The sequence below is a fragment of the Asterias rubens genome, chromosome 3 (genome assembly GCF_902459465.1).
Source record: "Asterias rubens chromosome 3, eAstRub1.3, whole genome shotgun sequence".
NCBI classification, from domain to species: domain Eukaryota; kingdom Metazoa; phylum Echinodermata; class Asteroidea; order Forcipulatida; family Asteriidae; genus Asterias; species Asterias rubens.
The window spans coordinates 1,995,885-2,067,973 of record NC_047064.1 but is presented as its reverse complement, the minus strand read 5'-3'; the positions used below and the strand labels follow the sequence as shown (position 1 = coordinate 2,067,973).

The following is a 72,089-nucleotide window of genomic DNA, read 5'->3' as shown; positions in this document are numbered from 1 at the left end:
GCCCAATATAAAGCACCCCAATGACGTTGTACAGTATTAATCTGTTATTGGTGCTGTACCGAGGGCATTTCTAGGGGTGTGTGTGTGTGTTCAGAAGAAAAAAAAACAGATTACAAACGAGGGCAAAATGCAAAAACTTGGGTGTTAAAGTTGACACGATGAGTGTTGTCACCATCCAAGAAAGAAGCCAACAACATTAATTATTAACATACCAAGGTGTTGACGTGTGTTCCTGGCAGAAATAAGTGCTATTTTAACACTCAATGGTGTAAATTTTGATTTTGTTTGTTTGTTTCTGTATCTTATAATATGCCAACACCTACGGTGTCAATTTCAACACCCCGGTTTCTTCAATGCACAGTATCATTATTGATCTGGCTTTATTAGATTTTCCGCAAGTCCAGATTTACTTGGAAAGACGCAGGCACTTTAAGCTTTAGCGATGGTTAGTACCTGGTTTCCATAAGTCGGCTTCGAGTGTACGGCCGACCCATATTAAAACCGCTGCTATATTAGGCGGAGTTTGAACATAATATAATTATTTTGGAAGACAACATTATCGAGGATCTAGAGGCAGGCAGTTTCCATTGTGAAAATGCAAAAGACAAAACGACTATCCGTTCATTTTAACACAAATACTCGTTGAAATTTACATGCAGAGTTGAATGCTCTAAAACATTGTGAAGACAATGAAAAACTAAATTATGCAAAAAGAGGAACAAATGGCAAATTTTGATTCTCGAATTATCAATGGAGTGACTTGCCTAGGGGGTCTACACTCGGTTGTATTAATATTCAAAGTTCGTTAAAACCTCATGTGCATTCACATCAACATACACAATGTCGACTTCCTGTGGGATTACATACATAGATTTATCCATAATTGAGAGGTTTGAAATCAGTATGTGCTATGAGATCCTACTTCATGGCCTTGCTGACAACAAAAACGAAAATTAATATTTCATTCATCCTTTTTTGCGGCTCAGAGCGCGAGGAGTTTAATTTGTTCTCTTGTCGGGAAGACATTTTCACCCCTCCAAAGCGTTAAATTAATTTCATTAGCATATCCAAGCTGTACGAAAGCGTGTTTTTACTAATAGCAGTATTGGTTCGGCAGGCTGATGATTGGGGGTAAGGTCGGGGCATTGTCTCGCTAGTAACTGTGGGTGATATATCTCCCACGGATCAGTAGTCACTGGGTACACGGAGCAGCTATCACACGGGGCCAGGTGGCAACCGTCGCCCCACTGAGTATGGCTCGCCGACGCGGTGAAGCTCACTCACAATCTCGTACTTTTTTTTTTCATCACCAATCGCGACTCTCTTATACCGTTCAGAAACATCATATCCCCGGTGGACCATTTCAGCGAATTGCTTATACAGCCCCAGGGGTTTTACCAAGATGAATCGAGAAAATTAATTTCACGAATTAGCTCTGAAACTACTGAATATTTCATGCAATTTAACAATTGGGCCAGACCTGGGCGGCTCTTTTTGTTGCATCAAGCAGACTAATTATATGCACTTTGTGTTTACGCATGGACCAATGGAGAGTTGTTATGCAAGGAGTCCATTATAAACAGAGTAATCTTGCCTTGAAATGAGTTTATGATTTCTTTTTATTTCAGTGAATGTCGTGAAGTGAAGGTGTGAAACCCAAAGAGGAGACTATATAGAAGGGGAAATATAGAGGTATATTAAAACAGAAGAAAGATTTAAAGTGGTGTGTGCCCATGATTAGATTCCTGTTTTGAGAAAGGCATGTCTTGCACCGTGCAGTGTTTACATCACTGTAGGGACTTTAAACTTAAGCCCGGCCGAGCGAAGTCAGTCCTTTAGTGGTATTCATTTAGATTAAAATAATACAATTGGTAGATTATCAGCATCAGCAGCGGCAGCAGCAGCAGCAATTGCTCCTACTATAAGCAACTCTATTAGCAGCAGCAGCAGTAACAGCAACCAAAATGGCATCGGCAGCAGCAGGGCCGGGGGGGGGGGGGAGGGGTATTACTTTTTGGGTAGAGGGGTGCATAAGGAGCACTTGGAAATAATGTTGTTTGGCGCGTACTTCCTGGAGGCCCAACTATAAGCGGCAGCCAATGGTCGCCCAATAATAATATTATACGCAGAGCCTTAAAGGAACGTTACATAATTGGTAAGACAAAAATCGTGAAGATCACAGATTTACATAAAACTTGCACAGTCTAATGATGATGATAGTAGAAAACATCCCTTGAAATAGGGATATAGTGTCTGTCTGAAATGTCATATTTGATGAGTGGCATCGATGCAATGCAAAATTTGTAATCGGGTTTTCACTATTCTCTCGTGACCCAGATGGCCGATCGATCTCGAACTTCTACAGGTTTGTCAGTTCATGTATATGGTGGATCACATTACAAATGTTCTTTTAATATTCGTTTCTGTCAATTCCTGTTTAATATGTTTGAGGTTCATTTAAAATACAAATGTTCCTCAATAATTAGGCAAGCTATAATAAATGTAACCCATACACAAATAATGTCCATTCTACTAATGATTTCAGGGGGGAAAATGCAAACAAAATGGTCTTCCCGCGACTGAACTCTTATAAGTAATCCATACAAAAACTATTTCAAAACTACTCACGATTTAAATGTTAAACCCAAGGTTTTTTTTCACAAGACTAAAATCAAGTTGTTTACATGTTGTAAAAAAATAAAAAAAATAAATGGATCAATCTCCATTGATGGGCATCCGTGACGCAATCTCCCGGATCAGGGTGAGGTCCAACAGCGATTGTCGCTTCGGTAAAAAACAAATCTTTCAAAACGCCCTCAATGAAGCTGCAACGAGACTAGACTCGACAAAATAAATGTTGACATTTTGTCAAAGTTTACTCTGACTTGTAGGCATAGGTATTTTTATGGAGGTCCATTGGGGTGCGTGGTTTCATGGTACAAAATTGCAAGCTTTTGTTAAAAAACCTTTCAGCTGTTCTAGAATTTCGTTAACGATTTTGATGAAAAACATAAAAACTTAACACTTTTTTAGTCCGAAAGCCTCCTTAGCCAAGGCCATAAAGTGCTTACTAAACCATGTGACGCGACCAAACAAGAAGCATTATTTTTTTGCCATTGATGAAATGGTTCTTACCAATCGTAAAACACGGGTCACGTCCAAGTTCACACTGTCAATATGTTGGAAATGTGTATGCAATTTTACAGGGGTTCGATCCCCTACATGGGCCAGCTCGGTTACGTGTGGACAATTATAGTGTCCCCTTTATTAGTTCTATGGTCTAGACCTGCGGTACTATGTCCTGTAACATCTTCACCCCCCCCCCCCCCACCACCAAGTTTCCAGGTATAGTGTTGAGTATAGGTATGCATATTCAAACCGGGCCCTTTAACAAAAGAGGTAAATATGGTCCACGGTTCTGGAAAGGTGAACAGTCGGAAAACGTGTACAAAACCAAATGGGAGCTGATGCAGACAAGTTAGATATAAACAAAAGAGGGACAATGGGAGGCCATAGGTTGCAGGCGTAAATGTGTTTTGCCTCGCCTTCCACCTCTGGGACCCCGGTTCGAATCCCACCTGTGGCACTATGTGGATTGAGGTTTTCAGTCCCTATCTGACTGCATGGGTTTTGCCCTGGAGTAATTCTATGGGATCCCCCCCTCCCTCCCACCTCTGGAACTAAAATGTCTTTATTGTCTTCTCGCTTTTTTTCCAGATGCTGCACAGGCTTGGACAAGAATAATCATAGATGTGGACAGAAGTGTGATGTTTTTTCCGTTGTAACTTCACTTTAAATGCAAAACATCACCGGCCAAAATTGTTCACGTTTTTTTTTATCACAGTGTCTTCGAAAACCTTGTAACAATACAATGAAGATTTCATGGGTTGGTTGGTTGTATAGTGTGTTAAAATGAACGTAAAATGGAGTGCAATGAATGTATACGGTAAGTAGGATTTGAAACTTCTGCATAGTGGAAGTATAACTAAAGCCCGGTCCATACTACATGCGAAAGCGAATCGAAATTTGAGCCAATTTCAACTGCGAATTTGTGACGTCAAATTTCGCTATCGCATTCGCATTTGCAGGAAGCATGAACCAGGCAAGCCCGGGAGAGGTTTGTGGTAGTGACCATGAACTTATCTCATTTGATACAATCAATGATTGTACAGTTCTGCTATTTTGATGTATGTTATTTAAGGCAGTGGACATTATTGGTAATTACTCAAAATAATTGTTAGCATAAAACCTTACTTGGTGACGAGTAATGGGGAGAGGTTGATAGTATAAAACATTTTGAGAAACGGCTCCCTCTGAAGTGACATAGGTTTCGAGAAAGAAGTAATTTTCCACGAATTTGATTTCGAGACCTCAGATTTAGAATTTTAGGTCTCGAAATCAAGCATTTGAAAGCACACAACTTCGTGTGACAAGGGTGTTTTTTCTTTCATTATTATTTCGCAACTTCGACGACCGATTGAGCTCAAATTTTCACAGGATGGTTATTTTGTGCATATGTTGAGATACACCAAGTGAGAAGACTGGTCTTTGACAATTACCAATAGTGTCCAATGTCTTTAACACACTTCTGATATGGCACGACATTGGTTTGGGGTTCATCTTCGACCATTAAAGGGATGGTGTATCGAACCAGTATGGAAGATGACTGAGTTGAGATATGGTAATCATTATAACATACAAGCACAAGTGTGTTTAAAAAGTGACATTGAGAAATGTTCACAAGCCCATAATCAGTTGCAGTTTTTTGCAACCTTGGGCCGATAGGCAATATTTCCCCCTTTAAATACCAATACAAATACTGTGTTACATCAACATTTCTCCTTTGTTTCTTTCTCTTGGGGGAAACATCTTCTATATACATTTTCCCATTTTCCAGCCTCCTTTCTGTAAATGTGCGCCGAACTTTATGCAAATGTGGACTGTTCTTAGAAGTGCAACGTCATAATATTTAAAGTTGGAAAGTTTGATTGCATTTTTATATATGTTTTGTGTGTGTTTTGTTATGTGAAAGGATCTTATTATTTTGACATTTCTCTGTTATATATTTATTTCGTATAGTGATTTTCTATCTCACATCTCTCTAAAATCTCTTCAAAAATTAGATAGTCTGCCGCGTGCATGACAAACTGGATTGTTTAGAAAGTCACTACAGGCGTTTTCAAGCAGATTATGTTTCTTAGTGTTCTGAACGACATGGCCCCAAACCAAAGACTTGCAAATGATTCTGTTACCTTCAACGCGTCCACAAATGAAGTTGTCAGTTCCATGTAAGCACAACATGCGTTGATCTAGTTGGTAAATCAAACAACACGTCAGTCTCGCCATGACGACCGATTAGTCCCTAAAAGTGATGATATCTTTTTATTTTCATACCGATCTCCACAATCCTTGTGTAATCGTATTAAAGATAATTAGTTTACCTAGTAAACGCCCGACAAGGCGCACACAGATGTTGGCTCGCCAATTTTCTTCATGTTTACCCATTAAACTAAATGGTTCAAACGGACGGGATGTAGAGCTCAAATCAACAAATCTCACTTTTTTTTGTTATCTGTTAAAAAAGAGGAATTATTTCGCAAGGCTGCGACAGAGAACTGCAAATGGAATCACTATTTTGTGGTAGACATAAGTAATACTGATTGTGCATTATTATTCGTTCTGTACACTGATTTTCGTGCGCTTGCCTGTTTAATAATGAGCCGTCATTGTAAACAGAGACATGGAAAACAGACTGGCAGTATTACAGGATTGGTTATAATGGGCGTGAAGATGGTCAGTAGGCAGCAATGTGTGATTATTATCAAGACTAGTCCGTACATCCATCATTGTTGATACCATAGTGAGGTCTTGTTTGCCGATATTGTTAACTTAATGAGTTGGATTGCTTTGGAGGTGGGAGTGCCGTGATGGTCACAGTAGACACAGAGTTCATTTTTAGTGTATAACTGACCATGACCTGTTTTTAGTGCTGCGACCCAGAACTGTCAAGTTCTGGGTGACCATCGAATTACTGAATTGATGATTTTAAATAAGATATTTGTCAGCTGAGTGAAAAGATTTGGGTCGTGTAGAAATATTACCATACGTCCTATAACGTGAACACGGGCATCGCTTAGAAAACTATAGGCAATCCCAGCTGTCTTTCATTTCAACGCAAACAGGTAATAGGCTCGCTAATGCATTAATGCAATACAAAACTAAAAAACAAAACTACTCAAACAAAAACCTAATAACCTTTTTAATATCTTCATAATTATACCTTCACTTTAAAAGAGAGAACCGGTATAAAAAGGTTCCGCTTATAAAGAGTACAACATCTCATTTTTGCTTTTCGTATCTTTGTTTTGTGACCCCTTATTATGTTATAACATTACTGTTATAAAGATGTAATTTGGCCAGTCCCAGCGACACAAGTCACTGTAGTTTCTCCAATAACAGAAGGAAGTTTGAATGAAGAGTTGTTTTCTCCTAACCAACCCTTTCTTCAAGGTACAATGTGCAATCCACGTTTGAAGAAAAACCGAATCTCTCAACGATCTTCAAAAGCTTCTCCATGCCTCATTTGGGAGACTGCAATGGATGCCTTTTTTCTAAAGATAAACGCAAAAAGGTTCTTTTGTATTTTTTTCCTCGAGCGTTTATTAAGTCGTTCAATTCAGTCCGTGTTTAGTCACAGGCGTGACGCCAGCTCTATGCGCCGCTCTCTCGCTTACCTAACGGGTCGTGCTTTGCTCTTCTTTAAAATTGACTATCATTTGCAACCAGAACAAACAGATTGGTTTTCAGTCAGACTACATCCAGAAATGTCTCGCTTTTTTATATATTTTTGTTTTGATTTTCTCGCAAACAGTTTATTTCCAGCGGCAGCTCGGATAGGCTCTCAACGACACGTCGTGCGTTTCCTGTGTAAATGGGGTTGTTCGCACGTGTACACAGCAACCGGCTTGCCTCGTACACAGCCTTGTTTAGACTGACCAGCCAGCGTTATGGTTAATAAACAATTTTATGAATTTTTTTCGGAGAGATCTGCGAGACTCGCTGGCACAAACCATGATTCTACTAAAAGACTAGAATGCACAATATGGTTTAATTATTGATTCATGGCCGATTTCTGTACAATTCGTGATCTACTTTTTTTTTTTTAGAGTCAACTTCGTCTCTCTTATTCACTGAGTTCAAAATCGTGCTTGAACCCGGTTTGAGTATCTTGGTATGTATTGTACTGTGCCGGGGTTAGCTATATGCATGTTTTGTTTTAAGTACAGGGTAGGTTTGTAACCTGAAAGCACGAGCAGCATGCATGGTGTTGCAAGGGTGGTGCAAGCGTGGCCCGAACCACGGAACAGAAAGGTCCTTGCTGTATAGACCAACTCGTCCGATCCAAGGCAACGTGTTCCTTTAAACTTAAATAATAAAATGCCAACTGTTTTTGTCTCGGACGAAAAGTAAACTAAAACACAAACAGATAAACCTTGTATTTAAAAGGTTCCATAAAATGTTTTCTTAAGTACTTTTTAACCCAATAATGCTCACTGTTCCTGACTCACTTGCTGACTCGGGTCAATTGATAAATACAGCCTTAATAATGTTCGCTTACAGATACCGTACTTCAAGTCTTGTTGTTTTAAAAGATGAATACTTAAAGCCATTATACACTTTCGGTTAACAGTATTGTCCAAAGGCCCACACTTCGTGTATCACAACTTGTATATAAAATACTAAACCTGTGAAAATTTAGGCTCAATCGGTCATCGGAGTCGGGAGAAAATAACGGGGAAAACCCACCCTTGTTTCCGCACGTTTTGCCGTGTCATGACATGTGTTTAAAATAAATCCGTAATTCTCGTCAACGAGAATTTATAATTGTTTTAATGTTTTCTCCAAAAGTAAAGCATTTCATGGAGTAATATTTTGACAGAAGTCTTTCACCATTACCTTCTGTAAACCCTGAAAGTTATAAAAAAAATTCCTGTGCCGAAAGTGTATAATGGCTTTAAACAAATGAAGTAGTTTTAATGATAAGAGAACTGAAGTTGTCTATTGGCTTCTCTTTTTACGTTTGGTCTCTGGAGCAAGGTGAACATTGAATGTCTATTTGCTAATCTTTTGTTATGATTTGATTATTCACGATATGAGTTGATTCTCATTGTCAAGTTTGTATGATTGTTTGTACATTATTGTGTGTCTATAATCATTGATGACGGTATGGGGGCTAGCTTCGTCAACAGTACGGGTCCGAGGAATGAGGAATCAGTGTTAATTAGCGTGGAATACACGCCGTGCTTGGAACAATACGACGGGCAAGCATCTCCCCCCTCAAGTACAACGGGTCTCGCTAGCTCCGTACCCCTTGAACACGTTCCCTGAACGAACTGCACAGAATCCACCAGAGTTTAGAAAGAATCAAACAAGACACCGACATGGAGGGTTATCGATGGGCATTGTGTCACCGTTGAATATCCGTAACATACGGCGCAGAGCTCTTACTCGTGGTATCTCCGTTGTCGGGCCCGCTCAGTGAGCAAACACTTACAGGAGAAAGTGAACCGCGCAAGGGCTGACAGAAGACGGGGATAGAGACAGCAAACCCAGGCGCTGATATGGAGGCAGGAATGCGATCGGTTAACAAAGTAATTACCACTTCCGTAGTCACCTTACTCTATGGGGTGAAGGAGCCGAGGGTCCCGGGGGCGGTCTGCGGACACGGTGCCATAGCTCTAGAGGGTCCGCACGCGCCTGGCGCCGGGCAGACGCATATGGTAGGTGCCTCCTTTCCTCGTACCGAAAGGAGATTACATCTTTTGGGGGTATTTGCTCACCATCTTGTGAGCATGAGGATAAACACTAGACGAGTGAGATGCACAGATTGTAACCTGGGTTGAGAATCAAGAGTTTAAACGGACGTTGTTGACCCGTGAGTTGTGATATGCCCGGTCTATTTTACCCTCTATATCTGCTAGTTCTACACTTGGGGAAAATGACTTGGACTTATTTGGGTTTCTGGTCAGGAGATGTTAAACCGTCGCGGCCGGCTCTTGAAAAGTTAGTCCTGTATTTTTTGTCAGTGACGCATGAATTTCTGTTTAATTTTCAAATTTATTAACAAAATAAGTTTTGTTTTGGCTGGAGTGTGTTGCAAGTTTAGGTGTGTCGTGGCCGTGGACAAGAGCATTGGACTCAAGCTCTGGTGTTTCTGATCATCAGAGTGTGGGTTCGAATCCCTGTCGTGACAATTGTGTTCTACAGCAATGCACGTATTATAGCTGCGACCTTCGGATGGGACGTACAGTCGTTGGTTCCGTCTGTTGTGTAATGCACGTAAACAAAACCCATTGCACTTATTGTAAAGAGACTGGTCTCGCCCCATGTTCCCGGTTTGATTTGCTGCATGTTGCACCATAGTACCTCGATACCATTTCATGGTGCTATGTAAGGGAACAGGTCTCATACTTCACCACGCAGTCCCACATGCCTTGCAGGAAACAATAATGTCCGCTTTGAGACGCCTATCGGTTGTGATAAAGCACTGTATCATAATTACGTACTTATATATGTAAGGGCGTTCCACAATGTAGTGAAGCGTTCTATCCTCCAACAAACGGGAAGCGACGGGTGCAGAAAATTAGCACAAAATTAGGCTCTGAAATCACAGAACACGAAGATGGAACAATTATGATTAATTTTGTGTTGTTTATTTATTTGTGTTTGAGATTTGTTTTGTACGCCGAGTTGTCAAAATGCAATAGCTCAATGTATATCACTGAGGGCGCTGTTCTTTGCCGTCACACAAATAAATGCAAAATACCAACAAAACAACAAAACAACCAAACAATTTTATATAAAAATACCTCTTTAAAACTTTCAAAGAACCACTCAGTATTTCTGAGAACGAGCAATCATTTGTTTCACGAAAAAGTGTGTCTTGTCTTCAATGAAGAAACCAAAATAATGGTACATTTTTAAAATTTACAAAATTTAATATGAAAGATATAAAATGACAACGAAAACACAGGAATAAAAACTACGCTCCGAAGAGTTAATTTTCACAAAGCAAAAATCATAATGGTTTTAAAACAAGATGAACGCAAACAAACTTTTCAATTTATTAAAATCACTACAATGATGTTGCACCTTCTCCCGAGTTTATCGACTTTATCGCCCGAGTTTGTTTAGAACATTAATAACAATAGGCTAATAAAATAAAAAAATCCATTATGACTGTATTTCAAACCCTTTTCCCGTCAACACTGCAGCAAACTATATATCATCTACATACAAGACAATACCACAACCAAAGTAACAATAAATAGGCCAATGATACTAAGATTACCTATCAACTTCCGCTTTGAAATTCACCCCAAAGGATATTAGCAAACATGGAAACAATAAAAAGTACATGAACCCGTAACTCATGATCGGGTCCATCACCCAGGAAAAGCCAAAAAGCAGAAATTACACCCTGTTTTTTCCCTCCCACACAGAACTCTGGTAGTTGCCTTCATATTACTCAGCTGACTGCTGCGCACACATCTCTGGTGAGATTTCACGCACCTAGAAGCGCCGTACAGCGCTCCGATCTCATCGTTGGTAGACGCAGGGTTTATTACGCCTTGCACCTTGTGCAATTACTACACATTCATACTAATACGGTGGAAAACAAACACGCTAGTGCCTACTGCACGATCGATATGAGAGAGCGAGTGAAACCCGGCAACAAGTCCGGGGTAATAGTTGAACTTTGTCCGGTCGGACGTCCATGTCCGGATGGCCCCTCAAAATGACCGATTTTAAGAACACGTTTTCAGCCTCTGGACTCTTGCTAGAATAATTGTTAACACAGTCAAACCAATAAGATTGTTTTAATAAGACACTAAATGCAGGGTATTTGGTATTTGTCAAAGACCATATCCTTACTTGGTGTATCCCATCTATTCGGGGTGTCCCAAAATGGCGACGGTTTCAGTCAAACACGGTTTATTAAGCAAACCGCGCTGGTTGGCATCAATCGTGTTAACATTATGTGTCAACCAAATTCAACATTTGTTGGCAAACTTACAATTAAATAAAATATCTCTAATGATTGGTTTTGTCCCAACAAATTTAGCACTATTTCTCAATATTTGTTACAAAACTGTGGCTATCTGTTTTACCTTTGCATTTATGGGTTTCCATAGTTTACCAACCTTGGTTGGCAAAAACTTGGGCTGTGACGTTTCGACAAAACATGTCTACAGTGCCAGCAGCCCTCCTCTATCCATGTCTACCGGCGCCGTGTACCAATGTGGACAAAGTACCAACGATGTCGTGACTACCAAACCATCCAATAGGAACCGGCAAAACTAAACCAAGCAATATTCCAGCCTGACGCATCGCTCTCTTTAAACAAGGCCTCGAGAAAAAAAAAATCGAGAGAAAAGTTCCCCCACTTATGCCGACTGAATTATTTGGTTTGTACTCGACCGCAGACCGATCCGTCAAATGACAACCCATGATCAAGTTATTCCTTTGATGTTTTTGTTTCATCTGATAAGAGTTTTTTTTATTTGGCTCTCGTGTTATCTTAACTGATTACATATGCTTGAAGAGAAGAAGACCCTTCTAAAAACTAGATAATTGGTAATTATCTCACGAAGAAGAAGGAAAACCTAACATGAGTTATTATCCTCTCTCAATTGTGAGATATTTTAAGAGCCAAATATCCTGGGAAAGTTCTCCTTTTACAGTGTTGTTATTTTCGAGAAAATGTGAACAAGATGTATACACTTTTCATAAATTATCTATTTCCACAATATACAACAAGATAAGTCGAACCAAATGCATTTGTCTTAGTCCTATTTCCGAAGACGCAAACAGGTGGTTCTCCCGCTTCAAAATATAAATAAGTCATTTAGACAAAAATAAAACACACAAAATGTTTCAAAATCGTAGTTGAAAGAAGTCACGAAGAAGTTGATCACTAGACTCGTGTATAAACCATGATGTAATCAACCCAAATGCAATGCTTTGTATTTGCTATGTTTTTTTTAATAATCAAGTTCGCTACAAACAACTCCTCTGGGAAGAAGCTACACAAACAAAACATTAAATATGAAAATAACTCAGGGGAGCTGGAGGTAGGAATCGGTATTCCTCTAAAAACAGTCTGGATTGTAGGATGGAGGGCAATGATGCACCAGGCAGGGAGTTCCACGTATTGCTTGTAACTTGCTTCCTATCACTTGCTTAGCAAATTCAATTTCTGCTTAATGTAGAACATCATCACCTATCTTCTTGTCAATGCACTTCAATAATTATTTAGCTGTGATCTAAACATTTCTTCGAAACAAAAATTATTGCAGTGTTTTGTTGGAATGTCTGAGTTCAAAAACCACAACACTTGTTTATAAATGTTTACATTCCAGAGGGAAAATCCTTATATCAGATTTGTATGCTGGTTTTATATCAATTTTACAATTCAAAATATGTTAAAACGCATGTATCTTTATTGATAATCACAGGTATTGGTAATTTTGTTGTAATCAATATACGAATATGATGTCGGTTGGCTTTAAAGTAATATAGTAGCTCTGCCGTGTTGGAGACGTATTAGCCCCAACAAGACTGAAACAGAGAAGGGTCGAGATTGAAAAAAAAAATGCTTTCAAAATCTGTGAGAAAACGGAAAAGCAGAGCGCAACATCTATACAGATGGAGTAGAGACGGGCCGAGAAGGCTCCATTAAGTCTCATGTCTTCCACCATGTAGAGGCAGTGATGAATGGCTGGCACACGCCTCCATCGAGCCGCATCGTTTGCCCTGTCAAATGAAGAAGTAACACCATACATCACCCGGGGATGCCAAACTGATGAGCGATGGTGAAGCAGACTTTGTGGGATGCCTTTCCCCCTTTCTCTCTTCGTTCGGCCAGGTAAAGCCAAACACTTCAACCGATTGCCTTTTTGTCTTACTCTCTTTCCCTCCCTTCTTCGTTTTCTGCATCGCCATGCGTCTGGGTTTAAGTATCTTGTGTTATGTTTGAGCTTTAAGGTTACAAGTAAAGCTTTAAGGTAGTTCGTCAAGGTAAAGCCAAACACTTAAACCGATTGCCTTTTTTTCTTATACTCTCTCTCATCCCTTCTTCGTTTTCTTCATCGCCATGCATCTGGGTTTTACTTTAAAGCTATAAGTCAAAGAATTTAATCTCGTCTTGTTAATAAGATCTAAAGCAAAGTTCTTAAACTCCCCATTCTATGTGATGTTATTACGTATTTTTTGTGTTAGTTTTCATGTAATTATCACAATATTCTTATAGGTAAAGCCAGGTTAAGCCAAACACTTTAACCGATTGCCCTTTTCCTAATTCCTCTTTTTCTCATCCCGTCTCCGTTTTCTTCATCGCCCTGCGTATGGGTTAGTCTCTTGTGTTATATTTGAGCTGTAAGGCTACAAGTCAAATAATTGAATCTCGTCTTGTTTTTGAAATTTAAAGCAAAATAATTCTTAAACTCCTAATTTTATGAGATGTCATCATGTATTTTCTGTTTTTGTTTTCATGTAATTATCACAATATTCTAATAGGTAAAGCCAGGTAATAGCCAAGCACTTTAACCGATTGCCTTATTTTTCTACTTCTTTTTTTTCTCATCCCGTCTTCGTTTTCTTCATCGCCCTGCGTCTGGGTTAGCCTTTTGTGTTATGTTTGAGCTTTTAGGCTACAAATCAAAGATGTTTCTTCTAAAGGAACTCCCCTACAAGCCTTGGTTTATTAAGATCGTGCCTTCACAATATTGTCTCCTGCAATCTGTTATTCAAGGCGGAATTAAATGTTATATTGATTTGAAATTTAAATTAAATCCGCCTTGTTCCTGAAATCCAGAGCAAACTCCTTAACTCCTCCTGCTATAATTTCTTTAAACTTATGATGTAATTAATTATTATTTTGTAGTTTTCACAATATTCTTTAAAAATCCAGAGATGATCTTGATACAGGAAAGAATACTTATCGACAATCCATATAAATTGCAAAATTTATGGTCGCGATAAGAAAAAAAAAAGCATTCCAACATAAAATTAAAGAGAGAAATAATGCAATTGATGTACGTGCACTGACATATTATTTTACCATCCACAAAACCGAACACGATTTTCCTTTTTTTCTGCATGCTGAAAAGGTCATCCATCAGTCTTCTCACATATCTGCCGCCCTCTATGCCGCTTGATAATCATAGATTGACGAACGAACTATAGCATAAATCTTCAGTAAATTCACTTTGGTGTATGTGTGTGGGGTTGAGGGGTCGGGTGGGTGGATGGTGGGGGGGGGGGGGGGTTAAAATGTATCCAACATTCACCCTTATATCCATTTGGGTGAGAGGCATGTGTTCTAAGCAAGGGGCGTTGCCACCCTCCCATCTATAGTTACGTCACTGCTGTGTGGTATTTTCTATACCAAGGAACTGGGTCAAACCATTATCTAAATGCTAGGACTGTATTGCCTCGAGATCCGGGCCTAATTTCATAAAGCTGTTAACCTGATTCTGCCACGCAAAACCATTCTGTGCTTAGCGAGTTTTTGTGCTTACAGGCTTTATGAAATTGGGCCCTGGAAGTGCCATTTGACTTTTCCAAACGTGACTTTGTATTTCGGCTATATACGGCTTTGGCTAGTCAGCCATTTTGAATCAGTGCGCCCCCTATGTTGATCTCTTCACTTTTCATAGTTTTGGTTTGTCTTGTCTTGCTTTGTATATCAACTCCCACATCAGCTATTCTCATCAAAATATGTACATGTATAACATCTTTACATAATTAAAAAATTAATACGTCAATCTTTATCAAATTATTTCGTTGGCCTAAGATATCAATAGCTGTGCCGCTACGGTTGTTCTTTGATTTAACAAGAGAATGAAATATGGGTCAATTGGACCAACATTTGAAATAATTACAGAAAGATAGAAGATAGAAACAATAATGTTAAGTTTGTTTTCATTACATTTGTGTCTCCCTCTTCACTTTGAATGACTAACATACACTCCACATATGATGTACATTGTAGGACACCTGTATATAATATTGAAAACACTTCAACTGTCACAAAGTACACGCGTCTGGATGGGACAGTTACAGTTAATGACAGCTTTCTTGTTTTTAATCATCAACCAACGAAATCGAATCACTACCGATGAATCTGCTGCTCACTGCCGGGGACGAATCGAGCCATCACACGGCGGAGAGTTTACCCTTTACACCCTGGCGATGCCGTCTAGTACAGAAGACACGCGTGCACCGAGTTTTCATGATAATCACTTACATCAGCGGTAGTTGTTGGGAGCTAGCCCTTAATGCTTAATGATCAACTAGACCATCAAATCATCAGATGAAAATAATAAGAGTGAATGCCTTTCATAGCTCAACTGCAGTTCGTGTACCTTTTGCATTTTTTATTAAATCAACTGAATTTCATCAGTGGCGGGAGTCTGCCGATGAGTTTTTTTTTCTTTCTTCTACGTCTTTTATTTTTTTATTTTTTTGTGTTTGGTTTAGAGTTCCCCAGTCGCCGTTGGCTTCTGTTCATTAATGAAAAAAGACAAAATCAAATTTGGCAAATTAAATTCGGTAAGCAAATTTGTCTATTTATATTTGTCTACAGCCACAGCAGTTTGTCGCCAGAAAATTTGTTTGCGTCATTTTCACTCTCCCTTGTTACTTCGTATGTACTTTGGTCATCTATTGGCCGACTTTCTAGGCTGCTTGCCGGCTTCGAAGTGCGGGTTGACTGGTGAAGGCCTAAAACAACGCTTCTGTGTAACGCGTTCAATGGTAACATCTCGAACACTTGCTTTCACATTCCTTTAGCTTTACCCTTAAATCCCAAACATATAAAACAGAACTGACTTCTCTGCCATCAACAACTTTGTTTTTAATCCAAGTAATTCAGTGCTTTAAAAATAATACAATAGATAAAAAAAAATAAAAAAATGAGAAAATTATGAAACAACGCTACCAAATGTTAACATTCTCCCTTTTCTTTCATGTTCCCTCTTTCATGTATACCTAATTACTTCTTTCTTCCTTTCCAGTGCAGCTTTCATGACTGAAGATAGTCGCACTGCCAGACACAACGGGACGAACCCCTTCTCTTTGCAATAAGTGTGTATACTGTGGTCTTTTGAACCCATTGTTAAATTGCAGTCAAACATTCACATTCATTGAAAGAACTTTCATTTAGGTTAAAATAGTCTCATATTCTTTCTTTTTTAAATTAATAGCTATAAAGTAGAGAAATAGTCAAACAATGGTTTTTCGACATATCATATTCTAATAAAAAAATTCCTCCGTGGAAAACAAAAATGCATGTCATCCGTTAACCATTGATGGAGTCAATGTTGAAGTCTCGCGCGAATCCTCTGGGTTCTCATGTATCACCCGCGTGACTTTATCAATCTGTTGCATTTTTCTGTTGTTTTAGCCCCAAAAGAACCACTGCACTAAAAATAACTCATATAAAATAAAGTTGAATGAAGGTCTATTGCCACCATTTCATTCACTCTGTCCTTTTTCTACTATTATTGTGTAATATAATTGGCTGTTTTAATGTAAATCTTTGGCTGTTTTAATCTAAATTTTGTTTGAAGTGGAAATACAATGTTGTTGAATTGAATTGAATTATTATGGGACTAGCCCAGAGGCTTTCAATAGGGGTAAATGATGCAGATACTTTCAAGAGATTCCAGTCATAAGAAACAAAGAAACATAATTTTTATCCGAATCTGATATTATTGACTTCCTAACTCCATTGAGTCTCGCTAAAGCGCTACTCTCCACAAGACACAAAATGTCACAAACTTCAATCTGGAGCAATGACGGATGCGAATCAGATAATGATGTATTTTTAGTTGGAACCTTAACAGTAATCTTGACTATGCTGTCTACCATCCAATCAGTTTTCATCCCATCATGTCTTCCTTAGACTTACGGTATACACAGTCCCTTAAACGGTGGAAAAACAAGAGAAGGCTTTTCTGATTACTAGAAACACGTGGGGTGATGCATTGTTGAGGATCGATCTTCCCAACGGTCCGGCCGGTGAGACGCCGAAAACCACATCCATCTCCCCCTGGTTTTCGTCTTAGTCGACGGTCGAGTCATGGCTCTAGCCGTGTTGGCCAGAGACACCACCTGGACTTTCTGTACCAAACATGATTAATGTCCTATCTTCTTCTACAACCAGGAAGATGTATCTACTGTAAATGTTTGTTGTCGTGTTTTTCCCGTCTTGTGTTTTCCCTCCTCTCTCTCTAGACTATCGCCTTCTGTGCATATGTTTGTTACCATGCACAAGCTACTCATTACAAACAGGTTGAGTCTTCCGGTGTTTGTAGCTTCTTGGTTTGTAGGAAGAAGACAGATCGACTGCGAAGGGACCTGCCAGACCCCACTGCAGCATCACCCTGCTGGGTGTTGTGATGCACCGGGTTGTAACACACTACCTCAGGGGTGGTTCTCGACGAACACAGATCTAACTCCGAAATTCCATAAGACAGATCTCAGTGGACTTGACAGAGATTCGTGATGAATGTTGGTGATACATTTTGTGGCAAATCTTGTTGCTTCAATGAAGTCGTTTGATTTTATTGCCGGATTAGGATGGGCGAATATGTTTAAGATCGGAGCGATTTATTAATCAAGTTAAAACTGCAGGCGACAGGGTTTGAGTTTATGTTTGAGTAAATCATTATGTGGTGATGCTCGCATTGCCTTGACACGCGTCGAAATGTCCGGGGGGGGGGTCCAACATTTAGGTCAAGACTTTAGGGTAACAAAACAATTAATTGTCTTTTATAAGTTAGAGACTATCTTTAATGAAACGTCAAAGTTGTGGACTTGAGTAATGTATTAACCACACATTAGTCCTTCTCTGTGCCTGGCAGTTGGTTATCGAGCCCAATCAGATGACCCATTGGACGCTAGCTGTCAACATATTGACCGCTAACTATTGACCTGCCGCACAAAGCGGAACGGACCTCTGCAAAATGTTCGTCCACCATGTTCCCCATCTTTTCTCCCCGGACAGGATACAGTAGTGTGTGTTGGTTCGCTGCTCATCGTAAGTGAGTCAAAAAGTAATAACTTTGGATTATTTTGAATTTGAGCTGAGAGTGTTTAGCTTAATCTAGGTAAACATGAGAACTCTTTCCAACATTTGCAGTTGATAATAATTTTACAACAGAGGGGATAAATGAGACGGGGGTATGCCAGACTTCTGGCCAATTTTACAAAAAGTTTTGATCGATCTTAACTGTGTACCAATCTTAAGTGGTAACGAAAGTGTGATGTCAAAATACAAATCGCTTTGATGACATTCACAACTTATCTTAAGATGAATCTTAGCGCTTTGTGATGACTAATATTGATCTTAAGTGCAAATCACCCTTAATTGCTGAGCAAATTGTGATGTCACAATACAAATCACTATGGTAACTATTGAAAACTTATCTTTAGATAAACCTTATTGCTTTGTGAAATCGGTATCCCTGTTTTGACACCCCATAATAATCAGACGACTGTGTGGCACCTAAATGTAGCCCGAGCCCTAGGTCCGGCGACATTTAGGTACATGTTTGGGGCTACATTTAGGTCAGGCTACATTTAGGGCTCGGGCTACATTTAGGTGCACAGACGACTTTCTTGTTTAGTGTATTTTCTTAAACCTGACCCCTTATCCCAATCCTTGCGAACAAATACAATTTTTGTTTGCCGGAACATAGAGGTGTCGGAACATAGGAACAGGAGTTTTGGAATATAGAGCAGTCACCGTGATTTCGAGCATGATTCTGCTGTAAAGCAGTACTATTGGACTAACCCTGGTTAGTTATACCATTGAGTGTCAAACACAATACAAGAGATAAGGTTTGTCCAAAATAAAATACACGCACAAGTTAACCAGAGAAGTGCTGAAACTATTATTAACCGAGTAAATTAATTTAATTCGAAACTTGGCAAAAACAACAGTCACTGACCGCCACACGTTTGGCCCCTCACCCGATCTGTCTTCGAATCTTCTAAAATGCGTAGGCCTATACTCCTACATGTTGTTGCTTTTATTTCACAATTAAATCTAGAGAAATTCATTACGTGACTTTCGCCATTAAATGGATTTTTGTTTTTTACTCATCCTTTGCCTCAAGTACAATCAAGAGCGTGCAGTGTAAGAACAGCGTAGAGGTTGCCCAAACGACTTCTAATTTCGAGGAACATCAATCTTAAAAAAAGACTGTACACCGTTGAAGAGTTGTTCCGTGAGGAAATTCTTAGCGAGGAAATACCTCCTCCTGCCACGGGATCGTTTCGCTTATTCCCGGTCCAGCTAGCCGGGGTTATTTATCACTACTCGGTCTGTAATTACTTCGTGTCTGTCTAAACCCCGAAAGAGTTGACCAGTAATTTCACCGCTACAAAACCCTAAAGAGTAAGACAATCCATGTCTTTTTAATTTGATCTCAGGGATGCTAGCAAATAGGTTCCCCCTACCCGCTCACAAGCTCATAGGTTAAGGAGAGAAGCATCTTCTTTTGTGTTAACTGAATAAATGTTAGATTTCGGAGGTGATTGTTTAAGTCAGCAATTTGTCCATGATTCGTTAACCCTATCCATCACTGACATTTTTTGGAAGACATTATTATCTCTAACCGGGATTTCAGAAATTTCCACGTTCAAGTTGGAGTCTTGAAGTGGGGTATCTTGTCCGTGTGTTGACAATTGAAATGTACAAGTGACCTAACACCAATTCATCATTAATCGAGACAAGATTGAAGAGGGGTTGATTAGATTTGATGTGGTATAATTAAAGACCGCTTCGTAGGTTTACTGCGGGAGGGAGGTGCGTAATACAAAGAAAGATTGGACAACAGATTACCGATGACAAACCCACCGGATATTCTTTAATTAAGGGTCAGCGTTTAGTCTGATGCTACCCCGGTGTCCGCACTTTGCTGGAGATATGGCCTTGTTTATAATTATTTTTTTGTAGTTCAATAATTATCATCAATGATAACATAATAAATCTTGAGCCTTACTTGGAAATAGCGCCACCTACCGCCAGCAAACCAAAGATACCCCACGCAGTAATTTGCTATGATGTTTCAACAGGTCCGTAGGGATAAACACTTCTCATAGAATCAGCACAGATTAAACAAGAAAATGGCAACATCAAAATCAAGACAGACAACGTAATATAAGAAACGTTGGAATATCTGAGTAAATTTTACGAAAAAGAAAACAGGAGTTGTTTAATAACTATAATTTACTCAAAAAGTATGCCCTAAAAACTGAGTGAAAGGTAACAATTACAAAACCTGTCCATGAATAAACTGGGTTTTTACCCGAAGCAAATCTCAGCAAGGTTTAACATTTGTGCCCCCTATCAAGAACGGGTCCGTGTTACCAACAACAGTATTATCAGAAACGTCTGAACCCTTCCTGTTTTTAACTAAGGAAATCATTGACAATTTTGTTTACTAAAACGGTGTTAATAGATGGAAGTTTGTATGGTCGAGGTGGGGATTACACATATTGATGTTGGTGTTATACCATAGAGAAAGGACAGTTTTACCTAATTATACAACGATGTTTGTAACCACTGCAAGTATACTTTGCCGAACTCTGTTGTGAACAAAATCACAGGCATATTACTCGGGTGTTCTTTTGATTGGTCTTAAGCCCCTGAGAGATGAAAGGCGGCCAGCCCGATGTAGAGACGGACAGACAGATTGACCTATAATGGGAAAAGGTTCAAGTGGTCTGATCAACACAACTAAAAAAGGAAGAGAAAAACCTTGCCCCACCTTGGTCGTTAAGCAGCAACCGTCGAGTGTTGAGCGGAGGGAAACTTCCGTTTGGCGAAGGTATACTATGGAGTATTTCACAGTATTATTACGACCAGACGGCTATTGCATGTCTAGGAACCTCAGCTTCTGGCTAGCCGATCTCACACCAGTGCAGGAGGAAAGCCTCTTCACCAATTCTCTATTTTCAATTCAATTCAAATCAAATACACATTTATTTCTATACTACTTAGTTCCATTTCATTTTATCTTGAGCTGTTTGTTGCCAAGCAATGCCCCTATAATGTTATTAGTTGATCTCTCCATCTTCTGTTTTGTCTCCCTCTTGTTCTTGTCCGGTGTCTTGGAGTCCAGTTGGTTGTCCTGCATGCCCACCTGTTGTCATACCTCCTTGCTAGGTGACCTGCAGTCGATTTCGCGAAACGCTTGGATCAATCCTATCTCGAGTTAGGACGAGTAACCCGTCCTAACTTAGGATGGGTTCAATTCGTCCTACGTATTTGGATACGGAACTGAACCCGTCCTAAGTTCTAAGAGTAATCCTAAGTTAGGAAGAGTTTGGTGAAATCGACGGCTACCCATCTCCATTTCTTTGATTAAAATGGTCTTAATAATATCCTGCACTCTTGATTTCTTTGTCCTTTGTTATCCTGTCCTTCGTTGTTTCTCCTAATATTATCCTTTTCATATCCCTCTCTGTCACTATTAGTTTTCAGTTCAGGTACTGAGTTTGTAATCATTGGATGTTGTTATTTATTGTATCAATTAATATTAAAATAATACTACCAACAGATTTCCAAACCGACTGATGCTTACTCATGTATAGTAAACACTAACTCATTATCACAAATTCACTACAACATTCAAGCAAAATAAATGTTGTAAAATAGTATTCAGTATAATTCTGAAATAAAGCCAGTGGACAGAAATTAAATTCATACTCCGTGTCCACAGTATTGATTATTTTTTCTGGACTGTCTACAAATCCAATAGACCCAATTGAATTGAATTAATTAAGATGCTCATCGGTTTACCTGTTAATTATTAAATTTAAACACCTAACAGTCGTAATTGAAAAAAAAAATGGAAAAAAGGAAGAAGAGAGAATGTTTTCTTCTACATGAAATTTAAGGTGTTCGCACTACCGTCCCGCAGTAATTAAAAACCACTTCTTCAAATAATATATTGGTCTATACACCGACTAAGTCAACACTTTACGCGACAGGCCAAAAAAATCCAAGTTTGTAAAATTGATCGCTCACTGAAAAACATGTATGCAGAGGGAAAATAAAGCTCATAAAACCGAAGAGATGTGATTTTAGGTGTGGACAAAAGGAAGTTGAAATAAACACTCCTTGGTTATCATACATTTTGAGGCCGTTTGTTTGATATGAATTGGAGCTATAATGATGTTGTCATTAATATACATTATTTTAACTTTCTCAGTTCCATGTTTTCAGCACCATCTCTCCTGCAAAGAAGAGATAATTAGACCCCTTTAAAACCAAAACACCGAAAAAAAAAAATGGGAAAAAAAATTGCATGATTTATACCTAATTCATATTAACATCAATTAAATAATTTAAAACGTTTGTTAATAATTTTCAAAAGACCAGTATCCTCATATTTTGGTGTGCTCCAACATGTATAAAATACCCAGTGCAATTTAGGCTCATATTGGTCATCGAAGTTGCAAGAAAACAAAGAAAGAATAAACACAAATTATATGCTTTCAACATGTCTGAGATAGGCTTCTTTCTCAGATTCAAATATTGTGTGTTTGTGACAAATTACATCCTGCTCTAAAACTATATACATTACTTCGAAAAGGCGTTTCTAACAATGTTTAAAACTATTAGTAGCTCTCCATTGCTCTTTATCAAGTAGTTTTTATTGTCATTCATTTTTGTGGTATTAACGAAAGTTAAACCCCTTTAAACACTACACAAAGTTAAATTTAAGAACTTGTCAAATAACGATTCTGAGAGGAAATCTTGTTAGTGTTTTAACAAATTTATTTTAGGATCTTTATGAAACAAAACTAATGGTAACATTAACTTTCCAAAACCAGTACTTTACTTAATATTCTTTGAGTTACCTTTTACAGTCGAATCACTGGGCCATTAAGGTTTCAAACCAAATTAAAGGGTATGTAGACTTGAAAACTATGCCATCATAAATGTTGCACTTCCTTATTGCGGAATATTGAAATCATGTGCTTTTTCCGGTTGTCATGGCTTGGCTAGGAGATTGACGGGAAATACATAATCACATTTTTTCTCCAACGACAAGTTTTGTAAATCAGCAGGCGTGCACGGTATATGGAGGTTTCCCTTAACACTTATTTCCCTATATACACATGGCCCAATTCTCTAAACTCCCGCTTGTCAGTATTGGCGAGGAGTCCTGCCATCGATTTCACCAAGCTCTTCCTTACTTAGTATTAATCTTAGGACTTCGGACGAGTTAAGGTCCGTATTCAAAGACGTTAGAACGCATTGAACCCATCCTAAGTTAGGACGGGTTACTCGTCCTAACTCGGGATATAATTAATCCTAGCGTTTCATGAAATCGGCTGCTGGCTCCACTGGGCCTGCTCCCCTTTTTTGGGTGAGTATGACCCGGCATATGTGTCAAAATTACCCGAACTATGTCAAACATGGTCAAACTGACGCACAATCGGAGTCAAAACCCACACTTTTAACATCTTTCCGGATCAACCGGACCAATGCGTCATGCCCCATGGGACCCAAATTCAGGGTCAACACCGGAATTCCACTTTGGGTTTTCAACCCCCAACCACTGAGCTGTAAAAGTTAGGTAAACAAGAAGAACTCTTTGACATGCCGATGATATTTAGAAATGGGTTGGTTCCTCGAAGTTTCCTTCGGAACTATTGCTGTACTCTGTTAATAGATTGGTGAATTGGTCTTTACTAATTTCCTCCATTGCGAAACACTGTGTTCTAGAGAGGTGTCAGCAACACTCCATCTTCAACACAATCCGTTGATTAGGTAATGGGATGATCTATTGGATTCGTACTATATTCTAAAAATGCCCATCGCCAGTTAAGACCCTGGGTTCCAAGTTGGCGGTTGGCTTGATCATCCCCTTATTCGAACCATATGCTAAGGGTGAAAATAAAACAACCAAGAGTCTAATTTCAGGGTAAAAATAAAGCTGCACCTTTTTTAATGAGTGAACTCGCTTTTAACATGACATCACATGTGTTGAAGGCGGAGATGGATGTCCCATGCTTGTGGGGGACGTTTTGGTTAATTCCCAGGGCATGATGTCAGGGTGTAAGCACCAACTACACTAGGAAATTCAATTAGGAGAACGCAAGTAACAAGACATGTTCGGGAAGAGGGTTGGAGGGGGGGGGGGGTATGTGTGACGACTATCTGCCCCTGAGTATGAACGTGTTAATACAAGACATGATTTGATTAACAAATGATTGTTCATAGCCGAAATGGGGTGGATGTGATTGCCAAATTAATTAACTAATTTGACTAGAACAATGCAGGTGGAACAGGGAGTGTTGCAACGGGTTCCTTCCTTGAAGGTGATTTGTATGGTACCTCCTTGGTGTTCTGATTGACACCCTCGACGCCTTGACCCCCATGGTCCCGGAGGTAAGGGTGAGGGGGTATTGGAATGACACAAAAATTTATACTTTTACTTTGAGAAGTTCAGTAAACAGACGTTGTGTCGCGTAAGAATTATATGCGTAAAAATAGCTCCGTAAGAAACAATGAAACTTGAACTTGGGTCTGGTTTATGTATGAGTAGTTTAATATAATTTCTGTTTGAAACAAGGAAACGCTTAATGCAAACTTACCCCTCATCCCTTGACAAAGTGGGGCGAGGTCACACCTCTCCCAATGGACACTCACTATTTGGTGACAAATTAATACGTTCAATTGGTTCTGAAAGATTGAAACAAATACATAACTAAGTTGGGCAGCAGTTCCAAAAAGTCGTTTCTATAGATGCATTTAATGCATTTAAGGATTGTTTACAAGCAACGGAGAGCTGTTGAAAGTATAAAACATTGTGAGAAACGGCTCTCTCTGAAGTAACGTATAGTTTTCGAGAAAGAAGTAATTTTCCACGAGTTTGATTTCAAGATCTCAGAATTAGACTTTGAGGTCCCGAAATCAAGCATCTGAAAGCACACCACTTCGTGTGACAAGTTTTTCTTTTCTTCTTCCATTATTATCTCGCAACTTCGACGACCACAATTGAGTTCAAATTTTCACAGGTTTGTTATTTTGTGCATAATGTTGACATACGCCAAGTGAGAAGACTAGTCTTTGACAATTACCAAACGTGTCCACTGCCTTTAAAGGGATTTTAAAAGTATACGTATAGTTTTGTTGAACCTCCCGATTTTTTTTAATTCTATGCCTATAAAGGTAGTCATAGGATGCCGGACTTTTTGAGATATTTGCGAAAATCTGGAGAGGTTTATGTTCACACAGGAAAGATACCCAATCTGAAAAACGTATCTAACAGTAACGTTTCCAGATTACGATTTTGGCGAATGAAACAGGAAATTCTTGTCCACAATCACATGACTTAGAACTGAAATGATTTAAAAAATGAGCTGCTGTACTTCTTACGAGTAATGTTGTATTGCCATTAACTTTAAGAGTCATTACCAAACGAATATAATCCCTTTAAAGCCATAGGACACTTTCGGAACAGAAACTAAATTAAAAGTTCACAGATTTACAAATAACTAAGCGGGTTTACAGAAGGTAAAGGTGAAAGACTTCTCTTAAAATATTAGTCCATGAAATGCTGAACTTTTTCAGAAAACATTAATACAATGTCAATTCTCGATATCGAAAATTACGGATTTATTTTAAACACATGTTATGACACGGCGAAACGTGCGGAAACAAGAGCGGGTTTTTCCGTTATTTTCTCCCGACTCCGATGACCGATTGAGCCTAAATTTTCACAGGTTTGTTATTTTATATATAAGTTGTGATACACGAAGTGTGGGCCTTGCACAATACTGTTTACTGAAAGTGTCCAATGGTTTTTAACTGAAGACGTTGGGTCAATTGGTAGCGCTAAGGCAAGTCAAATTCATGATGTGTCTATACAAAAAATTGGGTTTAACATTAATGGATAAAAATAATAAATGTAGTCAGTAATGTTTTAATGGCAATCATAATTATAATACGTCCCTCATCATTATATTACGTATTCATGCTTAGTCATTTTACCGAGTGGGCTGCTTTTGATTACCAGTCCGATTTAGTACAATGTGCTCGCAAAAAAGAAGAAACAAACCTATACTAACACGTTGCTAATTGCCCCAAATCAGATGGCGTAAACCATTGGTGAGGAAACGCTCATTTTAAGGTTGATTTGACGTTTTGTTGAAACTGTAATGCAAGTTGTTAACATTCGAAGTAAAAGCAATATATCTTTACGTTTACAATTCGATACGTTGAATGCTCCAAATCAGATTGCGTACTGGTGAGACAGCAGACGGCATTCTAAAATTGCCTTGACTTATTGTTCAAAAACGGTAATGAAAGTTTTGTTAACAAGGTAAAAATAAAAGCAAGACATTTATACGTTTATTATGAAATTGCTCTAATATGACGGTCATCATTGACTTAACTCATCGGAAGCTCCCTCGACCAAAAACAGAAAAGAAAAATCCAACCCTCCACACGACGTCACTAATGATTACGGAGCAAAGCTTTTTAACGTAATCGTATATAAATTCTTGGGAGCAGTAATTAATTGCAATGAAAATGATGGGCGTACTGGACTCAAAATCTCCACGTTTTTACTTAGCGCAAATTGCGACTGACTGCGGACTGAGCGATGCATGTCTCAAATTACTAGACTCTGTGCTTGTTATAACGTAGCAGAAATGTTTGGCCACAGGAGAACGGTAGAGAGTAAACTTGCACTTGGGTTGGTTAGGGGGATTTTGCGTAATTATGACGCGTAATATTGAGTGGATTACATGTAATTGATCTTGCGACGAATGGTGCCGTCCAGCCCCTTGCCTCCGGGTTAGTTTCTAGGGGGCTCTCAGGGAGTTATCTTCGGGGGGTGATTAAGGGGATGAAGCAGTGCTGTCGGGCAATGGTTGTCATCAGTAGCAAACTGATGATTGTAAACACTGGATGCCTCAGGGATGTTTTATGATATTTGATTAACTGAATGGCTGAATGGCGGACTTGTAAAATTGTATATAATCATAGATCATAGTCATAGATATGCCTGAATGAAACGGCTGCCTGTTTTTGCTGTTTTGAGTGGTTGATAGGTGCAGCTTGTTAAATGTTCTCTGAAAAACACTGGCTGGTTAACTGTAACCATTATGGCTTGCTGGTTGAGTTACCAACTGGCTGGATGACTGGCTGGTTATAAAGTCAGTTGGCGTGCAAGTGAGCAAAATGACACGCTGGCTGACTGAAACTTTATGTATGGCTGACTGCTGTCAGGAAGGCTTACTGACTGTTTTTGCTGACACAGGCTGGCAGACCACTGACCACTGGCCTGCCTGCTTGCTTAGCAGATTTCTGACATGTTTGCTAAGCAGATTTATGGCATGCTTGCTAAGTAGATTGCTGGCCTGCAAAGGAGATTGCTGGCCTGCTTCCTAAGCATATTTATGGCATGCTTGCTAAGTAGAGTGCTGGCATGCAAAGGATGTTGCTGATGGGCTGCTTGCTTAGCAGATTCCTGGCCTGCTTGCTGGCCTGCAACGGAGATTGATGGCCAGCTTGCTAATCAGATTTCTGGCCTGATTGCTAAGTAGATTGCTTGCCTGCTAAGTAGATTGCTGGCATTCTTGCTAAGCAGATTGCTGGTCTGCAAAGGAGATTGCTGGCCTGCAAATGGGATTGCTGGCTTGCTTGTTGAGCAGATTGATGCTGGCTGTAGTGCTGGATATCCCAGGGTGGCTTGACTTAATGATTGACTTAATGATCGCCGCATTGGTTCGCCTGATGGCCTTCTGACAGGCAGGCTGGTTGTATGGCCGATATTTTAATAATATTTTGAAATGCAGTTTTCGAGAAAACTCAAAAAGATCAAAAAGATATAAACGATTTAATAAATGTATAAGAAAATAGATGGGTAAATACAGCACCAGACATATTTTATTCTTTGATGGCTGACTTCTGTTTTTCGAAAATAAACTGACAAGGGCTTTGGCTGTGTGTCTTTATGTCCGTGTGTATGCCTTTCTAGCTGACTGTGGCTCAGGCTAACAGTGGCTAAATACCTGACAGACAGACTTAATACCAGCTAAAAACATTCTCTGGCTGACTAAGTCTGGCTCATCTCTGCTTCTTTTTTTTTTAGATTGGCTTGCAGTTGTCAAAACTAAATATTAAGTCAAACTCCATAGAATATATATATTTTGCATATCAACCAATGCAGAAAACATTAAGCAACACCCTAAACTGTAACAATCCTACCTCCCTTTTGAGTTAATCTAAATGTACATCACCAACTGCATGGCTGATTGATTCCCTACACTTGCAACTTTTGGGAGGATCCGGGTGTTGCAATATTAAAATACCTGTGTAATATTGTATAGATAATTTAATATCAAAACGATTGAAACAAACTTGTTATAAGGGCATTCTTGTTTCCAATGGAACATGTTGGATTGCTAAGGATCAGTGGGAATTTTTAGCGTGGAGAACCAGGCCGGGACAATCTCTTGAGATGAGTGGTGGTGTCTTGGGAGACAAAAAAAGAGACTTGACGGCGGCTCATCGGCTCGCTTAAGATCCAGCCTCCGATGTGCATAGCGCGCTTTATTATTACGGAGTGATTGTCGACGACTGTTGTATGTGTGTGGTTTAATGTTTCAAGCTGGACTGGCGGATGCCTTTCGTGACCGATGCTATGTTTGATCATATAGGTTTGATTGAGACCCATCAGGTAGCCGTAGAATACAAACAACTGGAAACAGTTATGACTGCAAAAACACACACCCTGGTTCTCATTTCTCAAAAACTGGCCGAATATTAGGGTCATTTTAACAATGTTACAATATTGTAAACACGGGTGATAATAACAAACACGTACAAAAGAGCCAAAAAAGTAAAAAACTAACTATTTACAAAACTATTAGTCATTTTTTAAAAGTTAATTTACCTTGCATACAAGTAAAAACACACATTTATATCACAACAATTTTCTTGTCTACCTTTGTTTTCCCTCTATTTCCCTTCCCTTCATCAACATTAAAATGCAACAGTCGTCTAACTCACGTACTACTATTTGATGGTATATGGCTTGAACGTTGTAATTACTGGCTTGTCCACCTTAGCGTAACGTATTCATAAATACGTCGGTTCGTTAAGCCGAATTTTTTAATTCAAGTTGTTGCAATTTCATCTTTATATGCAAGCCCTTATCAACCAGAAATCAATTGCCAGGAGAATTAAACTGGGACAATACACCCGGTTGTAAACCTATTTATATATTTATGTTAAATCTGTACAAAATGTTAAAATAATAAACATAATGATTTGACCGTGGGTTGAAAGAGGAGCCAAAAGTACAGTCAAGAAAGTGTCGTATTAACTGAAACATTTCTCCCTCGAGACCCTAACCTATATACATCATGCGTCTTTCAATAACACCAATGGCCGATTCCACAAAACAATAACACCCATCGTAAGACAACTTGTCAGTATCACAATAGTGATTTGCATTGTGACATCACACTTTCCTAAGCAGCAACGATTTGTAATTACGATCAATCTTATTTCTTTTTCAAATCGGCCCCAGGGCAACGTCCCAAAAAGCGGTCCGAGCCCAAGCTTCGGTGTTGTTAGGAGCAACAGAGTGTTGGTTCGAATCCCGGTCACGCCACTTGTGCCCTTGAGTTAGGCACTGGACCATTATCACTTCGTAAAAGTTGGGATGGTAGTGCATTCTGGCCTAGTGGATGATACTCATGCCTACATCCTTACAGACTGTGAAGGGGGTAACCCTGTTTCAGCCCTAGGAGTAGATGGCTCCTAGTGGATGACACCCATGCCTACATCCTTAATACAGACTGTGAAGAGGGTAACCCTGTTTCAGCCCCAGGAGTAGATGACTCCTAGTGGATGATACCCATGCCTACATCCTTACAGACTGTGAAGGGGGTAACCCTGTTTCAGCCCCAGGAGGAGATGGCTCCTAGTGGATGATACCCATGCCCACATGCCTAATACAGACTGTGAAGAGGGTAACCCTGTTTCAGCCCCAGGAGTAGATGGCTCCTAGTGGATGATACCCATGCCTACATCCTTAATACAGACTGTGAAGAGGGTAACCCTGTTTCAGCCCTGCATGTGAATAGTGTCAATGTGCCCCTGGTGACAGTTGATTTCGGTCGACAGCCTAAATCGGTTTAGTGTAGCCCTCTGGTCGTCTGTCCCAGGAATTTTGTTTTGGTTCCAGCAGCAAGTCAGTTACATTGTAGGGTTTGAGAATCACATCACCACGCAAGGCACATCATCTGGGCACCCATCTCGAAAAGATGTCCCGTATACACAATACGTTCTAAATAGCATGTTTTTAAACGGAGCCAGACTACAAACCTTCCGGCCTCGATTTGGTTACATTGCGTTAATTTGGAGAAGCATAACATGGCTACACCCTGAGAAACTGAAAGAGGTGTTGCTCAAAAAGTTTCAAAATTAGGAACTAATTAGGGACGAACGAGAGAGTCAGAGTGAACACAACCATATATTCAATCAAGGAACACAAGTTGAACTTTTTGATGAGGAAGTTTTTGGCGCCTTCCCGTTCTCCCGTTCAACACTCTCAGAGTTTGACAACCACTTTGGTTACCGATCAGTCAACATGTTGACAAGGGATTCACAATTTTGTATAGATGACACTCCGACCCCCACATTTATGGAGAATGTATACATTTGGTGTATATATAATAAGTAGGGTAGATGGCCTTAGCTTTGGATCCAAACCGGACCTTCTTCATTTATATTTGGTGTATACATATATCCATTTATCTTTGGTGTAGATATGATATACAACAAAACTAACCTGTAAACATTGCATGAAAGGGTGATGGCGTAGTTTTGAGATATCTTTGAAATCCGGAGCGGCGATGTTCTCGCATTGAAAAATAATCCTTAATTGGAATACATGATCTGACAGGACTTTTCTCATATTAAACTTTTGATGTAAAACAACTGCTATCTTTTAAAATAACCGCATTACTTGATAGCGAAATGATTCGAGATTCTGTCATAAAATATCCAAATACTGTAATACCCGTTTTGAAAAATCAATACGTTGTCTACACACCAGTTAATATCTTCACACCAGTTAATCTTCAAATCGATTCTTAGCTCAATTCGAACCCCAAATATTATTGACAAAATTCCCTTGCCCATGTTGACCCCTTTTTGAATACCTGTCACGTCACAGTCTCAACACCTCGCTCCATCTACAGCAAAGGTCCAACAGCCTGCATGTTCAAGAACAAATCGAATGTGACATACAAAGCGCAGCGATTGAATAATTCTCTCGTCTGCAAAGTCCCTGTGTAACATTTCACACTTTCTGTGGAAATTCTATAGCGGAAACTTATGACAATTTGTTTGGCAATGGGTTTTGGCAAACTCTCTGGCTCTGCGTGGGACAGAGAGCTGAACCATGTCCTTTTCTCCGTGGCGTCCGTGAGCAACAAATCTTGAAGTCGGTTTCCGACTGAGGTTTGTCAGACATAATGTTTGGTCTCTGTAAATAGATTCCATGTTTTTCACTGGTAATCATTAACAGGTTATGTCACATGCATGGGAAATCAGTCTCAAATGTTCAGGAAAGGGACTAGATATACAGTTTAAGGCAAGCCATAGATCCTAAAGATAGGACAGAAACGGGATAGCAGGTGCGTCGTGCGGTTTTGCTCCTTGTTGGCCTGTAAGAGAGTTTCGTAATATGTACTTTAAACCTCAGAGGTCTGTTATCTGTTACCTATACCGTACAGTTACGTAGTCTTCTGACCGTGGGGCACCCCTGTAAGACTTGTCAATCATATAGATGTTAAAATTGCATCGGGGATAAACAATATTAATTTGGGTTTTAAAGGCAGTGGACACTATTGTTAATTACTCAAAATAATTATCAGCATGGTAAAGAGTAATGGGGAGAGGTTGATAGTTTACAACATTGTGAGAAACGGCTCCCTCTGAAGTGACGTTGTTTTCGAGAAAGAAGTAATTTTCCACGAATTTGATTTCGAGACCTCAAGTTTCGAATTTGAGGTCTCGAAATCAAGCATCTAAAAGCACACAACTTCGTGTGTGAAGAGTGTTTTTTCTTTCATTCACTTCTCGCAACTTCGACGACCAATTTGAGCTCAAATTTTCACAGGTTTGTTATTTTATGCATATGTTTAGATACACCAAGTGAGAGGACTGGTCTTTGACAATTACCAATAGTGTCCACTGTCTTTAAGCATACCAAAATTGCTAAGCTCAACTAAACTATGCCTACCGGGATAAGGTTGCCAACCAAACTAGCATGTACAAATTGGAACTGGTATCCTGCTTGTTTTTACTAAAATAAATGTTACTGAACTGAACTGAAGCAAAACAATGTTAAGCAAAGACCTCAGCTTATTTACTGGGTATTTTCTAAGACCTTTTCGAAACCACGTATTCGTTTCAGGCCCGGCTTAGGCTTTGTCAGTCAAAAAAGAAAAAAAGAAAAAAAAAAAACATTCACTTTCGGCAAGGAACTCTAGGAGAGGCACCTAAAGCTTATAAGCCGTCCGTGCTTTCGAAAAGGGTCTTAGACTTTCATCATGATGCATCCGTCTTGGTTTTCTAACTATCGATAAAGCCATACTGATGCTGGACGGGAATAAAGTCGGGTGCCATTCTGTACACAGCGCTCCATTGACATCGTATGCTCATGGAAACTAGACAGCATAGACCTTTTCGCAAATACCGGGGCGCGCGCGTAAAGCTTGGAATTAGGTGCATTGTGGTCTAGCTGGTATCCAAATTTGATCCATATATATCCCACAATGCACCTCATTCAACAGTCTGCGCTTGCGCATTGGTATTTGCGATAAGGTCTATGGTAAATCATCACGGTGACGAAAAGTTTGAAGCGCCACCAACGAAGACTTTGCCATGATACAGAATTACACAAAATGCTTAACCAAAGGATGCGAGAATAGATCGAGCCGCAGACACGAATCCTAAAAAAAAAAAGACCCTCCTTTTTTTCAGGGCGGGGGGGGGGGGGGTCGATGCAACCGCATTTGAACTTCGGTTTTAGTACATTAAACGCCGGCTAAGTGTGATTAATGATGTATTAAATGTGTTTTTCATCAACTTGTCAAAATGACTTCAGGAAAAAAAAAGTTCCTTGATTCTGAGCTGACCTCCGCCTCGACGTTGCTAAAAATAAGGCGAGACTTCGAATTTCTGGGCCAAACTTCTTGCTTTTATGGGGATTATGCAAATTTTACAAAATATGAGTAAGAGTTATGAAACTCAACTTGCAGACAATATGGCTCTACAAAATTAAGCAAGCTTTTTAGAATATATATTTCATTTTTTTAATGGGGAGATACAAAAGTTTTGTACTTTTGTTTGGGGTCGTTGGTAGAGATTTTATCTTAAAAACCATCATAGAAGTCGCTGGAGGAATACAAAATAGGGAACCTGTTTCAACCCCCATACGACGGTTTGAGCTTAGGGTACGAGGGTGCTGGGCTTGATCGAGTGACTGCAAATTTAGCCATAGTTCATGATTGTCGCCTGTAAAAACACATCATGGAATAGGTTGCTTATTTTGAATCACAGTAGTTAGAGCACATTCCAAATGCTCGCCATGTTATATAATGTAAACATAATAACCTTTAAATTTATTTTTTTATTATATTGTTTTATGATGTTTATTTTTGTTGTATTTACATTTTAGACCAAAGCGACATTATGAGAAGGTTGTTGTTGCTGTTACCGTCGCTGTTTGTGTTGCTCCTGATATTTGTGTTGCTGCTGATATTGTTGTTGTTGATGTTATTGTTGTTGTTGTTGTTGTTGTTGCTGTTGTTGTTGTTGTTGTTGTTGTTGTTGTTGTTGTTGTTGTTGTTGTTGTTGTTGTTGTGGTATTTTGGTTGTTGTTGTTGTTGTTGATTGTGTTGCTGTGCAAACGAACTGGATTTGTAAAGCTTTAGTGTTAAACCGAAAGTTGATATTTTACTTTTGATTTGTAGCTTGTGTATTGTTTCTTAATATAGCTGGAACAAAATTCAAAATTTACCTCATTTTCAATACACATTTTCATACTAAATCGTTCTGTATTGTCACAAATTCACATGAATTCAAGTTTTTTGTTGCAGTGACCTAGATTAGATCCACTAGCTCACAGGTCATGACACTTTTTTTTACCCTGTTGTGAATTTCTGTAGACGAACATTTCAGTCTAGAGGCTGCTGTTCCCGTTTAATTAAAGTTTAAAGTCCCATCAATTAGGAATCAAAGTGCAGTCTTAAGGACATGTGTGGAGAGACAATTGCAGGATGAGATTATAAGCACATTCGAAAGTTAGAAATTGAAACGAAGAAGCGATATTTATTCCTCTTGATGTCTCGCCGATCATGGGGAAAATGATTTCCTTTCTAGCCAGCGGCAATGCCGGGGAAAAATGTACCGCAGAGGACGCCGCGTGAACGGCGAGGCTTCCAGGTTGTCGCGGCGAGTGTGTAAAAATTAGCTTTGACGCGATGTTTGGGGGACAAGAAAAGTCGCTAGTTGTTTTGTTGTATTTTTTTAGGGGGTTGTTTTGAGCAGGCTGCTCTCCCTGGAACCCAGGCTTGCTGATTGGGCAGAAGGCGTGTGTGATTCCCGCTTGATGTAATGGTTATGGTTGAAACTCGGTTGTGCTTTCAATGTTTGTTTCCCATTCCTGTCACGGTGTGGTGACGGCCAAGCTTTAATCAGGGGTCTCTGCCGGGGAAGTGACGGGCTGCACCGCAGACGAGTTGTGACAGAACGCCGTGGTAAATGCAGACAGCATCCAGCGAACGGGGGCCCTGCCTCTCCCTTTATACCTTCAGGGCAAAAAGGAGATGATAATTTAACCATGAAAGTACTTTCACACCATCCTTCGTGTAGAATCAAGTGGAAAAATTCACAACATGAACTTGCCCCCTAATAGAATTGTCCAGGGAAGTGGGGCTAGCTGTACCTGGGAGAGTAGTAGTGTGAGCTGAACCCGACGCACCCGTCTCCCCATCAATCTTGCCTGAGAAACCGGCGCAAGTTTGCCCGGCTTTGGAAACGCTTAATTGGCGTTCTATTTGCCGTATGACACATTTTGCAATAGGGATGTGAAGCGATTGTGGCATACGAAAACATATAGTTTCCATACTAGATGAGTAATAAAAGATGTGCTAATACGAGGATAGGATAAACTTACAATGCGCTCTAGATTACTGAGCGGGCAGAATGATGCATTTCAATAATGGTGACGAATTTTCCCCGCCAAATTGACACGGATAATGCGGCGAAACGAACTCCGCGGTAAAAACACGGCTGCGACGATCGTTAGCTGTGATTGCTGCGAAATCAAAATGTCAGCATCACCATACACTCTTTTATTTTCTACCTGTCTGAGAAAAAGACATTCGCGAACTTTTAGTAAGAGTGTAGTAAATGTTAAAAACATTCTATTTAGACGATACATTTTGTTTCCTCAGCAAATACACCATACATTTTGCGCAACACTTGTTGCTAAAGACAATGATGTTTTTCTACCTTTAATGAATCATTGTTATTTTTGTTACCAAAAGATTAACAGACTGAAATGGAATTCCCAAATCGTATACGGCCTAAATTATATCCTTATCTTTTCTTCGAAAATTCAAGCAAAAACATTGAACATTAATACTTTATAAAATGTAGTATTGCTTATTGTGGATGTATGTTGCGACGAATGGCACGTCACAGCTTGTATTATCCTATGGTGGAATCACCCCCACTTGCATATAAGCTGTTTTGATGTACTTTTCTTGTTTCTTTTTTTTGTAAACTACGAAAACCAGTTTTTAAAACACGAAACTATTAATGATGGCAGTTTCCTTTTTAAATTGAAAGTATAAAAACCCCAAAAAGGATTACGAACACAAACAAATTGTCAATTTGAAGGTATTATTGGTAAGGACTAAAACACATCATTGCTATAGTCTGAAAGCATACACTGATGTTCAAACAATAAATATTTCCCTCTGAAATGAAGTAAAAAAAAAAAAAAAAAAAAAAAAAAAAATTAAGGACAATGTATAAACATGCTGAAAATATCATGGTTTTGAAATATTTTCACATATAACTCACACTAAGCTCAAATATCCACAGGTTGTCATTGCATGATTATGGTTGGCCACACAAAACATGAACACTATTATTATGCGGCTGTTGTATCAGCTCTTCCACCCATGTAATTGGCCTACCTTTAACTCCCTAAAGTACACCCTTTCTTTCAGCTGATTCCAATAGGTAGATTCCCCGTTGTAGTAAATTAATGCACATGAGTCATGCACCAAGGTCGAATCAATGTTGGGTTGTTTTACTCCTAACAACATCGGTATTTTACAGCCAGTATTTTTGTTTAGCATCAACTGAAAATAATTTTTTTTTCTTTATCCACACTGAGTAGACCTAATCAGGTCTGGATCGGATACCATTTTTTCCCCTGCACTACGAAATTAGTGCTTTTCAATTCCAAATAGATTCAAAAAAGGTCTGCTTTAAAGAAAAAAAAACTGGACAAATTGAGGATGAAAATTTTATAGTGCAGAAACAAAAATTGCGATCTGATGGTCCTCTCTAGGTCTGGTTCCCTGTTTACACAGTGACAATGATAGTCCTTGTTACCTTTTATACAAAGGGAAAATACTATTTTCCTCCTCGCCTCATTTGATAGGAATCTTTTTAAAATAAAGTTGTACGTTTAAAGCGATAAGTCAAACACCCGAGGGGTGTGATAAACTTGGACAAATAAAAACAAACTATAAAAAAAACTCTTATTTTCAAACTCGTTTGCTTCTTTTTACAGCCGAGGTGTTTTCATTATAACCTGCTCAAATTATATACGGCGTGACCTTTGAAATACAAAAAGTGCGATACACTGTTATAAAAACGACTGGTTTGGTATTATTTTTTTTGATATTTAAGGTATTTATTTTGATGTATTATACATTCCAGCCGGTTTAAATACTAAAAAAACCTGAATAGTTGTTGAAAATATTGACGTTTTGTATAGAAACCACACCATGCGCCGGGTGTTTTTGTAACATTTCGTTAGATAAAAGTCGTCAATAAAAAAACATTTCTTTGATTTTCTGTGGAGGTACACAACATTTTCTGTTGTATTTTGAAATCAATTCAGTCCAAACCTGAGAAGCGAAACTTCACACCAAACAGCCCATACCTAACCATTGTCATGAGTGCGCAACTCGGTCTTCACAATGTATCTCAACATATGCATAAACAAAACAAACCTGTGAACATTTGAGCTCGACTGGTCGTCGAAGTTGTGAGATAATAATGGAAAAACACCTTTGTCACACGAAGTTGTGTGCATGCTTTCATAATGCTTGACTTCGGGACCTCAAAGTCTAATTCTGAGGTATCGAAATCAAAATCGTGGAAAATTACTTCTTTCTCGAAAACTACATTACTTCAAAGGGAGCCGTTTCTCACAATGTTTTATACTATAAACAGCTCCCCATTACTCGTTACCAAGAAGGTTTTATGCCAATACTTATTTTGGGTAATTACCAATAGTGTCCACTGCCTTTAAGGTCTAGTAAAAGTGTATTCATTGCTTTAGGTCCGCATTTCACTTAGATACATCATCATTCTGACATTTTGTACATGAACAAACCTTGCAAAATTAGCTAATATCATCGATGGTATTTGATTCCTGCCACACTGATGATAGCATGATGATGGAGATGTGGTTTACTCACGAAGAAGGGGGACTGGGGGTGAGGAAGGGGGTTCAAAAGAAGGCTAATAGGGTCACATGTCAGTCTTGGTTAACACAACCACTACATTCGTGATCATATAACCAGTCTCACATGTTGCATTCAAACCGTTTCGTGAGAAAACCAGTCAAAATAGTCGAGCTTTATTTCCCGATCCGATTTAACTTTTCCCCCAAACAAAAGATGTTATCATTTAGTGCGAATTACGAACGACATATCGACTGACAGTAGTCTTTAATCCATAAAGGTGCTCATTAAGGCAATCCCGGGGGCTTTGAGTGCCCACACTCACTGTCTGACACAAGTCATCCATTTTCCTAACCCTAGTCTCATATTTAATGGGAATCCAGCATTACTCCCGTTCAAATGAAATCAGATCACCCCCATATGGGACGCGTCTTGAAGAAGAGAAACAAAAAAGGTGAAGAAGTTCGGGTGTACTCTGACGAGGAACCCTTGAAAGCAAACAGGAATCGTCCCATCATGGACAGGTTCCGACTCGAGAAAATTGGCCACTATAACTCAGCCGTTAGGGCAGTTCACGTAAGGTTTAAAACTTAACACATGTGGTTTGACGGTGAATTAAGGAAAGAACAACTTTGTCTTTGAATTACGCACTTTGCGTCTGATTGATGTGGTTGCAGTGTCTGGTGAATTTGTACTGAAATAAACAGATATCTCGCACTTTACAACGGACAGACTGCTTCGAACCTTTTTAATTGGCTTGAATCATGTTGATCATAAGATATGATACATTTCCTGTGTTTCTGAATTAATTTAACACACCTAATCAACCTTTTAAATTGTTTGATGAGCAACATAAACATACGCCCAAAGTATTACGAACAATCTGTCTGAGTAAAGGATATAGACAATCTATCACGTTCTACAAAGTCCCCAATAATATTATTTAGGAAATGTCGACCATTGACAATTTTCGAATGGTTAATATAAATTCCTGGCAGCCTACTTGTGAGTAATTAAACTCAATACCCAGTGGGAATTAACTCCGTCTGAAATCGTACCCCCTCCCTTGAGAGAGCGTGGAAAAAACCCATAACTTTTGTCAATTTGACATGATAACCGGAGCACTCGTACATTGAAATAATTGTGTTTGGACAGGTGATAGTCACGGAATGTGACGGATTACTATTGAAATGATCTCGATCAACAAGCCAGCACCCGAACCCCAACCCTCTTTCTCGGATTCGATGACAGATATTTCTCTTCGCGAGACTCATTCTATTCAGCAACTTTCTCTATATACAATCGCGTATATAAACCGTGATGTACACGCCAATAACGCAAGATGTTCTCTAGAAAATAATATAATGTTTTCACGTTAGATCTGTTTTGTTTGGGTGCGTGCTTTTCTTTATTACATTGTTTAATGGACCATGCCCCCTTCAAATGAAAATGACACAATTTATAGGGAGGTAAATTTAATTTCAGTATGTTAAGCCATAATCATAAACATAATATCATTTTGTTTGTCCCACAAACTTCGACTGCGTTTGTGTACTTTTTAGGAAGAAAATGCAAAGTTTGTAGTCATACGTTTGACTGTTATATCCAACAATTTCAGCATTTGAACGTCGTGTTTTAAGTGGAAAGAAAAAGTTTATTATTGCAACCGAATTGCTTTAGTATTTCTTAGTTCTGAATAACAAACTGCAACCTAATTGTCTTAAAGAAACTGGACACTTTTGGTAATTTTCAAAGACCAGTATTCTCACTTGGTGTCTGATGCTTGATTTTGGGACCTCAAAATCTAATTCTGAGGTCTCGAAATAAAATTCAAAAATTTTAGTAGAAATTTAACTTACTTCTCGAAAACTACGTTGTTTCAGAGGGAGCTGTTTCTCACAATGTTAAATACTATCAACAGCTCTCCATTGCTTGTTACTAAGTAAGTTTTTATGCTAATAAGTATTTTGATTAATTACTAATAGTGTCCACTGGCTTTAAGAAAACGCGAACTTATGAAGGAGGTGCAGTTTCGTTACAAATAATAAATATTTTGTTTAAGAAAAAATAAATCGTTTAGAAAAAAAATATCGAGATATCAGCAACAGTTTTTTGCTATTCGATTCTTACATGGAGTTGCGTTGGTACCTCGTCATAATGTTATAAACTTCTTACCTTACAACAGAGAGCTTTTTGCATAGTTGTTCATTGCTGGCATAGTTCATTGCAATATCATCACTAGGTGTAGCTCAACATAAATATTGCATAAAATAAAGGACTCAATTGGTCATCGAAGTTGTAAACAATAATGAAAGAAAATACCCCTCATTGTTGTATACAATGGTGTGCTTTCAGACGCCTGGGAAAGGCCTCATGCCTGAAGCCTTTCTCAGATTAAAATATTTGGGTGGGAAATTACCTTTGTTTTCTCTAAAACAACATTACTTCAAAGGAGGTTGTTACAAACAATGTTTTATAATATCAACAACTTCAGTTGTGGGGGGATTACTAAAGGTATACCCTTATTTTAATCTGGGGATAAATTCATGTCACATTACCCAACTGCTTTGGTTCGTAATATTTGTGACCCAGTTAAAACTTTCAACACAAAACCAGTCTGTATACAAGTACAAATAAAATACTTGTTCATTTCATTTTATTTTATTTATTCTGGTTGTGAAGACACTGACTTTCAGAAAAGTAAACTTAATTACTCTAGCCAAAAATTGAATGCATAAAGAAGACAAGGAAGGAATTTTCAGTTTTAGATGTGGGAGGAAAACCCCAGAAAATTATTCCAGGGAAACCCACGCAGTCAGGCAGGGACTGAAAACCTCAATCCACATAGTGCCCCCTTTGGGATTTGAACCGGGGTTCTAGAAGTGGAGTGCAAGGCAAGATACCGCTATGCCAACCCGATGCCCTCACGCCAATGTTTAACTTGTATTTGAATATTTTGAGATGCAAGGACAACGATGAAGTAATTACGAACAATCAGTCCATAAATACTAGACTCTTTATGGATATTTATAATTATTATAATAAATATTAAATTTGCATTGGGGATAAAGAATATCAATTTTGGTTTGTACCCATTCACCGATGTGTGTTAACACTGTATACTCGGTACTTTCCCGAGTCCTGTGAAAAAAAATATCACAGGCATATTACTCGGGTGGGATTCGAACACATGGCCCTTACGGAGATTATTTTGAACATTTTGTTGTGTTGATGAAACAAGTATGACATTTGGAACACAGTGAGAATGTCACAAGAAAGATATCTGGCCATTTTATTAGTAGAACAACGAGCAATGTTATTTTCTTCAATGAAATATCAAAATGGCTGCAACTGCTTGCTCTTCTACCGACTATTTTATTCAGGCACCTCCCCATGTAGTTTATTATTTGATATTTTGTCCAAAGGACAAAATGCGGTGGCCATTAGGCAACATATCTTTCTGATGACATTTCTCTGAATGCGTGCACAATATATACGCCTGTCATTAAAAGCTTAGTCCCATCTTTCTTCCGAACTGAAAGGACAGTAAACTAAAAACATTTGACGAGGAAAACAGTTTGTATTGTCATACTGGACATTATTTCAAACTTACGGCCAATTCAAAAAACTCTAAGAGTTCACAAAATGTCAGACGGTAGATTGGAATAAACTTCATATTATGTTTTATTTCATGTTCATACGAGGCATCCCTTACAGAAATAATTAATTATTTACAATTCAAAATCTCTTTAATACAAACCAGAGAATGAAATGCATTGTATTAAAGGTAACACATTTGTCTTAAGTAAAAACACAAAATAATAATAATAATAACAACAAAACTCATAATTTTATAAAACTTAAACCAAACACATTTAAACTTGACACTCCATATCCTTTCCAATTAATAAATAAATAAATAGTAAAAAGTCAAGAAATCCCATTAATTGTAATTTGTTTATTTATCAAAATATATTTACAAACAAACTTAACTTCAAATCAAACCTTTCGGCAATACAATGTACATTAGTCCTCCTGTGAACATATTTGATTCAAATGTTCATCACTATGGCAATAACAATAATGTTGCAGAAACTTAAAGTTAGGAAACACTACAATTTCTTCAATCAAAATGTCAACATTAAATCGAACAATCTAGTGAATGGGTTAGCTTAAGTTTTTGTGTTGGGGGGGGGGCACACTACAATGTAAATACAAAAAAAAGCATACATTTCTGATTGATATCATTTTTGTGACAAGATGGTCACGTAGAAACGGAAATTTTTGTTCTCAAACGAATATGTATCAAACACGTATAAATCGTTGAAATAGGATAAAATATTCTTAATTGAATGGGTAAAATCCCCTTCAAGTCATGATTTTCTGTAGAAATAATATTTATCTAGGTTTCCAAGTTTTTTAAACAAAAAGCAAAAAAAACAGTAATGTGTACCCAGCTTTTTAGTAAATGGAGACTTTAAGTGTTAGATGATTGCGCAAAGTGAAATATTATATTAAAGGCAGTGGACACTATTGGTAATTACTCAAAATAAATGTTAGCATAAAAACCTACTTGGTAACAAGCAATGGGGAGCTGTTGATAGTGAACAACATTGTGAGAAACGGCTCCCTCGATTGAAGTGACGTAGTGTACGAGAAAGAAGTAATTTTCCACGAATTTGAATTCGAGACCTCAGAATTAGATTTTGAGGTCTCGAAATTAAGCATCTGAAAGCACACAACTTCGTGTGACCAGGGTGTTTTTTTTTTCTTTTATTATTATCTCACAACTTCGACGACAAACTGAGCTCAAATTTTCACAGGTTTGTTATTTTGTGCATATGTTGAGATACACCAAGTAAGAAGACTGGTCTTTGACAATTTCCAACTGTGTCCAGTGTCTTTATATATGTTTACCTTTTCATACAACGAACAATTCAATCCAATCAAAGTGTGTTGCTGCCGACTTCATATCCAATCATTTGAATACAATAACTCCATTGTAAGCTTACTTATCTGAATAACATTTGTACATTTCGAATAATGTGTACAATTTTTTAAGTCTCAATTTAAAATTGGTTCTCCAAAAATATCAGATACATATAATTTAGCTATATATAACATCTCCCGTATTCCTTATTAAGTTTTGCAGTGCAGTGAGTTAAGTCATAACATTATCTAATATTATTTCATATTTTCATCGCCAGTCCTTTTTGATTATGATGATTTATGAATAATTCCATTTACTCTCTCCTTGTCAGCATTTTTCCCCTAATGAATAATGCAGAGAATGGAGAGGGAAAAGTGCGGTGGTTTTTTGAACGTTATTCTCATAAATTCCAATGGGGAAAATATCAGCTAATGTAAGGTAGATTTAAAACTGTATCTAAAAACAGGGTTAAGATTATGCTTCACAACAATTGAGATCTTTGTAATGATATTGGAGTGTATAGTCTTTCCTCCGCGCTAATGCTAGTGGCCAAACCTCTGGCAGGTTGCAAGACTGGTTCCATTCTAGGTCCTGCCAGTAAGCAACGCAATCGCACAGGGAATCCGACAACAACTGCCAATAGCGTCAAAAAGATCAAACATATAATTTTTACAGGAATTTCTGTCAAATGTGAATATCTCAGATAAATACAAAAAAAATTACGGATTATCCTTGAAAAAAAAACAGCAACAAAACCCAAACACGTTTCTAATTATAGAAAATAAACATATTAAGTAACATAAAGTAGAATTGACAGTTAAAACATAATCTTAGAAAATCTACTGTGCGTTGAGATGACGGGCGCAGGATTTTTCAACCATTGCACGTAACTATGACAACGTTTTAAGGGTGGAATGAATTGTCTTTGTAACAATCTGTGTAACTTAATCCAGACACTTTCAGCAAATAATTACATGTCTAACACACCCTAACAAAAACAGGGGTTGCGAGAAAAAAAGTTAAATAATCAAACAATCAAACAAAATTATTGAATTGAAATATTACATGTGTGAATTCAACTTGTGTCCGCGCTATACATTGTTGAAATATTCATTCAAACATTATCCCCGAAGCATTCGGTTCGTTTTCCAATGATAGATGAGCTGTAATCGAATTTCTTTGAGTATATTTATCATTTCCGTTTTAAAGGTAAATTGAACCTTTTGTGCATTACGTCTGGCGTCAGTGACAGCCACTGCTTTGACCTCCGGGTCAAAAAATATACAGCCATCATAAAGGGTGCACTTTCGAATCGATTCAGCATATTTTGATGTCAATATGGATGTCACATCTGGTTTATTGGCGACTATATTTTGGGTATAATTTTAGGGTGTTGCCACCACCACCCCCCACAATCGCTCCCCACTCAGTCTAGGACTGGCCTGGTCTACAGTCGACAGGGCAGAATGCTGTGGCGCTGCTGACTAAAGAAAGTCGTCGCTTATTTTGCCCCGTAAATGGTGGCGTAACCAAACAGTTTTATTTGATGGTGGGGGAGCTGCAAGTGCAGACAAATAATATGTACTCTGAGGGATGCATTTAATTTATCGAACCAATGATTTTTGATTATTTTCTCGATCTAAGGGGGGTGGGGGCAAGAGAGAGGGGGTGGGGAATGGCTCTAAGTTGACCCTCTGGTTCCACCTCTGCCTGCACACTGTGCAGCTGAGGGCATGCGATTATTTTGGCTTAAAGCGCAGATTCCCGCGGTTAGCAGCGACATGACACTGGTCACTAGGTTCAAATCACTATTAATCAAAGTAAAAACAAAACAAGTCAGTTTGGCTGATAACTGGTTTCCCGAAGTCTCCCGAACCTCCGATTATCTACTCCACGGCAGTAGAATAAAGCAAGACAGTTCCCTAAGAACAACTCTACCTGGCAAGTAGATACACACATGGTGTTACCGCAAACCAATTATACATTGGTTTCAGCTTAGCATGATATTTATGTGCTAAGCATCATTATAAGTCAAACAGCTGACTATTTAGCTTTATAGTAAAACTAGTTTTAACACCAAAGCAGGAAGCCAGCCTGGGTTTGCTTAACGTTATTGTTGTTTACCTGTGACAATTTATGTGCTTCCAGTCAATATCTTCAAATGAACCATTAACTGTAACAAAGTATAATCCCTCAACAGTTTGATCACACACATCACACATTTTAGATCTTCTTTTTGCATCCTTCCTGCGATCTAGCTTGTAATGGATGAACTTGAAATGGACGTTTCTGCATTTTGTGTAAATTAAACAGGTTTGCGTTGAAGGCTCTTTTGGATGCGAGACACGAGCGAAATCTACTCGGTCGCTGAAGGAGGTATAGACACTGCTTGATAATGCGTCAGGCGTGGTATGTTTTCAGTATGAACAACCTTTGCTTGATACGTCATAGCAAAGGTAGTGAAAAACAAACCCCCACCACAACCAAAAGGAGAGATTGGGCATAACTGGTCAACAACTAGATTTTAAAGAGGGAGAAGCAATCCATAGCAAACTGACAAACGCAAGCAAACTGTCTTCAGCTCTAAACGTCTGCACAACAATACGGAGTAAATGAAGAGCTGTTTAATATCCCTTCTCTGCTTACCGATGAGTTTGGGTTATAGCTGAAGTGTTTGTAAAATTAACAGTAGTTTTCACTGTTTGTGTTTCCTTTTTTTCACATTGACAAATCACGTTTGACATAAGATTGTAAATTGTCAACATCGGAGAAAGACATTTAATCCAGTTAAGTTCTCACATTTTCGAGAAAGCAGTGCACAAAATAGAAATTTTAAAACGTTTGTACGTTTGATGCACATTACATCTGCCCTTCATGCTAATTAGTTTACCTTTGATTTGTATATAGCACTCATTACCTAATGTATCAAACATACGGACACCTCCAATTGAGGTGTCCCGGACCTCGTTTGGATCTTGGTGCGCCGGAACAATTTTGAAAATAACTTCAGTGAAATTTGTTCATTCAGAAATAGCGAAACAGTCACTAATAATTGACATAAATTATGTAGACTCATTGAGCTGTGGTAAGTTTAGTAAAGGATCACATTTCAAATTCAAATCAGGGAGCAATAAAGGTGTGCATTTGACCTTGTGACTTGCAGGAACTTTTTTTGTACTATTGTTCACAAACAAAATAAACGCGTGCCCTGATACTTTGAACAAAATGTTTGAGATTTTTGCAAACAACAACATTGACTCGGTGACCCTAAAACTGCTCTGCTGTTCAGTTGATTGATTCAAAACGAAATAACACGTCAAAAGGAAACATGGAAACTTTGGTGGAAGGTTAAATGTACATGTAAACATACGTGATCGAAATATGTTTCAAAGATTACAAATAATAACAATAGAAAAACAACAACAACAGCAGTAACGATAAACAGCATTGGAATAATATTCGATCTTGCTCTTAAAACAGTATAAATTATCATTTTAAAATGTCATTCAACTTAATTTGCACATAATATGATTTAACCAGTCATGTCATGGAGCTTTGTTACAGTTGATATATTTTATGCGATCTGGCATAGTCAATGCAAATCAATCTGTTCACATGTAGCTCAATTTCATTTTGAACACAATTCTTATATTGGGATTTAATTACAATGCACTAAACCGAAGAAGTTTCCAATCTGTAATCATGTTACTATGATAAACCCTCGTTAAATGATCGTTCAGACAATGGTTCATGCTCGAATAATGCTTCCCAGTTGGACTGGGGTTGTCATTTTGTAAGCTTAGTCTGTCTGAAGTTCAGGCTATATCTCTTCTATAATGGCAAATAGACAGACTAGAGAAAGGGGAAAAAACGCAATAGTATTATCTTTTAATTTATCCCATTACTTCTGCTATTGAGCTAGCCGACAGAACCAATATAAGCCTTATGCGTGGATATGAAGGACCTTTCATGTTCAATTTGTCTGTACTAAGTAATGCGCAAAAACCTTGCAGGCACACTGAATAATAATTTGGGATCACAGTGTTATACGCTGTGTATGACAACTGGCTGTAAGTCTGCAACTCTGAAGCAGGTAATACCGTTCCGTGTTTCAATCCTGTGTGGATTACTCCCGCAGAATCCATCCAAAATAACCTGGATTTCACGAGTTCAAACCAACAAACAACACAATTTGAAGGAAAATGGAAAATGTAGGCTTGAAGCCTTTGTACGGTTGCGGCGCCTGGGTTAAAGCGAGAGAGTAAAAGCCGGGCAGGTGCCGATGATCAGGCGTATCATTCTAAGCTAGACAAAAAAAAGCCAAGTTGTGAACGTATGAGAACCTATTACGGGAGTCATTGTAAATCAGCGTCGGGTTTTTGTCAAGTCAAATCGACTTCGTGTCCACGGTGGCTGATTCTCAAAAGCCAAATCATACGTGCCCTTGCCCGGGGCATCGCCAAAGGGCTTCAATCTCGCCCCTCTTTGATTCCAAAACATAAGGTAATAACACTGGATTTTTGTGGATTTTTGTATTTGATTGGAGAGAGAGTGGGTGAGAGAGGGAGGCCGACGGCGGGCTAGGCTTCCCTCGTGACGGTCCAGACAAACCGCGTACAATAAAAGAGAGAAGGAGTGACAGGGTTAGGGAGAGTGGGGAGAAATTGGGGTAGCAGTATAGCTAGCGCGTCGGCGGCATCGGGTCACGGAATGATCCTTACGAACTACCCAAGCCGCTTTACATGAAAAGGCTTGTCTTATGGCCCGTCGCCTTTCACGCCGAAACCCGTGGCCTCTAGGCACTTCATCCGAACGATTGAAAATCAAAATTGAAAAACAGAAAGACTTGAAACTGTAGCAAAACTAACTCCCCGAAGAGTTGACTACGACGGCAGTTCCGTTGTGATTGTGACCATTATATACGGCAGTGGGCTGAGCTTTAAGCTCACAGTCAGGTATGGATGACACCGGCGTAGTTCCCGCAACGGACGGGTGCACTGTGTGATGTTGTTGTTGCTGCTGCTGTTGTTGTTGTTGTTGTTGTTGTTGTTGATGATGGGAGTGATGGTGATGGTGGGTTAGAGAAGAATGGAAGGATGGCACAGGTCCAGGGATGCATTCCTTCATCTTTTTCTTCTCCTTCATCCGCCGGTTTTGAAACCAGATCTTGACTTGTGTTTCGTTCAAACCCAACATGGTGGCGATTTCGACTCGCCGTGCCCGCGTAAGATACTTGTTGAAGTGAAATTCCTTCTCGAGTTCTGTAAGCTGTTTGTTGGTGAAGTTGGTCCTGCCGTTGTTTGCTCCACCGACACCCCCTAGACTACCTCCGATGGGTGACTGCTGCCCGGTCGATGAGCTGTACTCGTGTGCCTTAACTGCAGAATTAAAACAAAATAAACAAAAGAAACAAGATATTAGAACTCTTCAACTATTTGAGTATAAAATGCAAAACAATGCGGGTGAAATGAGGTTCAAATTTTGCAGTTTCTTGAAGAGTATTTTCTATAATTTAGGTCAGAAAACCCAACCATTTCACGGGTTCCTTTTTTTCCAAATTAACCCGTTTTTTTTGTACAATAACAAAAATCGAAAGCAGTTTCAAAGATTGATAAAAAAATGTTCTTCAATCCGCAGTTCAATACAGGGAAAGGCTATTTAAAAAACACCTTCATATTTATTGTAAAATTAAAATGACCTCTAACAGATTCGTAATATTATTCAACCCCTCTAATATTCCATATTTCACGAATCCATTTGTATAATTAAACGCAATTCATAAATATTACCGCCATGTTTATCAGCATAATCTACCATGCGGGTAACTATGGCAGCAGGAAGTCTGTCATGTTTGGGTGAAGATGGTTGGAGTGGTGCCGTTCATGCGTATCGCGAAGCGTAGCTTATTATAAGAATCTAATTCAAAATATGTTATAACAAATTTACATACTACTGGATATACAAATGACCTTGTTCAGTTATTTGCTATGTTATTTTTGCTTTTACTTCATAAGTCGTTGTTTTTTCAAAGAAGTATGGAAATAAATGTCTATCTGAACTGAATTGAACTGAACCTTAATAAGTATTGGATTTGCGGTAACACTGTGTATATATATTTGCTGGGTAGATTTGATTATGTTCCTTTGATAATATTTTGTTGCTTTATTTTCTACTTCCGCGTAATAGATATTTCGGAATTCGGGAGACTTAAATCTCGATACAAATTGGAAGTTTGAAATAACAGTTGATCAACAAAGGTAAGTATAATTTATTTGCAACCATAATTGGGTTGGATCCGTTACAAAAAACACATTAAAATGTACAAATTACATTGATAACTTTACTTTACTACTGGAATGAACAGACTGTCTGAGATGGCGGGTGGCAATCGCATTCCAAAATTCAGAACGTAAAATAACGAATGCTAAAATAAACGGCATGTTTTATATTGCGGTTTTATATGAAATTTTGGTGTCGGTATATTTCGTGTAGGCCTACTACGAAAAGCTTTGCCTGTCTTAGTTGCGTTTGACTAAATTAGTATTATTGATGCTGCAAAACAATATCCACGGACGTATTGTATCGTGAAACAAAGGCTATAATATAATTTCCAATATAAATGATCAGCAATTAGAAATGTTATTTCCAAAGCAGCATTGAAATGCCGTCGTCAAAAGGGAACATAAACCATGTTTCTTTTTTTCAACCAAAGTGAAGAGAAAAACAGACCAAAGTACAAAAAAAATAGAACCAAACAAAACAACAAAGAAACGACATCTATAAACTCACGGTGTTAACCCCAATAGTACACACTGATATTACGATCCTGAGCTATATTAGATATTTATTGGATTTAACTGAAAACGACTCGAGTTGAGACTAATGACATGCGACAGATAGCTGCTCCAATCATGTTGTGATTTTCAATTTTGGGACATGGAAAATGATATTAGAATGTTTATAATGCGTGCGGCTGTATACGTTGCGAATGCGCTTGAATCAATGCTAATGTTGTAGTCTACGCGCATCGGTGTGTAGAGCTCATAAATCAAAAATCAACCCTTGTTTTATTCCGCACCACAAATGATGTCAATTGTAGATTATGCTATTTTTCATGTTGTTTCAAATGTCTACATGGAAATTGCTCCATTCTCATTTTTTTCGTTACCAATCATGTTTAAATTTTTGTTGACTAAACTTACAAAATAATCTTATTGATATACACCAATTTATCTGCCCACATAATTACGTCTAATTATTCTTATCTAGATAGTAACATGATTGAAATTCACAAAGTCATGAATACCATTATTTTAAACAAATTCATTCGTTTTAAGAACAACACACTTTTGTTGATATTAATTTGAGAAAAAAATATATAATTTTTTTTTGCTGTTACAACCAAAATTACCTATGGTATGAATGCACACATATCAATGGCCTTACGTTTTGATATTAATTTCATTGATATTGAATCTGTGCGTACCAACTCTTTCGCAATCTGTACCCATATGCAGTGGTGACAATCCACACGTCACTCTATACATTCTAGATATATCATTTTTCACGAGGCGCTCCATACCTCACTTTGATTTGCCAATAATTCTGAAACGTGACGTCACGGGATGCGTTTTCCTGATGCATACAAACTTTGAGTGGATGTGACATTGATATCGGGTCATGCCACTGTTTGCTGTGAAGGGACAAGGAAAGATACATAATACTTATGCATTGGGGTTCGGGATAATTAAAGATATTGCTAGGATTGGGTTCGGGATGGTTGCTACTATGATTACAGACTGCCAGGAAACACAAGAGAAAGGGGGAAACATGGTTCGAGCTCGGTTGACAATTTCGGCCAGATTTTGAAATAATTGAAATGTATGAGGTAGTGTAACAATTGAAGCGGCTCTGACTGTGGCTGCAATGTTGAACTCTATGCGTAAATTGCCCAACATTACTGACTTTAATCATTTTGTTTATGTATCCACATAAACTTATACTGCTTGTTAAGTACAACAACAATGTAATCTGAGATTAACCATGTCTTCGAATTAGTGTTTTACCATTTTAAGCATACTATACTGTAATTTTATTTCTTAAACTTCCATGTCAAGCAACACACATGGTTACTTTTGAAGTCTTATGATTTTTTTGAAAGATCCTTTGAAAGACAAACTTGATGTCAATAAATGGACAATACTAATTAAATATTAAGTTATGAGAACCCTATTTATGCAACTGATGAACCCTTCTACACAATGAAATAGAACATTTTATTTATTAAAATTGTAATTCAATACCTTACAACTTTATTCGAGTCAAAAAGACGGGGTATGACACCGTGTAATGGTTTAAGATAAGTATCCGAAGACAACTAAAATTGTGACATTTATTCACTCGAAGACTAACAGACCCCTCAAAACTGAAGTAATTCAACTTGAGTTTTTGACAATCTGTTTCCAAAACCAATATGGCTGTTAGCGTAAATCAATTATATGCGTACTCAAAAGGTTTCAAGAGTGCACGAGTCGGGTTAAACAAAGATACCCCCAAATCACACAAAAGAGCCACAGAAAATGCATTTAAAATAATTAATTTAACGAATAAAAATTCACTCCGGCTGAGCGAAGGTCGTTGGCTGGGATGATAGATTGTCCGCCGCGATCAGCGGCATTAGACCGGGGCTTTATAGGCCGTGTGAGGATGAAAAATGACCGGCGATCTGAGATGGGTTGTACCGCATCCAGATTTCAGGGATGTTACAGACACTACAGACAACAAAACCAGACTGGAATGAAAAATGATGTAGAAGATTACTGATGCGGGGTAATGACAAATGAAAACATGCTTTACAAAAGAGTCTGTAAAGTGGGACGGATATTAAACGTAGACACACGGAGAAATTAAGATCCATAGCAGAGGCAATGGAGGCAAGATGGACCCGGGAATTGAGCGCGACAGACGGGGGGAGTGACAGGAAACAGCGCGGTGCATCACAGAGAGCACCGGACCTACATTTAACTTGAACCATCGCATAGAAAAATGTCCGTTTAATCCAGGAATAATAAATGTCCTAAATGAAACTGTACTATGGCTGATTCTCTGGGAATATCGCTAACCGTTTCGAACAATGAAGGCTCAGAGAGAAACGTTTCCCCTAATGTTATCAGTCAGCAAAATATATCAGGGAAAAAGGCATGTTTAAATTGAAAACAATAATGATAATAAACAAATAAATTTTTAAAAATAACAACAATAAACTCAAAGAAAAGGACCATGCAGAATACATTTTTTATAGGATTGGTCAATGCTGTTGAGAAAAAGCTGCATAACTGCCGACGAATTATTTCATGAATAATTTCAAAAGCAAAACATTACAGTAATATACAGGGTAATATATATTAGTAGGTCTTTATACAATTCCACATGGTCAACAGACAATTATACACTCTTGTTTCTTTTTAAAATTTTGATGTTTTGGTTATTAATTTTCATATTTTTGTCACATGTTGGCAATGATACGTAACATTTTGAAGACTTGTCGCTTCTGACTCATCGTCTTTCCTTGAAATATCTTCAATATAGAATGGATCATCAGTTCTTATATCTGTTTAACAGGTTAGGCTGAAAGTAAATGTTTTTCCCAGAAGTCCCCAGTGCCAGAACGAACATCGTGTCTTACAAATCCACAGGTTGAGTGTTCAACCCTTTTTTTTCTAGGTCTAGCTTGTGTAATTATCGTTAACTCTATGACACATTTTTGTGTATAATAATACATCTATATTTCTATTTTGTAAACAGAGAAAACACTCATACTAGAAACTCTATGCACTGATACGAAGAGAAGACAATAAGTAAGGATAAAATGTTTGAGATTGTATTTCCAAGATGGGACGCGTCGGAGGGGTGGAACTTGGCGTCTGGTACCCGGAGGGGTGGACTTTGGCGTCTGGTACCCCAGCAAGAAAACAAAATTGTGAAGCGAAGCAGCTCTGTTCTGAATCAGGATGAGAAAATGGTCAGGTGAAATGAGATGAGAGTACAAGTTGGCCTAGATCAGTATAAACTCATATAAACAAAAACATTATTAATTTCTTTTACATATTTTTTAAGCTGCATTAGAGGTGATATGCCAACGGGGTAATACAATTATTCTGTGACCTATTCCCAATCTACAAGGAGCTAAACCCTATACGACGTTTTGGTTGATGCTTTTTACAACCTCAAGGCGAAATAGTGAATAGGCCCTACGTAGTAAGCATTGGTAGTAAGGTTGCTTTTAGTTAAACAAAAACAAATTACTTTAAATTTCATGAACTAAAACAAAATGAGCAGAATATTTCAAATCGTTAAAGAAAATAATGTTCATGCAGCTCCTTTGTTACAGCTGTTTCAGAGGTACGCCACGATGATATTTATAAGTCACCAATGTTATATCATTTCTATGAATGAATGTTTTCGAGCATTTATACTATTGCTGCCGCAAAACAGAACCCACGGCCGTATTGTATCGTGAAACAAAGGTTATGCCATAGTTTCCAATCATGACTAGCAATTAGAAATGTTATTTCCGAAGCTGCATAGAAATGCCGTCGCCAGAAGACCGCTAACTTTGTGTGTACTACGTGCGGACTAGAAAGGTCCGCGGCATCTAGGGATTTGAACATTTCCCGGTCACAATGGTTGCTTTTCCTTACCAACCGCTATATTTTGATTAGGTTGGGAGTTGATAATTCGTCTGATTTATACGTGGAATGATGACAACTGTATAATAGCAGTGGATTTCATTATAGCCAATGATAGATGATTAATGTAAAGTAATATTATTTTATATTTTAATATTTAGTATTTGTTGATGTGCTACTGAAACGTTTATTTGCATACACACACTTTTTCCTCTTCAAATTTTACCTTTAGTGTGGTAGGAAACCGTGTTTAGATTTTCAACACATTTCTAAGCATAAATGTTGAACCCACTTTTTCAACATGTATAACCTAAAACATGTTTAGATTATTGTGTGTATTTGAATCCTACAAACCATTTGAGCAGGTGTCTAAATGATAACCATGTAAACCATTTAAACATGTTTAAAACATGGGTACAACATTGTATTTAAACTATAGGCCTAAACACAGTTTGAACAGTGCAGATAATAATTACATGCGGCGTATAGCATTGCGTGCAAACTCAAATATTATTGTCGAAAGCTTCGCATTGACAAAGTTAGCGTTGAAGCTAATCAACCATCCTAGAAAGTTCCACTTGAGTCGCCACCATCAGCCCGTACTATTATTTTAGCAAACGATGTAACCGGTCTCCACTAAATTTCTATGCCATTTCTTGAAAGACAATTGATTCCAAGTGAGTGATCTCGATGAATCAATTGTCTACTGTTCTTTGAATTGGTTGAAGAGGGAACTTGACAAACAATTTTGAGGCTGGGACTCTTCTCCGGTAAGATATATTACAGGAATATGTATTTTAGGGACAATTTTTTTTGTAACTCATAAATTGATTATTGTTCCAAACACAGTAAGATAATAGTCTGTATGTCACTACTTAACTCACCAGTGACGTAGCCCACCTTTCTTTTTCTTGTCTCTTTGAAAGCCGACCTAGACGTTTAGTAATTGGATATTAATATTCCCCTTATTCTACAAACACATGGGTGTTAACATGTAGCCTACACCGTGGGTGTTGTCACGTTCATATACCGAAGAAATGATCAACATTAATATCATATATAGGGTGTTGAAATAACACCAGTGTTATTGTGTATGCAGACTTTAGTGTTGTGTTAACACCCTCAAATGTAAATTTGGATTCCGTTTTGGTATCTGTTGCGTCAACACACATGGTGTCAATGTTAACAACCCAGCCTTGCAGTTTAAGATGGGATTTGAGCCTTGTTTGGGCGAAATTTATTAACATAAATAAATATGAAATACACACATAAATATAAACCCCTCGGTTCCCAGGTGCACCCTATTTGCCCCATAGCCACCTGTAAGCACTTGAACAGAATATTTAACACCAGACTGAAATGCCTTAAGCATCATCGCTCATATATGACTGTCTTTAATTGGAAAGTCCTAAAACTCATTTCAGAAACTGATTGAACCAAAAATAGTTACAAAGGGTTCGTTTTTCTAAATGGAGGACAAGCCAGTTTCCCTGCTCACCGCTTGTTCCATTTCACACTCTTTCAGTAAAAGTTTGACACTTATTCAAGGCCAGGTCGCAGTGGGTTCCAAGTAGGAGGGCAGTAATTGTTAGACATAATGGTAAACTACACAACGTGTCGGGGTTTGCTTCTTGGTATCATAAGCAATTGTGGTCGCACTGAAACCCCTTTGCCAATCGGTTAGAAATATGAATACATATATTAATATCTGCAGAGCTCGACCACAACATTTTTAAGTTGAAATATGCTTCGTGTAAAATCGTCATTGGAAACATTCTCAATTGAAATAAGAATGAATCAACTATTTATTCTCTACGTTATGCAGAAGCAGACAAAAAAACAAAAAACCTTGTATTAAACATGTAAGAAAGAGCTTAGACATGTAACCTCTATGAGCTTACTATTTGGTTTGACCCTTATACACCGATGTGTGTTAGCGTAGTTTACTCAGTACTTTCTTCGAGTTCTGTGTATCACAGGCATAATACTCGGGTGGGATTCGAACCACAAACTTTCCCAACCAGTAAGCTTGTTTCCCTAAACATTAATGGCAATTTTAACTTGTTGTTGTTGTTATAATCATTAGATTGGTTGAATGGTCGCGCTGGACACAAATTAAATTATCATGTTCTATTCATGTTACACTATTGCTACTCACAAGTCAAAGGTTCATTTTGACATGCTACTGGAAACAAATCATGGAAAATATATAATTTATTCCATCCATTGTTAAATTCTAAAGAAATTAATCATAGCATTTTTGGAAAGGGTGGATCATGAGCTTAAACATATCCGGAGTAATCAATTAATTTTGGGATTCACCTGGTCTTTCTTTTGTCTGGCATACATGTAAATGGAATTTCAATAGGAGTTGCAACGATAGATGGACAATGTTAAAGCGCCTACTGAAAATGCCTTGAAAAATCAGAACAAAAAACAATTTATTTCTAATTTTAATTGTATTTTTTTTCTTTCGGGTATCATACAGCATTGATAAAGCTGAAAAAGTCACAGAAAGTGTCCAAGGTTCGTGTGATAAACATTTACCTAAATGAAATACCGAACCTGTGAAAATTTGGGCTAAATTTGTTGTTTGAGCCAGGAGAAAAACCATGTACAATTTCAGCAATTGTAACCATTTTAATTTGAGCTATAGCAAACGAAATCAGCTGTTGTTGTTATTTGTTGGTGCTGTTGCTTTTTTGAGGTTTTTCGGATACACTTCTCTCGAATATATGACTTAATTTCAGAGGGCAATATTTGGTAGACAACAATTGTGCAAAGTATGAACTTTGTAACCAGTAAGCTGATAATCAAATTAAACAATCATGTTTTCATCCTTACCAATTATACCTTGACAAAAACTATTTTTTTTTTTATATAAACTGTCACTTGTCCGAACAACTTATCAAATGTAAGTTTCCAGACATTCGATTCATGGAAATAAATAATTAATAACTGAACATTTTTTACCGAATGTCCTCCTTCTATTCGTCGTCTTTAAGATGATTGGGAGAGGTCAATCAGAACTCCTTAAAATGTCTAGGAAGATAGGGAGTCTTCACGTCTTCATTATGAGTAATATTTATGATAGACAGTATACGACGTCATTGAGCAGAGACGTTTACAAACACATTTGCATTATTGACTATGGTTTCCCTATGGTTTACCTAGTGCAACTTGCCTCGCCTGCTAATGAAATACTTAGCCCGAATATTGTCAGTTAAACATGGTCCGGGAGGGATGGTCAGAAAGAGGTTATGTTTTGTTGTTGCTGCGTGCCTTTCTGTTTTAAATATACACACAATTGACAGAATGGGGAATGGATCATTTGGACAGGCAATTCGTAAGAAAACTCAATTCTACCCATGTGAAAATATAACAAAATTTCAGAGTTCTGTATCTGACTGACCTAATTTAACAACGTTTTACAAAATAAAATGTGCATGATCTGTTTTTCATTTCGTAGCTTTGGAAAGTCTTATTTTTGTTTTGCTCGATGCAAGCAAACAAAACACAATGAATGTGTAAAACTAGGTTGCATCTTGTGTTATTTTCTTTGGGGACCAAACACGAAAACCGAACCTGCTATCCAACGAAAAAATTGATGCTTCTGTGGATGGTGTGAAATACAATTTTTGTTACGTTGCCATGGTGGTTATCTACTCCAGGTTTCAACTCTTGCAGATCGTCAACAAACCCCACCATGCCTTAAATCAGTTGGTGGCCCCCACGTTGTTCTGTAAAAACTAGTGCACTACTGTTCAATCCAGTATCCACATACAATTTTACTGTGTACAAATACACCCACTTGATGGCAACTGTTGCAAGAACAGGCATCAACAAAAGCTTGTATTCAAAACCACTGATGAAATACAACCTAGGACTATAAATATTTCCATAGATTTGATCGAAATGAATGGACTAATCTCTTTGCCCTACTCAGACAAGACCTGACTTGATTCAAGTGAAAGCAACCGAGCATAACGGCTTTATAATTCCATTCAACTTCCATCATAAAAAAACCACACACTCCATAGGTCTTATTTTTGTATGTGGAAATTTCAGTCAATTTCCAGATATTTACCTAAATACTGACTCCTTTGGATGAACGTTTACTAACAAAGAACCATGCTGTGTGCGGACACAACGTCAGTTTGGGGGGCTCGGATTTGATGCTATCAAATGGCAACGTGATCGGCTGAAATCAAAGTAAATTTGACGTTCTTTATGTTGGCCAATGTTGGGGTGGTTGAGCTAATCCTCGCCTATGGCTCTATTCCTTCACTGATTCATCGCGTTTCACCCTCAATTTCTCCCTCTTTCTGATGTGGTCGGTGCGCGTATTGTAATAGTTTCCAATGCCGAAGCGGTGCGGTGCGGTACTGACAGTTTTCCCTAACCGGGGTTCAGGGTATCTATAGCATAGCTCCTCCGGGCGAGTTTCTCATGAGATGTAGATAGCTCGATGTGGGACCCGGGTACAGAGAGAGAGAGAGGGAGAGAGAGTCAGAGCCGTTAAATACATACATTATTTGCTATCTAGAGCTGTTGGCTGCTGGCCGTCCATGTCTGACGCTTCCTTCGTCGGTTTATCCTCAGATCTCATATCAATTGATTGAATGAGGATAGGTCAGCCAGAACAAAAAAGACAAAGCAGATTGGCAGCTTAGCTGAGCAGGTCTGCTATAATTACAACCAAAGTTCATAATAGAGTCTACTCATCTCTGAAATACTACCAATGTCCATGAAAGCAATCGACTCTGGCAGTGATTTACTGCATTTGCATATTCGATAAATGCTGGCTTCAAATTCATTAAATTCGTTGGTATTTTAAAATTGCAATTAATAAGCAAGCACATGTATAAATGTCAATCAATGATTCCATATTTTTTTTTTATTACCATTACATATAGGAGTGTGTTTTCTGTGTTTTTATTTATTATCAGGGAAGTTGAAAAATGCCATCAAGTATGAAACAGTTGATTAAAGAATACAGAGAGCCTCGTCACAATAATTGCACTAAATTTAAAAGAGAGAGGTCAACACATTTTGAAAAACTTCACAAAGGACTGTTCTTATTTCTTAGCTTCTCTAACTGTATTCGTCTGGACCGTGGAGTGGTTCTCTCGGTTCATAGCTTTCACAGGTTGATTGCAATACACAATAAAGCCGAAATGAAATAATAATAATATATTTTTATTTTTAGTATATCTTCTCAACATGGGTGGGTCTTCTAGACCCCAGAATGTTTTTTTTTTGCCAAGCTGGCAGCATCCAAGCTCTCCCATACAAGCATTGGTTATTATCACTAAAATAATGCTGATAAATTTGTTAACATTGTATAGCTCGGTTGTATTCGTATAGTCACTATATTTAGATTGGTAAACAAAATCGATATTAACAAAACAATTAATTGTGTTTTGTGTTCCATTTCATAAGTTTGTTTCGAAACACCACTCGGATGCATAACAGCGTAACAATTCAAAATAGATAGTTGAATCACCATGTGCTTAGCATGAAATGTCTTTCTTGATAAAAACAGGATTACCAACCAAATTTCTATTGTTGCATATTGCTTGTCACATGTATTCAGCTGCTGTTTGCTTATCCTGAAAATCACGTGGAAATTTGGTTGGTAATCCTGTTTTTATCAAGGCAACATTTCATGCTAAGCAATTTTTGTGTGCTTAGCAGCTCTATGAAATTGGGCCCAGGTCTGTTGAAGCTGACTCCAATAAAGGAGATTTAAAATCCAAGCAAATTAACAAATTTTCCTGTTTCAACAATTAGGGCTAGTTTCAACAATTATGGCTATAGTACATCTTTTATTCCAACGAAAGGCAAGAATGGTGTTCTGAATAGTTTTATTAACACATGAAGGCCTGTGTAGCTATAGTGGTGTTTATTTGAATCAAAATACAGATAATGTGAATCGCTATAATCTGTGGCTTAGTGCACGGTATGACAAAGGAAAACATGATGAACAGGAGTTCAAAACAATAATGGAAAACAAAAATGGTGAGCACAAAGGTGGCATTCGGGAACGGGGTTAGCTTTATATCGGACACAAATACAAAACCCAGATATGAAACAGTAGAATAGATACGATGAAATGTATTGGGTTTAACAGGATTTTATTTTTCAAATTTGCAATCACTATGATAAGAAAAATCATAGGGAATTGAACAGGTATAGCTATAAATGTTCCCTTTGTTAAAATGGAAATCAACATACAGAGAACAATCATAGGGAATTTAATATGGAATGTTTTTGATATAATGAATGTGCCTTTGCCAAATTGGAAATCTATTTGAGAAGAAAACACACAGGGAAATGAACATGGAATGTATGGGGTAACAAGGAATGTGCCTTTGTTATATTGGCAATCAATTTGTGAAGACAAAGTATTGGGAAATAATCAGATAATGTATATGGGATTACAATTTCTCTTTTTCAAAGCAAAGCAAATATAAATACGTATTCATTTTGGCAGCTAATGTGGCTGTGATTTTTTTCTGGTTTTGAGTTACCTGGATTGGATTCGACTTCAGCAGTCATTATAAACATGACAAGTTATTACTTTTCAATATGCCTTTTTTCTCGAAATGAAAACCCATATGTGATTTTGAAAATCACGAAATTTTCCAACCAAAAAAAAACCCAAAAGTAACAGATATTCACCTGTTTAGTTCCAACACCTCTTTTTAACATTAAACACTTGATGTTATTATTATTCTTTAAAGGAATTCTTAGGACTCCACATAAGAACCTGTTAAACCTGATCAACACGCCACCGCACAACAATCCTTTGTCAAAAACTGATAATTAACTGGCAGGGTGAGTTTTTGTCAGCTTTCATAATGAAAATGTCATTATGCCCGTCTTGCGTGCCAATAACTCGTAACGGCATCTCTTATTATGAGATACAGAAGTACGGGGTAATTTCATAGCCAAGAGCTAGAATTCATTTTCGAGTGATCTGCACTTGAAGTCATCCAGACACTACAGGATAGATGAGAAGAATTCCATGTTGGCACTCTTGAGTTTTTTTATTTTCTTTTCCTATCACTTTTTTTTCTGAAGAGATTTGTTGCTCTCGGATATTCTAGTTTAGGATGTGTGTATATGAGTTTATGACAAGTGGGGAAAGGGGGAGGGGTGGGGTTACGGTACTCTAGTATTGGCCTTTGACGGCTGGCTTGAAATCCACCTGTTTTGATTTTAGTTAAAGGCACTGGGCACATTTGGTAATTGTCAAAGACTAGTGTTCTAACTTGGTGTATCCCATAATATGCACACTGAATAACAGATCTGTGAAAATGTTGACTCAATTGGTAATCGAAGTTGATATTTTTAGTGAGAAATTATACCGCTTTCTCAAAAACTGCGTTACTTGAAAGGGAGCTGTTTCTCACAATGTGTTATACTATCAACAGCTCCCCATTGCTCGTTACCAAGAAAGTTTTTATGCTAATAATTATTTTGAGTAATTACCAATAGTGTCCAGTGTCTTTAAACACGTGAAATGAATTGATCGAGGTGTTTTATTAGCAGGGTAGTATAATAAATTGAGTATCGAAGTTTAAAAAGCGTTCTTGAAGATGTATTTCAATTGATATTATAGCAGACACGAGAACTGTTTAGGGTAGCATTGGGGATGTTCCTTTCAATTAATAAGAACGTTTCGATCCACTATTTTATAAATGCTTTTATTTATTTATTTTATTTTAATTCTTCGGACAATACTATTATTATAAAAACAAGCAGAGGCCGTCTAGGGAAAGGTAAAGGGGGGGGGGAAAAAAAATCATACAAAAGATGTGCCCTCCCAGACCTCGCCCGTAAAAATGGTAAAATGTTCACTTGGAACAGAAGTAGTGGAATTCACAAAGCATTCTTGTTTAGATGTATTTTAAATGATAATATTGCAGGGACGAGGTATGGTGCTTGGTGTATTTCTGTTCAAGATGAAGGGCATGCCGTTGATGAACTACAATTAAAGTTGTCAATGCTTTAAATGTGAAAAGTAATAAAACATCATCGTTTCGGTTTATGAATCATGCATGCATATCTGCATCTCTAATGGGTTAACATTTAATAAGGTTTGATATTATAATGTTTGGGTTATTTATTGCATAATACGTGACATTGCCTTTCTTTCATAATGCTTAGGTCTGTGTATACATTACACGTCCCAATTAAACCAGAACCCAAACTGCAGTTCACACAATATATATTACATCTGCCTTGTAGAATGAAGCATAAATTACGTGCCGTGGTGATATTAGCAGCTTCGTCACGCAAAACTGCCTCCCCCATTTTTGATTACAAAGCAAATTCATATAGCTCTATGCCTATATAATAAAGAAAACTGCAACTTGATGACTTTTGAGTGGGACAAACAGACCGCAGATAGGCCTCGCAGAAAAAAGGAAAAAAAAAACAGCCTACTATTAAAGCCGCCAAATATTTCTCATTTACAGGTTACGCGATGCAGCGGTTGTTTGATACGGAAGCCTACCCGACCGTACACGGGCAGATTTTTCCTGACAGCCCTGGCTGTTTTGCTCGCGCTGTGACCAAGAGACCGTGTTATTGTTTAGCAGCGAGCTTTGGCACACGGAGTCAAAAAGTGCGACTGTCGGCAACGACTACACGTGTCTCGCAGAGCAAACGAATTGACACAAGACGGCGCGGGCATTCTTCGTTCACTACTTGCTCACCTGGAGTTTCAGTTTGTAATTTGTGTATGCCTATTAAATAAATTGACAGAAAACGGTTCGATACATCGGTAGGTATGTGGTCTTAGCATAGAATAGTCTCCTATGGGTCGTATGGGCAGACGGGAGTTCAATTGTTCAGGTCATTGGTGTTTTAGGGGTATCGGACACTCGGCATCGTTGTGTTTTTTGAGGACAAACAAACGACACACTGACGTAATACTGAAAAATATATCTCAGTAAGTTTAGGTATTTGTATCAATGTATTGTTGATTGAATCAAAACGCCTATTTAAAAACCGTGTTTTGTGACTATAAGCCAGGTGGACATAACTATTATGTTGTGACCACCTGTGATGTAAGAGATGTCATTAATCATAGGTGTTAAAAGCATACCTGTTTTGGGTGGTTTTCTCTTGATTTTCATCCAGTTGTACATGCCTGTCTCCCCGTTTGGCTGCGGTTCAGCGGGTGCGGTAGCCGCTGTAGTCTGCCGGTCCGGGTCACTGTTCACCGGCCGTGAATCGCTTCCCTGGTCAAGCCGAGAGCTCCTCGCCGGTGTGGTGTTCAAACTAGTAGCATTCTCGCTATAATTACCGTTGTAGTGAGCGGTGGGCGTGGACGAGGTTGTCCTGCCGTGCCTTTGGATGTGGGTATACTCAACCCCGTTCCCGTTACTGTCCGTTGTGCCCTGCTGATAATGATTTGCATCGGAACCCTGGCTGTACGCATACGACGCACCGCTGTATATATAATTCAAAGCACAACCCGTGGGATTTAAATCATGAATTCTCTGGCCGGTGTGGTCGCTAAGATGCGAGAAGCAACTTGTCTGAGATTGAGGTTCCAAAGTCGCATAGTGTTTACCATGATACAAACCCTGGGTCATGTTTCCTACATAGTCCAACCCCCTCATAGTTGAATACACGCCACCGTGGTCCCCGTAGTCAGCGAAAGTTGTCCCCATGGTTGCCGATTTCTCCATGATTATCTGAGCCTTGCCTCTCTCTGCCACTCCGGTGCCGTGAATGAATCCGTGGAACTCCGTGCTCCTGACTTAGTGTACTATCTCCCCTCTCCGTCCGAGTATACACTCCGGACCATCGCAGCTGTTTACTGATACGAGAGTTGACTGCAAGATCACGGCCCATCAGAAACACAGTGTCAATGAGTCTAACCCATGTGACCCAACACGGACCAATCACGACGGGCGATATTTCTCACACCGTTTGTGATGTCAACTAGTCGCCCTGTGTGTGTGGTTGCCAGTGCCCATTCATAACGACAATTTCCATAAATGGTTAAAATGCTATATTGTCAGTGGGACTGAACTAAACACGGGGAGAAAATTACGCGGAGGTCTGAATATTGTGACAAGTGAGGGGCAATGTTTCGCCTATAATGACAAATCAAAAATAATCGGTTGTTGTCGGAATAACACTCGACTTATACAACTCGCACACAGGGCATGATATGAACTAATGATGTAAGAAAACAAAATTGTACTGACACCAGGAAATCTGTGAAGTTATTGTTGTGATAAATTACGTCATGACATAGGGGGGTAAGTGGGTTTAATTATTCATAATGGAGGAATGTTTCACACAATCTACCTTATTTAATAAATGTGGCTATTTGACATGGCCGAGCGTAGAGCACTTTTGTTGCAAATGGCCTAACGTTATAATTGTAATTCAATATAAGTATGTTCATAGGACACTAGTTGGCTAAGCAACATACAAACAGTTATGCTCTTGAGCTTGGAAACATGTTGTCAATTTTACAGGGTTTTGTTGACCTTGATTATTGACTTACGTCTTCTGATGGTCGTATTCTGAAGAATTTGCATTGTGATGATTATGATAATGATTAAGTGACCACCATAATGATATATTCTGTAATTATGAATGTGATGATTAAGGTGAATTGATTATGTCATATTAATTATTATTGCCTATTTTTGTGAAGACCATAATATTTGCCTTTGAAAAGGGATTCTACGATAGGGTAGAAACGTCGGGCAATTTACAATGTCTGCACTAATAATAGGGCCATGTTGGTAAGGTAAGCAGTTTGCAACAGTTCATGTAACTTACAAATTGATATATCTTATTAAAATTGAATGCAATGATAGGGGTGGGTTAACAATAACGATAATAATTTATGATTCTGGTGAGGTTTTGATGTAACGATGACGTCATTTTCATTATTTATGGCATAGTAATCATGACTCGATGTTGAGACGTTCATTGTTTATTAATAATAAGTTGATGACAATGAAGCTCCGACTGCTCAAGAGCTTTGCCTCAAGTTCATAATTTAGTCGTTACATATACCCAACCACCATTTTACTCTATAAACAGCATACTTAAAGGCAGTGGACACTGTTGGTAATTACTCAAAATAATTATTGGCATAAAACCTCACTTGGTAACGAGTAATTGGGAGAGGTTGATATTATAACACATTGTGAGAAACGGCTCCCTTTGAAGTGTAATAGTTTTCGAGAAAGAAGTGATTTTCCCCGAATTTGATTTCGAGACCTCAAGTTTAGAATTTGAGGTCTCGAAATCAAGCATCTGAAAGCACACAACTTTGTGTGACAAGGGTGTTTTTTCTTTCATAGTTATCTTGAAACTCCGACGACCAATTGAGCTCAAATTTTCACAGGTTTGTTATTGTATGCATATGTTGAGATACACCTAGTTAGAAAAACTGGTCTTTGACAATTACCAATAGTGTCCAGTGTCTTTAAAGGCATCGGACATTGTTGGTAATTACTAAAACAAATTGTTAGCATACAATACTTGTACTAATAAAACATTGTGAGGAACCACTCCCTCTTTAAAAGATATGTAGGTTTTGTGAAAGATGTAGTTTCTCACTCGAATATTACGACTTCAGGCCTGAAGCCTTTTATTATAGTACCATGAAAGCGTTGCATCAAGGGTGTTTTTTATTTCGTTATTCTCTCGCAATTTCGATGATAAATATTTTAGTCAAAATTTCCACAGCTTTTTATGCATAAATATTCTGTGGGTTGAACCCAGACGACACAGACACTAAAACTGGCAGTGCATCCCTCACTGACGACCATAACATAAACTTCACATCAAATCAATTACTTGTATGTTTTGTTCCTTGACGGGACCACAGCTTCCAGGATCCCGTCAAATATGTTTTTGATTCGACAATGCAATAACAAAAAAGTACAAGTATGTTCGTGACAGTATGGTGTAATCCTAAATGATGGGAAACTCATTCTTAAATTCAGGAAATATACAAACCATTATAAGTCAATCTGGAGTAGATTAGCACATGTCGGGTTCAGCTCTATTTTCTATTCCCATAGGACCACCTGTTAGTGTTATTGTTATGTGCAACTCATAATGAAATTTTAAATGAATAAAACATAAAGTCACGAGAGATGTGTCTACCCATGTTAACATTCTTAAGTGCTTTCAGCAATTTAACTGGGGACCCTTGCTTAATTTTAGCATGGTTGTGAAATGTAGCGAGGGCCCTTGCAAAAATGCTTTCGTGCGAAAGGGGCTGTTATAATCTTCTGGTTCGTTTGCGATCGGGCTATGAACTTTTTAACAAAATAAGTTCAATCCACATTTTTCCAAAGAAAAAAGAAAAAAGAAAAAAGAAAACAGAAAAGAAAAACAAAAAACATACAAGTAATCAACAACAACTGTAACAGAAACTAAGCCAAAAACAAATAAATAAACATGTAAACAAAGAACCAACATAAAAAAACATTGATTGTGATTTATATAAGATAGGCTACAAGGTAAACTTGAAGGTCAAGTTGCTGTGTGGTACTTTTTATTCAAAACGACGCAATTAATTAGACAACAAACTCAATCACCTTGCCAATGATCAATATGATTGACGAAAAAAAAGAAAACAAATCTTGAGGTTCAAGTTTAAGAGATCAGGTGCGAATGACTTTAAGATGGACAACATACCCGACGGCTATTTAGGGAGTGAATCCCAACGGCTATTTGGGTGTGTAATAATAGTCGGTTCGTTGTGCACTTTTCGTGTTGGTGTGACGTTAACTAACGAGGGAAGGTGATTAATATAAAATACCACAGCTGGAAAGAAGGTGGGTAAGGGTGAATGGATCAAGGGGTGATGTTAGGGAAGGGATACGCAGGGGTCAATCATAGGTCCAGAAACTGCAGGTAGGGAAGGAGTCTGTCGTGCCTGTTTTTTATAAACCGAACCGTAGAGGGACATGCATATGGCAAAACATGCACATCAACAACACATTATTTTTAGGGGAGAAATGCTCTGAGAGATCACGTGTTATGACAAGGTCATGGAGGGCCACTTTAAGGAGGGCTACACTTAAAAGTGTCGAGTTGTCGAAACCACTTTAAGGAGGGCTACACTTAAAAGTGTCGAGTTGTCGAACCAAATCAAACGTTACCAGGGGCACGTTGCCATCTACCCTGTGGAGAATGCAGGGTTACCCCTTCACGGCATGTACAGATGTAGGAATGGGTATTATCCACTCGGAATGCACTACCTTCAAGACTATACCAAAAGACAGTGCGTCACGAGACAGTTTGTCACAGAGAAGCGAACAGTATGTAGCTTAACGCTTGAATCCTGGCTTAGAATGTACAGGCCACCAACCAACACGCCATGCAGTTAGCATTAAACTCAGAATTCTGCTTACTAAAAACAAACGCATTAAGAAGTTTCTGCTGCTACAATCGAACTGATATGATATGACGGTCTTGAATCGCGTCTTGGAGTTTCGGTGGGGTTCCTTGGATGACACGGAAACTGGGTCAACTCGTCCTTACAAGCCTGAGATTGATTGATAACTTTGCACTCGGTGGACTGTGTTGTGTTCATTAGTTCAAAATGGAAAGTACAACAGTGGCACTTGGACTACTGTCTCCCTTTTCCAGCAACATGGTAAACAGTCAACAACACTACTACCCGGAACAATGTGTACACCACGTGTACTTTAAAGGGACATAGACGGTAGTGGTTTCATATTAAAGGCAAAATACACCATTTATAACTACTCAAAATAATTGTTAGCACAACAAATTACCCGGTATAGAGCAGTGGAGAGCTGTTGATAGCATACTACTTTGCTAGAAACGGCTTCCTCTGAAGTAACGTACTTTTTAGAAAGAGGTAATTTCTCACTCAAACACTAAAATACTTCGGCTATTGTAACAACTTTCGTTGGGCAACTGGAAGTACGTACATTTTGTGCAATAATGGTGCTTTTTCTTGCATTATTCTCTTGCAACTTCGATGACAAATTTAGTCCAAATGTTCACTGGTTCGTTTCGTTATTTTATGGATATGTCTGGATGAACCAAGTGAGAATAATGGTCTTTGACAAGTGAGAATACTGGTCTTTGACAATAACCAAATGTGTACAATGCCTTTAAGAACAGTCATAGAGGCTTTGCGGTAACATTTTTCTGCAATGTTATTAACCTGATGACATTTTCAGCTGGCCAGAGGAGAATACTTAATGACAAATCAGTCACGACTGACTTAATGTTGCAATTCAACTGAAATATTTGCCTATCATGGTGCTTGGCTTTTTGATAGATTTGGTAATATTGTCAAAGACCAGTGTTTTCACTTGGTGTATCCCACCATAAGCATAAAATAACAAGCCTGTGCAAGTTTGGGTTCAATTGGTCATCGAAGTTGCGAGAAAATGCTGAAAGAAAAAAACACCCTTGTTGGACGAATTTGTATGCTTTCAGATAGGAATAAAAGACTTCTAGCTAGAAGTCTTTTATTATTTCGGTAAGAAATGACCTCTTTCTAGAAAACTACAATACTCCAGAGGGAGTCGTTTCCCACAATGTTTTATACTATCAACAGCTCTCCGATGCTCGTCATCAAGTCAGTTTATAAGTTAATATTTGTTTTGAGTAATTACCGAACGTGTACCTTTTCTTTAAAGGGGTCACACAGGGTAAATGAAGAATATGTTTTACATGCTAACAAAGTTTGCATGGTTGTTTACTCTTTTTTTCCAGACTCGCCCAACAGGTTTAGCACACATTTTCACCGGTTTGTTGTTCCATGTTTATAGTTGATCACTCAAAACATGATCATTTGTCTGCGATTATTTTGTCGATTATTATTATAAGTCAATACACGTTAACTTTACAGTTTAAGTCTCATTGACAAGACCACCACAACATAACTAATTAGCTTAAACAAGTTAGTTGTCTGAAAATGGGGATGGGGGGGGGACTATGATTGTGCTTCAATGTCAAATTGTTTTAATTAGGATGATATTCATTTAAATTATGACTAATTTAGTTAATAACACAACTGTCATCCGTTGTCAGAGTAGAGGCGACAGGGGCACTCTGTGTGACACATTTGTGGTCGGTTGAGTTTCACAATTCTTAAAAGTCACCTTACATAAACAATATTAATATACGTTTCTATTGTTGACAAACAAACCTTGCTGGTTTGCATGGACGGCCGAACATGAGTAAAGTCATGTTAACACAAGATTTGGCTAAACTCAACATTTTCTGCAAACTTCAATTACATAAAACATCTCCCATAATGTGTTGCTTCGTTTTCAACAAATGTAACACTGTTATTTTGCGTAACATTGTTACACACAGTAGCTATCTGTTTTTGTTTTGCTTGTAGGCCTACGCCTTTCCATAGTTTACTAACCTTGGATGGCTGTGACGTTGCAATATAAGGGTCTAAAAGGTGATTGTTCATAAAATGCAGTTTACACATTGTTGATTATATTCATTTGCCAGCACTGTACCCCACCATTCATATCCAGTCCCGTGCATCATTTCCATTAACGTTATGACACAATCCAACATGAGTAATATTAACTATTTTATTCCATGGATCATAAGGAATGCTGTATTTTAATAACAATACTTTCGACCAAAGTGAGACAGAAAATCGATATGAGGTTAAAATCGATATGAGGTTAAAATCGAAGCACTCTGGATTTAAGTCAATTGCATGTGTATAATATTAATAACTATAGGTTTGACGATCGCGTCGACGGGATTTTAAGTGTTGGAGAAATCAACAAATAGAGAGTCACCCATACAATTTTAAATGTTGGCTGATTCTCGATGCTTTCAAACTAAGGATTCGTTCTGGCTCAATGAAACTTGCCGTAAGTCGTACATAGCTACGAGACCCAAATGTCATAGACCAAACTTTCGCTTAGCAGAAGGTTACCAGGGTAACCAAAGTACCTTGTCACATGTACAGTATGTGGTTATAGTATCCTGTTTATTTAAAATAATTGTTAAGCAATATTTTCTGAGGTTGATGATGACCTGCTGAGCAACCATATAATTGGACCCTGTTGACTGGTTTTGTAGTAACACTATATGAAGTGTTTAAACACATATGGAAATGTTGCCATTAAAGTAAGTTGTTTCCTTTACAAATATAAGCACTTTTACCCAGCTAAGAAAAAGTTTCAATTGCATGTTGTACTTTTTTTTCTAAAAGTCAATATTATTTATCTATTTAATAAAAGACTTCATTTGCAAAAAAATATAGCCACCTATACTGGACACCGTTCCCCATCTGTTCCCCACTCGTATTGTCAACACTTATCTCTCAGTTTGTGTTTTGTGGTCACGGTCTTGGAAAGGGAGTTTTTTCATCTTTCTCTCTCGGGGTCCGCATCTTCAGCGGGCACCCTCCCTCCTCCCACCGTCTCGCGCTGCATCCTTAAGTGTCCTTCACTCCCATCCTTCGCTCTGTACTCTGGTTGAGCAGTAACTATCCTCGATTAATGTTTAATAAAACCCCGGGGTAGCTGATTTCTCGGCTTGAATCAGAGCGGGGTGGTTTTCTTCATCTTGCCTGACAACGAAGTAAACTATACGGTGGTGACTCAATATATGTAGTTGCCATAGTAGCGGGGCAGAGTTTCTCAAATATTTGCTGAGTGTGTTTGATTACGTTGTGGGGGTTGTTCGTATGAGCTTGGAGAAAATCCTATTGCTTTTCCATTTGGTTTTTTAATACCGTATACAATGTGTACACCCACGGCTAGCCAAATGTTGGATTATCTAAATAAGATATGGTCGCAATGGTTTGATTATAGAGTAAGACAAACTGATTGAAACTGTATACTTTCCACAAATACTTGTATAGAAACAGTCTAATTAAAATAACGATCTTGGTTTGGTGTAACTACTACCACACCGGTGACTGGACCCACTCGGGCCAGGGGCTTCAGCACGATCGGCCACCCCCACGATCACGCCACTGTTTGCCGAAGCCTCAACATACTGATGGCTAAATACCGCCTGAATTACATAAACAAACAGCTCTGTTTGTGTTGCTATAGCGTCCACGAAGAGATTAATTTATTTTCTCGATGAACTTGACAACAACTCTTCTTTGATGGTGCTTACACATCGTGAGGGAAAAGAGTGACTCGGTATTTTTTTTCTTAGAAGTCCGGGGCTCGGGACAAGAGCGATGCCTTTTTCCCCCGGGACCGAAACGGAAAGACGCTATGGTGAGTTGGGTTTACTCGTTGGAAAATACAAACACATTTATGCCCGAGTTGTGTTTTTGATCGTCAAGTCTCGACACTTCTCGCTTATTGTAATGAGTGTCTGACAAGTCTCAATCCAAGAGCGTCGATGGCCTTGTATAGTTCAGAATCAGAACTGGGGCTCTTTTAAAGCCGGGTATATTTGCTGGATTAATAATTAGTATAGGCCTATACGCGGGCGAAGCAGAGAGACACATATAAAGAAAGAGGCGGAGAAGGGGTTGGGAGATAACTCTGTAAAACCAACTCTTCAACAACCAATTGCTTCTGCGTCTTCCCCTCTGAAACACCAAGATTAGATTCTCAGTGAAGTGTCACTAGGTCAGTATCTTTCATTAGGGAGATGAGAGGGAGTGGTTGTGGGGGAGGGGGTGTACCACACAACGAGAAGTTTACCGGGGTTTCCTCCGAATAATGAGATTTGCGTCCTGGTTATTGACTTCCATGTGCGTGAATGGGTTGGGTGGGGATGGGGTGAGAGGGGGGGGGGGAGGGCGTCAGTCGGAAAACACTGTCATACCATTAAACATTTCAAAGGAAAACCTTATCATTACAAGCCTGTAGTAGTATGATGCCTTTTGTTTGATAGGCCTATTGGAGTATAGCTCTATTGAAATTTGAAATGAACATGAAGGCTTAGATTCACCAATGGTTACGACACAACATGTTCCCTTAACCTAAGCCATTGGACACTTTCGGAACCGAAAACAAAAATAAAAGTTCACAGATTTACAAATAACTCACAGGGTTTACAGAAGGTAACGGTGAAATACTTCTCTTGTAATATTATTCCATGAAATGCTTTACTTTTTGAGAAAACATTAAAAACAATATAAATTCTCGATATCGAGAATTACGGATTTTTTTAAACACATGTCATGACACGGTGAAACGTGCGGAAACAAGGGTGGGTTTTCCCGTTATTTTCCGATTGACTCCAATGACCAATTGAGCCCAAATTTTCACAGGTTTGTTATTTTATATATAAGTTGTGATACACGAAGTGTATGCCTTGGACAATACTGTTAACCGAAAGTGTCGAATGGCTCAACCTAATTGATTTGGCCGCACTAAACAACAAAATGTATTGTCCTTTTTAAAATTGAAATTAGCCCTGCTTATTGCATGTGACATTTGAGACTAAAAACTTTCGTGTTTCGCAATACACGTAACAAGTCTGGGAGTTTTTGGTGTGGCAATCTACAGTATTCGGTCAGATTTTCATGTAAACAAACCCTATTGTGCTATCAAATACGTAAACTCATTGCATTAAAAGATGCAATCCGTCGACCATGTAAAGACATTTTTATTAAAAACCAAGAGTTACAATGTTTAAGGGTATCG

General features: G+C 38.3%; 1 protein-coding gene and 1 long non-coding RNA gene across 2 annotated transcripts in view; one reads left to right on the top strand and one right to left on the bottom strand.

The window, feature by feature from the left end:
* Window positions 1–3,938, top strand: part of LOC117287793 — a 6,396-nt gene extending 2,458 nt beyond the window's left edge. Inside the window, exons 2-3 of the long non-coding RNA XR_004518845.1 lie at window positions 1,629–1,692; window positions 3,718–3,938. This is a non-coding gene — a long non-coding RNA (uncharacterized LOC117287793). The remainder of the gene's footprint in view (window positions 1–1,628; window positions 1,693–3,717) is intronic.
* A 38,735-nt stretch (window positions 3,939–42,673) lies between these two features.
* LOC117288387 (homeobox protein Hox-B1a-like) lies at window positions 42,674–63,336 on the bottom strand. The gene is made up of 2 exons (XM_033769232.1): window positions 62,570–63,336; window positions 42,674–48,141 (listed from the first exon to the last, which is right to left on the bottom strand). The coding sequence occupies exons 1-2, from the start codon at window positions 63,156–63,158 to the stop codon at window positions 47,627–47,629; spliced, it is 1,104 nt and encodes a 367-aa protein (XP_033625123.1). The 5' UTR covers window positions 63,159–63,336; the 3' UTR covers window positions 42,674–47,626.
* Window positions 63,337–72,089: the final 8,753 nt, after the last annotated feature.

Bases quoted from the DNA above. Each gene is read 5' to 3' on its own strand.
- LOC117288387 (XM_033769232.1), bottom strand. From the start codon at position 63,158: ATGGAGAAATCGGCAACCATGGGGACAACTTTCGCTGACTACGGGGAC. The intron at 48,142-62,569 runs GTATGCTTTTAA...TTAATTCTGCAG, and splicing joins GAGAAAACCACCCAAAACAG to TTAAGGCACACGAGTACAGC.